This window comes from Mytilus edulis, chromosome 7, assembly GCF_963676685.1.
Source record: "Mytilus edulis chromosome 7, xbMytEdul2.2, whole genome shotgun sequence".
NCBI lineage: Eukaryota > Metazoa > Mollusca > Bivalvia > Mytilida > Mytilidae > Mytilus > Mytilus edulis.
The window spans coordinates 41136527-41200913 of NC_092350.1; the positions used below are offsets into that span (position 1 = coordinate 41136527).

At 31.5% G+C, this 64387-nt stretch overlaps 2 protein-coding genes across 5 annotated transcripts; one reads left to right on the forward strand and one right to left on the reverse strand.

Annotated features, from left to right (window-relative positions):
• Positions 1-10662: 10662 nt before the first annotated feature.
• LOC139481467 (uncharacterized) lies at positions 10663-25202 on the forward strand. 4 transcript variants are annotated; one of them, XM_071264827.1, is made up of 2 exons: positions 10663-10766; positions 23537-25202. In XM_071264827.1, the coding sequence occupies exon 2, from the start codon at positions 23569-23571 to the stop codon at positions 24421-24423; it is 855 nt and encodes a 284-aa protein (XP_071120928.1). In that variant the 5' UTR covers positions 10663-10766; positions 23537-23568; the 3' UTR covers positions 24424-25202. The 4 variants fall into 4 exon arrangements, with proteins under 4 accessions (XP_071120928.1, XP_071120931.1, XP_071120927.1 ...); XM_071264830.1 differs by lacking the exon at positions 10663-10766 and adding an exon at positions 18596-18718; XM_071264826.1 differs by lacking the exon at positions 10663-10766 and adding an exon at positions 20861-21197.
• Positions 25203-29087: 3885 nt separating this feature from the next.
• Positions 29088-59062, reverse strand: LOC139483126 (transforming growth factor-beta-induced protein ig-h3-like). The gene is made up of 12 exons (XM_071267159.1): positions 58864-59062; positions 57246-57454; positions 56768-56954; positions 55672-55770; positions 52796-52909; positions 51687-51818; positions 38089-38244; positions 36817-37025; positions 35855-36041; positions 35158-35256; positions 34375-34491; positions 29088-29368 (listed from the first exon to the last, which is right to left on the reverse strand). The coding sequence occupies exons 1-12, from the start codon at positions 59000-59002 to the stop codon at positions 29238-29240; spliced, it is 1779 nt and encodes a 592-aa protein (XP_071123260.1). The 5' UTR covers positions 59003-59062; the 3' UTR covers positions 29088-29237.
• Between the last annotated feature and the right edge of the window lie 5325 nt (positions 59063-64387).

Here is a 64387-nt window from a genome sequence, read left to right on the forward strand (position 1 = left end):
ATTAAAAAGAAGAAGCACGAGTTTTGAATAATGTAATATTTTTCATAGTTTTATATGTTATATTTAAGCTTTGAATCTTTAATATGGTAAATTTCGGTAAATTTCAACAGCTTAATTAAGTTCATTACATATACATTAATTTGTTGTTACTAAAATACTATGAGAGCTCAACCACACCCTCTTATTGCATGTATTGATAGATTGTCAAAAGATGTTAAGAAGAAAAAATAAGAAAAAAATATAAGAAGAACAATTAGGTCTTTTCTCATCTAGGGGATAGATCCAATTGATACTAAATGATACCTCAATATTTTTATGGTAGGGGTGTGCCATTCTGCCCAAAAAAATGTACCAATTTTAATATACATGTAACATAACGTTCAGCACCTATAGTCAGGAGCAGATCCATAACTTTTTGTAAAGGGGGGGGACTGACTGACCTAATAGGGGGCCGCTCTAGTCATCAATGACTCCCTAAATAATCAACCAAATTTTTCCCATGAAAAAAGGGGGGAGGCATTTGGAACTTATTTTGAAGGTGAACTTTCATATTAATTCATATATTAGTTAAATTAGTATAATAACATTGACTATTTATAATTTCTGAATAGAATATTCATATATGAAATGAAGATCATACATACCCCAAATCAATATATAGTTATCAAACGTAAATGCATTTTTATATAGTATGTTATAAAAAGGAGGGTCATTTTTATATAAAACCTCTCAAAAAAGGGGGAGGCAGTGCTGTGTATTTACTATTAATCCATTTATGCAACAATTACCACTTATGGATCAGGATAAAATAACATGTGCTTCCTGTCATCTAACAAATTTTAATTGGAGTCACAGCTTAATTTGAAATTATGCTGTTTTTTTAAGTGGTGCAGATGTGATTTCTCGGGCTTAGTTGCAAGACTGAAAAGTCAAGTCTCATACAAAAATAAATTTTGTCATGACAAAATTTAAAGTAACTTTTGTCCACTGAAAGATAATTTTGTATGACAAAATTTAAATTTGTAATAATCTACAAATTTTGTTAAACTGAACTCATTTTTGTTGAACAAAACTCACTTTTGTCCGTGCAAAATTGAATTTCGAGTACAAAACCACAAGAGTCCCGTTCGTTGACCCGTAGTGGATAATCATAGATAAATACATAGTGAATGCGATTGCAGTGAAATTGATATGAAACTTTTTTTTAAACTGCACGTGCTTAATTTTCATTGGCAAGGAACAGTAGTTCTTGGATTTGGCAGATTTTCTTGAAATTATGCATAAAGCATCGAAATAACAACATTTTGGTAAATAAGTGGATATTGAGAAGAATCCTCATATCTAAATATAACTTATCTATTTGTCGTTAAACCAGATAAATGTTTCTACCAAGATTTGTTTGTTGGTTTTAACGATAGCACATCTGCAATATAAAAACAAATGTACTTTCCAGATAATATGTATTACATGTACCACCAAAACACAGTTTGTCAAGTGAAAAATATCGAACATCAAAGAAAATTCAAATCGGAAAGACCAAGTGGCAAAATCAAAACAGCAAGCACAACAAAGGAATGTAAAATAACTGTCAAATTCCTGACTTATGACATGGATTTCCGTAAACCCTCTACCCTCGAACACACTTATGAATTTAATCTGTTGTTGCCCGTCCATTTGTGTAATGTTTTCGTAAGAACGGATTGTATCAACTACAATTATAGATATAGCTGTACTTAAATTTTTAAGAGCCCAATGCATGACATATTAAAACAAATTTTTTGAATAATGACGGGATTAAACGGTGTAAACATCCAAGGAGTAGTGCAATGAAAACTATTACAGCTGCTCATCTCCCCTAGTAGTGTGTGTTGGCTGCTGTGTGTTTTTTCGTTGTTATCCTGCAGGCGATAATGCTGGCTTTTATTTTGTTTCTTGACTTTTGGTAATTTATGACCACTTAAACCACATCCCAGTATTTTTTTAAATTTCTATTAGATATTCTATATTCTCTTACTGCTCTGTTAAATTACTTCTGAATATAAAATTGGTGTTTAATCACTTTTGTTTATTTTTTTCATTTAAAGCACTGCAACTAATAAACGGTATCCCTTGATATACATTCCAGGTTACAGAACTTGTATACCTCATATTCACTCAATTAGCCATGATATTCCACATATTTGAATTGCTTCATTCTCACAAAATTCTTTAATATGGTATACTTTTAAGTTTTAATTAAAGTTTTAACAGATAGCTTTTTGAAGCGTCAAATGGTTATGTACTATAACATGAAAAATTAATGATATTTAAAATTAGAGTTTTATAAAATATTTATCCAGTAAATTATAATACAAACAACTTATAATTCTCATTTAACTTTTAAATGATTATACGTTAAGTAAATATAATTAAGAGCAAATTAATTTAAATCCAAATAAAATGTATTCTGTTAGGCAAATTTGGTGTTAAAGTCATATGAAACCTCAAATTAAAAAAAAATATGCATCTGTTTTTTATAACTAAATGGATAGTTTTCATTATAAAACTTTTGTCCATATACTTTTTTCTGAGGAAAATTCTTTAATTTGTCCACATTTAGAAGAAGTTTACTTATTTTTAATTGCTTGCTTCCAGGAAGCAATTCGCCGACATATTTTCCGTATGCATAGTGACCTGAGCGTAACCCTCCTCGTAAAAATCCGGTGATCGCAATACGCATGAATCTGTCATTAAAATAAACAATTATCTGATTGTACATGTTAAACACGTGCTCAATACCCATGCTTTTTGTTATTTATTTACTATAAGGTGACAATCGGTAAACTTCGGCTTCAAAACACGGCATTTAATGAGCAGCCATATTTGTTAAATCATAACAGACAGACAGAAAAAAAAATTTACGATTATACGATATATTTGCGTAAATAATGATAAAATCGTGCACAGAGGACTTAGTTTGTGATATATACATGCATTGGTTCAAGAATTGGAAAAACATTATTTTTCACCACTCACTCGTTTCATATGACTTTAATATTGATTAAGTAATAAATTGGTTGGAATTTACTATGCTATGTGGAAGGTTATGAGACCAAGTTGAATGATTTTTTTATATATAATTCTGCTTTCGTTTTATATCTATAATGCTAATATCCGATCATGCAAGACAGTCTACAACCTTGTTTTGAAATGAAACCAACATCAGTTTACCTTTTTGATATGTTTTCTAACATTATACTGATCTTTTTTGTTTTAAGTAAAATAAAATTCTCATTTTTATATTTAGATCGGGAACAATATGGCAGCTCAGGAACAAACTTTTTAGCAATAAGAATACATTTACAAGAAACAAATAAAAAACATTTATAGCTACATGTATCATTAAAAAATACATCTGCTTGATTTTTTGATACATATTATTCCTGGTTCAAATATTACACCGATCGAAAAACTATACATTGTATGATAGTTTTCCAACTTGATATATTCAGTTGTGGTTCACCAATACAATATATTTAATTTTGATCTATATACTAAATTAGAATCAATATAATGACTCTTTTGTTAAGCTATCTGGATTAAATATAAATATTCAGTACGTCGCCAATTCTGTAACACAGATTTATTGAACACGTATTCATCCAATTATAAATTCATTTTGTTATGGAATCGTATATGTTTGTTATTGATCATGATCATTCTAATGATCTTTTTATTCAATTTCAAAAATGCGTTTATGTTGATCAAGTATTATTATCTTTGAATTAACCCTTCGAAATTAAATACTATTTTACACAATATCCTTAGTTTATTTTGATATTCAAACGTTATTGAAGATTTACATTATATCGTTAATCGCTTATACTTGAAGTGTCTAAAATCCAAGTTTCATACAACCCTCACATTTTACCGAACGGACTACGAAGCTACAATCGAAATACCTACATCTATATCAGACACGAGAAGGATACAATGCATACATTCATACAGCTGCAATTAAAATGTAACCTGAATGAGACGCCTGATATTTCAATTTGATTGAACTAATGATGCAATACGTGCCTTATCGTGGATGCTGTTAAGTAGAACATTGGATGAAGTCAGTTTAACCGGCCTATCGTTTATATTATGTAACCTGTTTTTAACAATAGGATGGGAAAGACCTAAAAATAAAAAAATTGAAAAACATAAAAATTAAAACTTCAAAAAACACCTATCCATTTTGTATGAAAACTATAAAATATCAATAAAAGTATAAGTGTATGATTCAAGTGGAGTTTCATTGACATTTTAAAAAGTTAAATCACAAAAAATACTGAACTCCGAGGAAAATTAATGTTGTGTCTTTAATTTGTAAAATTAAATTTTATGCTTGCTGTTACTGATGAAATCGGCTGTTAAATATCATTAAAATTCCTACTGGAAGCAAAATGAAGGTATGGTGATGAGTGATTTAAATAACCACAGAATGATGATTTTCAACATTAATATAAGATTAACTTCGATTTCCTTATTTATTGTTTAAAACGATGTTCAGGTTAAAAAAAAGCGCTACATGTACAACAGCAGTATAGTCATTACATTTAAATAAGCGCTGACCTTTAGGTGTGTATGTGCAACTTATCCTTAGATAAATAGTTTTTAATATCGGTTTGACTTTTTATAAATGTGGTTGACATGTAATATTGATGCAACTTTGATGACTGAAATACTTGAAATCTATTCAGAAAGATCTTTATATTAACGTTAACACTTTGTTGTACATTAGTGAAAGTGCAATGCATATTAAATGTGTTTGCACCATATGTTAATGTTGAAAATCATCAGAATGGCTAGATAGGGGCAGAACAGTAAATAAAATACAATTAAAACACTCTTAGGGATGTTATTTACAATCTAGTAACTAAGATTTATTGACTTGTATTGTATATTTGTGATGTCAAGATTTAAGGAAATGGAAGAGATGCGACGAGGAGGATGTGAAACAACTTTCTACCAATTTAGGTGTCTGTGTATTTTTTATGTTCCACTATTAACAGTATGAGGCATTTTTTTCTGTTTTGTGCATCCGTTTGTCCAAAGAAGATTGAAAAAGCGCTCTCCATCTAAGGTTAACTTTGCCTTAGGGAGTTGACGTTTTAAAATTTACAAAAAGACAATTGTAGAAAGGTTTGTTAGAAATCATGTCAGTACAGAACCACTGGCCACATGAGCTACTACCCTCCGGGAATGATAGTCCACAAGGCAGAGGACTCGACCGATTGTTATAAAAAATGAAGGCAACACGTTAGGTTAAAAGACCTTTAAAACTCATTTACTTAAAAGAACATAAGGGATAACGCAAACGCTTAAAATTTCAATTGAAAGGAAACTAGACAACTCCATGGTCATAGAGGATAAAACAGTCAGACACTACATTGGCCACCATTTTAATAACTGGTTGCAGATAAAAGGTTTTCTTTCAGCGCTTATGGTAGATGATGTTTGTTTGATGGACTGTTTCTAGGATACAAACGTATATTAGATATTTCATTAGTGTACATTTTAAAGTTGTGTTATTTAGTTGAAATAATTAATTTTTTGGATTACATTTATTGAAGATGAAATCGACTGCTAAAATTCATTAAAATCCCTACTGGAAGCAATAGGAAGGTAAAGTAATGAGTGATTTAAATAATTACAGAAAACATTCGTGCAAATCACTTTTCTATTGTAAAACACTCTTTAAATTAGAAATATTTTTTTGTATCGTGTGCTCTTAATCTTTTTTGACATATACATCACATCTTGTGTTATAATTATGTAAACGTTATAAGTTGTGCTATCGCAGTTTTATCACATTCTACTTTTCAAATACAATTTTAATATTTACATAATGATCCCTTGATCTGTAGGAGAAACTATTTTGTTATAGGTATCAAGCAGGATATGTATCTGCATAATTCTGGAAGCTGTTCAGTTATCAAACATTTTGACATAAATTAGGCGAAACTAAGCCAAGCCAGTTTGTTCCGCATTTACTTGTGAAAAGAACGTGATTTACACTTTGATTAATTGCTTTAACATATCCAAACTAATTATGTTTTCCGTGATTCATAGTGTAAACATATTTCCAGGTCAACAGTTGTACAAAATATATGTTTTACAGGGTATTTTGTGGCTGTGCTGTTACCCCACTGTCCCAGGTTGAGAGAAGAATGCAGTGCTAACACGTATTTTAAACCCCGCTGCATTTTGAATATACGTGTCCAATGTTGGGAGCATGTAAGTTAGTGGTTGAAATTTGTTTATATCTGTCAATTTCTTCGCAAATTGTATTTTTATAATTATATATATAGATAATGTCGTTAGTTTTTTCGTTTGAATTGTTTCACATGGTTTATGTCGAGGTCGTTGATAGTTGACTATAACTAAAAAGATACTTTTCGTTGTAAAAGGCCATACTGTCATGACCTATAATTGCTTATACATATATCTTCACCATTTCAACTTTGGTTGATAGGAGTCTTATTGGTAAGCATGTCACATCTCTTTATTTTATATGGTATTGTAGTTTCAAAATCAAGAGTATGTACAAACATATCTTTCCTTGAATATTTCATACAATTATTAAAATACCAAATTTTGGTCGAAAATCGGTGTTAAAGCATAAAGATTCGACACAAACAGATAAAACATAATGTATTAGAAACATGCTCTTGGTATACGTCTGTTCGAATACAAACAGTTCAAACGGTATTCAATTGAAAAATATGTGAGTATACTTAAATTCTCCCTCGTCCTGCTCGTCCGAATTAAAAGTATTTTATCTCTAAATTCAATATGCTATAAACAAGGCAAACTTAGATATATGATTAGTTGCTCGCAGTAACATATTATTTTCTCTTGCGATACAATATTTTATTTTACTTTATTGTACAGATTTCTTCGATTGAAACAACATATAAATACAAGAAATATAACATTGTTCCTCATTCGCATCGTTTCTTTTCCTCTGCTAATACCTCCAACGCCTGTACATACAATAAACATAGCAGCAACTAAATATATACCAATGTGACCAACTTCAATTCGACGTAACTGCGAGCACCTTCTAGACTAAAACATTTAAATGCCAAACTTTATATAGTACCATTTAACCCCACCCGTAGAAACCGCCAAAACTTTCATCGTGCCTTATGCATCTAACATCAAATTTATAAATAGTACATACTGTTGCAGAACCAGTATCAGATCTAGTTATACTAGTTCCATCTATAAATAATTACTACAAATAGCAAACGGAAAATACCCATGATTCTTCCTATTTAAAAACAATGTTGGAACAATATGTAAAAAAATAAGTAGACCATATCATATTGCATTGAAATTAACAGATTTTTAAGAGTATCGTTGCAATTTCAATTCAATACCATGCAAATCGTGTCCCTTTGAAAAGTGAAGTATTACTATATAAAACACATTGATTATTTGACAATGGTCGTATAAAAATTCAAACCAGTCTTTGATTTTTAAATACTTAATAATGATCGTTACAGGTTTTTAACGTCACAACGGGCTTTTAAATATCTATGTCAGCAAATATATTAAATATTGAATGACAACTGATTTATTTGAAATGACAATGCTTGTTTAAATGTGTCACTAACAACACCATCGGGGGTTCATTTTAAATATTTTTATCTTAAAAATCAATGCAACTATTTAAAACCCGATCAGAGGTGCAAAAGGGTGAGGTATTTTGGTCGCAACTTTAACATTCCTCCCAAAATGATAATATTGAATAATGAATTATGTCAAATATAGCTTTTATATTGATATGCACACCCTCAAAATTTGAAAACGTCTTTTAAAAAATAAAGAGATATGGTTAGATTGCAAATGAAACAACCATCAAACAAAGACCAAAAGACAAGGATGCTTACTACAAAAAGTACAACCTGTCAACGTACTCAACAATTATCAAAATTCGGACCAATGCTATAAAAGGACCTGCACAATCAATAAAAAAATCAGTTCTAATGTAAACACCTTACGACCTTATTTTTGCTATATAGTAAGAACATCAGGCTGTGATCAACGACAATCCCAGGCTCTTATCTCGGGGATATTTTTTTATTGTATTATTTGTTAATTGTCAAGAAAAATGTAATATACCGAAGACTAATGATTAGAAACAAGCTATCTTTTAGTCTAAACAAAATAGAGCAAAATGTATAGAATCACAAGAACTCCAAACAGAGTTACACAACATACAAATGGTACATACATTTGTCTTGTTGGGCATAAAATTTGATGAAATAATAAATGTGCATCAATCAAATCTTTTACTTTGAAACGATAATCGATATGTCTGCGTGATTTATATTCATTTAGAGAACTTTTGTATATATAATAGTTATCAAAGGTACCAGGATTACAATTTAGTACGCCAGACGCGTGTTTCGTCTTCCTAAGACTCATCAGTGACGCTATAACATTGTAGATAAGATCTTACAATATTTATCAAATACTTCTAAAACCACATCGTCTTATATCTATAGATAGAAACATGGTATTAATGACAGAGCGTACAGGGTAACTGTAGTTTTATAGTAATTGTCTATTAAATCTATCGCCAAATACCGCTTTCATAGCAGTGGTTTTGATTTCTTTCTAGGTGCCGTGTGAAATTAACTGTACATCTAGATCAGTAGGTGGCATAGGCTGTATGCTCCTGTCACCATCCAACATAATCTCATTGGCAATCATACATCTTCTTATTTCTATACATCTTATATATAATTTAATACATAGCAGTTAACTTCCAGTTGTTTTATTATAGAAGTCATCTAAGTACTAACTACGTGCTTTCTCTAGCAATTCGTTGCGTCATTGTAAATGATTGAAATATGAACTGTTTTATCAAACAAACTTTCACTCATTTAACCATTTTTAATGGTTTATTGATAATAAATATGCATTGCGTAAATATACTGGAATGAAATTCAACTTTTTCAAGTTGTTTAATGGATAATAATGTTGTTAAATGTAGTTATAAATGTGCTTTATATGGTTTTTAGAATGTTAGATTTATTAGGCCATCGAACGTCAACAACATCGAATTGAAATATCTACTTTTTGTTACTGAAGTTCGACCCTTCGACACAGATCAAAATCTCTTTTTATCGTACTGTTAAAAAAACCATACGAACTTTAAATATATAAAAACATCTAAAATTGATTAAATGAAATGTATCTATACTATTGTAATCTTGATTTCTTTTCAGTTGAAACACTTTGTTTTATATAGAAAAAAAAGGTTTCAGGGTTTATATAAGTCAGCTAAACCGTGTGATGCGTTTTCAGATTCATCACTCAACAACTTCTCGTTTACCGAATACTTACATCATTTTACACATGAGTAGCAAGGTTGAAAAGTTTCGTCACATCTTTCTCAGGACCTACAATAAAGGGATTTGTGAAATTTGGTTCTTAGGTTTATATAAATCAGCTATACCATGTGATACGTTTTCAGATTCAACACTCTTCTTGTTTACCCAAATATTTGGGTTGGTGTATGACCAGTGACCCGTTGCTCGCAGTTTCACTTGTTAGAAACTCTAATGCCTGATTAGAAAGAACAATTTCTGTTTAGCTTTTGCACAAAAAAGCATCCTTTTTCCCCCAAAATAAAGTTCAATTGTAAGTTAAAAATCAGGTTGCATTTCTAATGTGGCAGAGTATACTATAGTTTAAAAAGCTCAAATCCCCAAAACAGGTGATAATCATTTTCTGTATTCAAAGTTTATAGATTATCAATTTAAATATATGTTGTGTTCATTCAAGTTCAAAGATACAAAAGGTACATAAAATGTGTCTTGCTGGGCATAAAATTTAATGAAATGATAAATGTGCATCAATAAAATCTTTTGCTTTGAAATGATGCTTTGAATGTCTGCGTGATTTATATTTATTTAGAGAATTTGTGTATATAACATTATAGATAAGATCTTACACTATTTGTACAATACTTCTAAAGGAAGAAAAATCGTTTTTGTTTAGCATTATTGCTTACCTGAGATTAAGGTAGTTGGTTCATCTTGGTTTTTTTTTTTTTTTTGCAGTGCAAGTTATTTTAATTTTCCGATTTACTGATTTCATTGTTTTAAAGTAACAGCAAATATATATTAGGGCACGACCATTTAACTTCAAAAAGGGCCGGGGTATGTTTTTTTTTTTCCTAAAACAACTTATTTTGATTCTCAATTTGATGTGAAGAAATCAAAATCATATTCCATACACATTGCAATAGTGTATATCGACCAAGTATCTATCGATACCTTAAAAGTGCAAAAAACATTATATTTGAATGCTTGGACATTTTTATCAATTTAAAAAAAAAAACAGATTTTGAAGCATTCATACGATTATGAAAATTTCAAAATATTCAAACCTTTAATTAAAATGGTATTAAAATAAAAAGAAAAAATATTTATTAAAGATATAATCCTACACAACAACGTACCTCTGTCATATAATTTTGTCATGATTATGCATAAAGTAAACACGATTAAGAGCGATTTTATTTAATACCCAAATATAATACATTGTAAAGATACAGATTGGCGTTCATATTGATATAATTATAAAATGGTTAGAAGTTACAAGCTTTTGTGGAATGTAGTCAGACCGTGGTGAATGAGATCATATATAATTTTGTTTTCATTTCAGATCTATATTATGATGTTGTCCTGTTGATATAGTAAATGGAAACATGCGAGCAGGTACGTACGTTTACATCTAATATCCAATATTTTTTTTTATTTAAATAGAGAAAAAAGTGTTTCCTGTTTCTAGGTGTTTTTTTTAAAATGAATTCCTTTTTTCAGATCATTGTAAATTTGTATATTATGTGTGTCTGTTTCTATGTGTGTGTGTGTGTTGTCATTGCTTTTGTTAAAGCTTTTCAGTTATTAATGATAATGCATTCGATTACTCGTAATAAGTTAGGCATATTAATGATTCAATCTGATAAGTTTGAATTAAATATAGTTTACATTTATCAAAGGTAACACTATTCATGGCAACTATACATCTGACAAGTGTAAATCAAAATCTTTCTACCAATACTCATTACGACATTTTACTGTGGAAACATTAAAGATTTATAATCACAAAACTATATTTTGATATTCGCACTAATACTTTAAACAATGAAATGAAAAGTCAATAAAATGTCTATTTGTGTTAGACGGATAATTTATTCTAATTCAGATTTGTATATGGCTTGAATTACTATGCAACATTGAATTATCTAAGCACTGACCAAGAAGCATTATAGGTATTTTTCGGATGAATAGATGTTGATTTAAAAAAAGTAGTTTACAACCGTTGAGAAGACGGTAGGTGTAAGAAGATAGGGTATGAGTGCCAACTCTCCATCTAAGTAAAAATTTGTAAAGGTACATCATTATAGGTCACGGTGCGGTCTTCAACACGGAGCTTTGGCTCACACCTAACAGAAAGCTATAAAGAGCCCAAAAAAATAATGGTGTAAAACCATTCAAACGGGAAAACCAATTGTCTAATTAATCTATACTATGCAACTTTGAAAAATCTTAGCACTGTCTAAGAAGCATTATCGGTAATTTCTGATAGATAATCTGTATTGTACTTATACATTGCATATAACTAAATCTTATAAAAGACAACAAGTAAACGGTCTATTATTCAATAAAATTAACGGTATCAAATTTTCCTGCACCAGATGCGCATTTCGACAATACATGTCTCTTCAGTGATGCTCGTGGCCAACATATTTGAAATCCAAAGCTAATATAAAAGATGCAGAGCTATAATCCAAAAGGTCCAAAAAGTATAGCCAAATCCGTGAAAGGAATCAGAGCTTTGCATGAGGGAGATACATTCCTTAATTTATAATAATTTCTATCATTTTGTAACAGCAAATTTTAATAACACAAAAAACAAATCCGTATTTTCATGCCAGTACCAAAGTACTGGCTACTGGGCTGGTGATACCCTCGGGGACTAATAGTCCACCAGCAGAGGCATCGACCCGGTGATAGTAATAAAATTCACGGTATCAAATTGTCTTGCACCAGATGCGCATTTCGACAATACAGGTCTCTTCAGTGATGCTCGTGGCCAAAATATTTGAAATCCAAAGCTTATATAAGAGATGAAGAGCTATAATCCAAAAGCCACATGCATCTTTATTTCATAACTTGTATCTAAAATGCACACGTGAACAGGGCATCAAGAATTACCATACATAGACACCAAAATATGCTCAACAACTCAAGGACAACTCAAACTCAGGACAAACGTGATAATATAATTTTACATTGACAGCTTCTTATTCTTTAGAAATACACGTATCATACAATCTATCTGATTCCAGAACAAGACATTATGTCACATGATATTTGGAAAAGCGATTACTGATGCTTACCATATGAAATTATAGAAATATGTTCGTAAATCATTTTTTGGTATAACGTACCGGTAATTATATAGCATCACGAAAAAACTCTATGGGACAAATAGCACTTACAACATAGTGTGTTAACATAATGCTTTATTAAAAAAGAAACACCTATTTGACTGAATACGTTCACAATAATATATAAATTGTGTTTAATTTGTTCTTTACTATAAAAATTCAATCTAATATCAACTTATAAAGAGGACCTATTGTAAAATTCAAGTCTTGATGTGAAACAGTTATATCAAAACAGAACACTTAGTTCATGTTAGTTTTAACAATATTTATTCGGATAAATCATTATAAATCATCATATAACAATATCAAACACTTGAAATTTATAGCTAAGATTCCGAAACAAGCAAAGTCTGCTTCTGAGAAAAAAAATCATGTTTACAACCAAGACTATATATCATGTCAAAGAAATATCTATCATTTAAAAACTTTTAAAAAGGAAGCATGCTTCCCAATATTAAAGGAAATTGAAAATATATATAAGTTATTTTCAATTAAACTTATACTGTCTGGGTCAGCAATATTAGTTTGTGTATACCAATATATATAAAATGAGACATTTAAACTATGTTAAGTGCGTTCTTCAGACTTATTTTGGTTTTAACAATAAAATTGAAACCACACTAATGCACCAACTTACGACACTTATAACCATGTCGTACAAATCTCAAAATAGATCTTAACGTAAGTATAAAAAAGAAGATGTGGTATCATTGCCAATGAGACAACTGTCCACAAGAGACCGAAATGACACAGACATTAACAACTCTAGGTATCCGTACGGCCTTCAAGCGATGAGTTTAACGTAAGATCTGTTTTGTTGCCAGTTACTTGCAAATTTCCTAATTAAAATCTCAGTGCAGTTTAGCAGATAATCGAACATCAATAATGCATTTGTTTTGGCTGTTTTATATATTTATAATTACTTTAGATGGATGTTTCATTATAATACGTTATTCTGATTGGCTACACTGTAATCTGCGTTATTCTTTAATCAACTTCATTACACAATAAATTTTATCATTCCTGATGACACGAGGTCCCACAATAAAGTGCACAGGTGTTTTAAATACAAACTTGATAAAAAGCGTGTTTTCATGACCTTAGCTAAAAAATGTAATTATAAGTATTGGATGCTTCTTTTTGTAACTTCATTGGGGTGTAAAAGCGTTGACCGTGCACACATTTTCAGAATGAAGCGCTTCGGCGCTTCATACAAAATGTACTTCGGTCAACGCTTTTACACCCCAATGAAGTTACAAAAAGAAGCATTCAATTCTTAAATGCTATAGTTTAAGTAATGTATCATAATGTTTAATGTTCCTCCTGCACGTTTTCCAACCAATAAAATACCGGGACAATCTTCTGCATTTTGATAATATCGAAAACCTACATTTTATTCTTTGAAAAAATACATTATATTAAAAAATTATCATGTATGCAATTAAAATTGACGGAAAGCAGACAACCCGGGGTTTAAAATTATTATTGTTTTCATTTTTTAATATTCGCTTTAGATCTTGAGTATGATATTTCTTTTTGATGCAGTCATAGTCACAGTCAGGTACAATCTGTACCAGTTCACTTAAGTGTAATATTTTATAATTCAATATACTTAATCTTATACAAAATCAGATAAAATATCGACTTTTTGTCCATCCATATGCATTATCATGATTTCGTTAAAGTAACTTATTGTCAAAGGGAACAAATAAAATTAGATGAAATACTACAAAAAAATAATGACTATTTAATTTCAAAAACCGGATCTGCAGTTTATCCTGTTTGTTCCTGATGTTGCATCACTTACAATAGCTGCTGTTAAACTATGGTTAACGTCTAAATAATGATTAAAAAAAGTGGATTTATAATACTACTAAATTACAGTTGAATTTGTAAGACATACTTCAAAATTAGTTACTGCATGCAAGTGTTGTCAACTGTACTATGGGACTGAAAACTTTGGCTAAATATACTTGTAAAATATAATAATCACATACATAGATGTTTTATAATGCTAAACTACGTCTAAGATCTCGTATCGAATTGGAACCAAGGCATCTCCATACACATTTGCAAAGTCAATATTAGACGGTAAAGAATTGACTGATGTTCAAACAATTGCTGTAGATTTTATATTTGATTTTGAAATGGCAGCATGTCATACGAATTGTGTCTACTACAACGGAGTCTCTACTTATGATATCAAAAGATGAGGTTCTTATTGTACCTGTAATGATAATTAAATTGAACATTTTATACAAATACATTGAAAACAAATATAGTGCCAAATTGTAATTACTTTCCATTATCATGTATCATATTGTTTCTTAAAAATCTTTTATAATTTCAAGTGAAAAGATCACAACATGCAAGTCCTTTAGATTTTACATTGACAGATAGTATGCATAACGTAAACATTCAAAAGGTGTTTTTTTATTTGCAGTTCAAAATCTTTTTATTTTGTACATTGATTAATTTGGACCATAGGACGTTCATTTTAGTCAAATTGTGTTTAAAATTGTGTACATATACATCTAATTACTGGAACGCTATCAGATCAAACATAAATGATATGTTATATACTCTGAATTGAACATACATTAAAATAGGAAAATAATCCAAAACGATATATGCCTTCTGAGACAAATAGCATCAAAATTTGAAGAACAAAAATATCTCTGTTTACTTATTGATTGATCTTAACGTCTAGTAGCAAATACTTTATGCATACTAATGACCTGATTTATCAACTTATTAACAGGTATGGTAGAAGTAAGCAATACTAGTGTACACTTTGCTGCCAGATCAACTGGTCGAATAAGAGCCTTGTAGTAATGGATTAATAAAACTCAACAATGAGCGTCACTGCTGAGTCTTATGTAGACGAAACGCGCGTCTGGCGTACTAAATTATAATCCTTGTACCTTTGATGACTATTTTTTCAAAGTTTTTTTATAATCTGGCATTTCTATTGAAATTTACAGATTAAAATAAAATAACATTTGTCACAGAAGCCCTGACATTATGGTATATTTTCCTACGTTAATGTAGAATGAAATTCAAAACAGTGTGGCTGTGGCCATTGATTGACACATTAAATTCATCCATTGACTGGGACAATTTAGGTGAACGTTTGTATGTAACGACCACTGCTCACTATGTACTTTTTAAAGACACTTAAACTGTGGGGTCACCAAAGGTTCTCAACACCTTAATAAAGTAATTCGAAAAACTAATCAGAAATAACACGATGTTTTGATTTATATCAATTATATAAATCAAAACATAAAGGTTATTCCTGATTAATTTTTTGAATTATTTTATAATTAAAGGCGTTAAGAAACCTTTGGTGACCCCACAGTTTAAATGTCTATCGTAGGTACGTCGTGGACAGTGGTTGTTACAGACAAACGTTCATGTAAATTGTCCCAGTCAACGGATGAATTTAATGTGTCTAGCAATGGCCACAGCCACACTGTTTTGAATTTAATTCTATTTTTAATTCAGAGTTTAACAGCTATTAAATTATCTGTGAAATGCAATATTGTTTGAGACTGTGAATTTACTTGTAATCTTTTAAGTTTGAATAGTTGACAATACTATCACAAATTTGAAGTGAATCGCTGTCAGAAATTATTGATAGTTTGTAAACATTGGGATAACTCACGGTGAATCTATTATAACAGTTCAAACAAAATTAGTGAGGAAAAATTTACATGAATAAGGATATAACATTTCAATATCTATATTGCATAGTACATTTTACCTTTCGTGGCCTTAATTACATGACACCATACTATTTTAAGATGCAGGAATATATATACGTATTTAGATATGTCAGATTCTTTTAGACGGACTAACCACTTTGAAAACCTCATGCACAGTATATTACATTTCAATGGCTATATTGCATAGTACATTTCATCTTTTCGTGGCCTTCATTATGCCATCATACTAAAATAAGATGTACGAATATATATACGTACTTAGAAAGGTTAGATTCTTTTAGACTGAGCAAACACTTTGAAAATCTCATGCACAGTCTATAACACGTACTGGTCAAACATTTTGAAAAAAAACCTTATTGATACGCAATTGAATTGTGCATGTATGAAGGATTACACGTCTACTTAGTCCTGAATCTAAGAGTGCATTTCTTTCTAACACATACGGTGCAAACGGCTAAGCGCGCACATATTTTGATCATTTTGTTTCTAGCATACGCTTGAAAAAGTTAACATAAACTTTGACAAACTATACACTCGTTAAAAATGCGTCTACAGTTTGTCGTTCATCGTTTGTTAGTACAAACGCTACATTTGTTTCCAGCTTCAACCTGATTTAACTATGTATTTGTTTCTACTTTTTTAATAAGTCTGTTTACCAACAACATGTGCATGCATTATTGAAAGTTCAAACAGGGTCAGTAAACACTGATTAAACGATGTATTTGTTTCTACTTTTGTAGCGTTTAGAAAACAATCACTAACGCCACACAACGTTTACAAAAGTTTGGTTAGAAAGAAATGCACTCTAAAACGTGTGGTTGAACAGATGCTTAACGATGGCCTAAGCTCATCCATTCAATAATTGACTTACATTTCGTTTGTTTTTAATGTAGGACTGTGTTTACAAAATCGATATGAATAATGCATGCATATTTTACCACTAAATTAGTATTCACAAATAACTTCAACTTGAACAAAAATACATCTGAAGTTTAAAAATCGTGTTTACTAGATATTGACATTAACGTCAACGTTAACAGCACAATAAACAATGCTTACCTCCAGAAATGTTTACTGAAATTAGTATACTCTGTAGTTGGGTGTGTGTTTCTTGTCAAACAGCAGTACTTACTATACTTTGTATGGAAGATCACTAAGATCAAATGTATGATAACTTGCTTCTTGTCAATGAAAAGGTGGAGAAGGTATACCATGGCCAAAATCTGGTCTCTTTACTTAAAAAAATAAATAATTGAAAACTGTCTATACTAGGGGCAATTAAGAGCTTGACCTATTGTCACATTTGAATAGGCGAAAGTTAAGATTCTAAAGAATTCTTAAACCCAGTCCGATGTTCCCAACGCTGTCACAAATCAAACACATTGTGGTTAATTTTCTTTCTAAAGTGTTTTAGTTGTCGAAGGAAGTTTGTGCTGAAGCCAGGTCATACATGTCAATAGTCGATAATTTTTCTAGTCTCGACGCATTTTTAAACATAAAATTTATTGTATTCAGTTGTTTATAAGTCTGATGGAAAATGATAATAATATGAATGTCAGTAAAAGCAAATACGTGGCTCAATAATAAAAAAAATGTAACACTAGCTCTTCCATGTATGGGTCATGTTCAGATTGTTTTATTTCAAATTGCATCTATAAATTATAATTTTTTTCTTGACTAAAAGTCAATTCAAATTTTAGATACATTTTACAGCTTTCAACATAATGTGTAATTCAAAATCATCAGGGCCACACAAACTTAAGGGTATGAGTATTTGGGAAAATTCAATTGAAAACATATAAGAGTATTGAATGCACATAATAGTAACGGTACCAATTTTAATGCACCAGATGCGCATTTTAACAATTATTTCTCTACAGTGATGGTCCAGGTCAAAAAAATGAAAATCCACAACTTTTAATTTTTTTGAGAACAGTAAAATTGGTTTTATTGTCCAAGGCAGTACGCAGACACTTATATATAAAAACATGAGATGTGGTATGACTGCCAATGAGAAACAATCCACCGAAGTACGAAGTTTTTGTCTCAGATTTTACACAGTATCATTGTCAACTACACCACATATCTATAGTTGTTACAATGATAAATTATGGTCCCATAAGGCTATTTGAAGCAAATAAAATGCTTGGTACTGCATTGTCAATTTTGAATATTTGATTTACACTTATTTCACAATTTTATTGCTATTTAGAGATAAAGAGAAACAAATAAAGACAAAAATGTGTCAAACATAGCTCATATCTTAACAGAAGATTTACTTCTGATATCATAAATTACTTATCATACTTTTAAGTAGACCACTTGACAAAAACCTTAGATAATACAGTATTTATAATGTAAAATAACAATATGATCGATGACCGAGCGGGATCTTCATGATGAAATGGGGAATACAGTATATAAATCTGTCATGTGAAACTCGTTTTGTAGGAGTATATATTTACGCGGATATAGTTCCTTAATTGTGAGTATAAAATATAGGTTTTTCTAAATCGATTTGATGGCGTTTACTTCAGTAAACAAGTGGGTACCAAATGAACATAAATGCAATGTTCAGACCTTTTGTGCGATGCTCTGTTTCATTTTGTTTCGCAGTTCTCATGTAGATCTTTAAGTTTAGGCAAAACTTTGGAGGTCAATATAACAAACTTTGATAACCGTTCTTAGAAAAAGGACACATATGGTTACAGTTGCTTCAGTGAATCGGATCAAAATGGTTTCAAGTGTCTACAACGAAATGACGGACGCACAGAAAAAAAAGTTCACATAAGGTTTTGACCAGTAAATCTAAATCAGTTACCAGACAGGCAGGAAGTAAAACATAGGCTTTAGAGTTTATGATATGGTATTCATGTAAAACTAACATAATTCATAAACTATCATACCAATCAACATAAATTTGTATATAAGCTCCATGTGTCATTCGAAATATATGTGTTTCTGTGCCCCATTTATGGGCATTATGTTTTCTGGTCCTTGCGTCCGTTCGTCCGTCCGTTCGTTCGTTCGAAACTTAGTACACATGTTCCTTGTGATATGATCTTTCTAATGTTAATGCCAAATTAGAGTTTTTATCCCATTTTCATGGTCCACTGAACATATAAAATGGTAGTGCGGATTGGGCATCCGTGTACAATGGACACATTCTTGCTCTCCCTCTGAAAATAAACATGTCTAAAGTATCTGTTCATGATAGATTACAAATATTATTATGAGCCCTTGTTTCTGTCAAGAACAAATACTTCAATACGTCGTTTTACTGTAAACACTATTCTAGAATATTTCTTCAATTTAGAATATAATCATAGAGTAACCTCTACTCAATGACATCACAGAGCATGATTTGAATAAATAAAGTTATACTTTATAAAGCTCTTCATAGCTTTATTGACAGATCTGTATTGTTGTGTTAATTTCTTTTTAAACAAAATTGAAAAAATAGAACTAAACATGGAAAAACTACAAATAATTTAAAGGTTATATCTGAATTAACTATAGAAAATCTTGTTAAGATCATTCAATATCGAAAATGAGAACATGTGATGAAATTAATCAAGTTACAATCATCGAGATTTTTATAAACGAATAACAAATACCGTATATCTGTATAAGTGTTATGAAGAATAGATTTGATATGATCCTTTAAACATATTAATACAAATAGAGCTTCACAACTAACTTTGTTGATATCTATTTGGATTTTTTTAAAGATATAAATTTAATCAAATTGGTCTACAGATTTTCTATTTAAGCTAGGGGCAACACGACGATTGCATTTGGTTTAAGTTTACCATGCATACAAAACCAATGTCAGTATTTTTCATTTGAGATTCATACTTTGTGATTCACTTTTTTGTCTTGATGTGAATCATTTTGTTTTAAATCATGTCGTTAGTTTACTCGAATGAATTGTTTCAAATTGTTTCATGTCAAGACCTTTTATAGCCGACTACACGGTATGCAATTTTGTCATTGTTGAAGGCCTTACAGTTGCATATACATGTACTTGCTTAAATCAACATTATTTGAACTTTGATCGATAGCTGTGTCATTATCGATCATACCTCATCTCCTTATTTTTATATCATTTAATTTGGGCGACTGTTCTCAAACTGGTAATTGTCAATAATATTTTCACACAACCATAGGACTTCAATGGTCGTTACAAAATGACAATTACCATATAGTTATCGGGTATACTAATTTGACATAAAAAAATCAAACCTCGCAGATAGATGATTAAGACAATTGTATTACGAAGTAGTATGTGTTAAATGATATATTGAAACATAAGCCAATGAACTGTTAGACTATTTAATTTCTGTCATCAACTCATTTATACATGTATGAGTTCCAGTTATTATTAAATATGAACAATATTGCAATATTTATTAGTTAAAAAATAGTCAGAACAGCGATTTTTTGTAATTGTCAGTTAAATATTGATATTGCCACTTGAGAATTAGTTCGGTATGTTTGTTATTTTACTTTTAAAACTTGAATTGGACTGGCATTCGCGAGAAAACATTTATATACAAGTACCTAACGATCATGTTTAATAATTATTTGAAATCATAAAGTGTAACTACATTGAATTGAGATGAATACAGCCATATTTTTAATATTGCATTCGGAAAGAAAAGTATAACAGCTTAGTTATGTTGCAATGAAGTGACACTGAGAGCTATTGAGTTCATAGGACGATTTGATTCACGGAACACAGAATTTAAATCTCTCATAAATAGGAAAGTAATTGAACGACACCTTCAATACATTTTAATTGCAGATCTCCTGCCTGGCTAGTATAATCACAGTACACACTTTTTTATTAGATAGTTCTGAAGTAAGATTTGATATACAAACATAGACATGACATGCGACTGTCTTTATGGACAAATATGAGAAAATAAATGATGTAGTTTAGATAGCAACCTCGATAACAGGTAGGACAAGATAAACATTAACTATAATTACTATGTTATGAATGTGGCAGGTGCAGTGGTAAATGTAATTGATTGATTTTTTTTTTTAGTGAATTCGAATTTCAATGCGTACAGTCATGTACATAACTTACAAAAAAGGAATTTGTTAGTGACCGTACTTTGACCTATAATGGTTTTCTTTTACAAATTGTGACTTGAATGGAGAGTTGTCTCATTGACACTCATACCACATCTTCTTATATCTATTGCTATAATTGTTACTTTATGGGAAATACTATTCCAGAACAGGTATCAATTTTGTTTTTGGTTATAAATTGAGTATACGTATGTGACATATAATATTTCCGAGTTTGTTATTAAATCCATTAGTTTGACTCTCAAAATCTTTTCATTCAAGTTGTTCGAGTTATTAAAAAAAATCGTACGTTTTCTATTTCATAATGTTTAAAAAAAACAAAAAAAAACAAACAAACTTAAAAGACATTATATTGATACTAGTAATCAGTATGATTGTTGTTTTGAACGTAGCAAATAGAATTATTTGGGTGTCAAAATTTAATCTCATATAATTAGAGCATCATTAATACAAAAGACTGTCTATAGAGTAGTCTAGGCGAGCAAGTTAAAAATACGAGCTAACGTAAGTTTATGTGAATCGGTCATAGTTTTGGATTGTGTTCCATATATACAAAGATTACTACATGCATACCTATATACATCAATGTAGTTTATATGTATCTAATGACCGTGTTTTTAAGCTAGAAATGTAATTATTTATCGTTTGAAAAAAAAAATATTTGCAAAGAGCGATGAGAAGATTGAATTTTGCCCTGTAACGAATATGGGTCAATTATATATGTCTACATTCGAGAGGTTGAATGCGATTTCAACGTATATACTTTGATTTGTTATGATAATCATGGTAGGGGTTAAACAACTAAATTTTATGATAGATGAGCTACGGAACCGTAGTTGCCATGGTCCTACTGATAACTTTTGACAATTTGCGGACCGCAAATTGTCAAAATATATCATAACAGCTACGGACCTCAAATTGACAAAAAAGAGCATAATAACCATAATAGCTACGGTCCTAAAATTTAACCAAAAAGTAATGACCATAAGAGCTACGGTCCTAAACTTTACCCAAAAAATAGGGACCATAACAGCTACAGACCTCAAATAATCAAAATATACCATAATGACCATAAACGCTACGGTTCTGTAGCAAGTAATAGATGCGAATAAAATGCAAGCACTGTAAATATCAAGGTGGTTTACCATCGGTTAACCATAAATCCGGGTTGAAGTGTTCTTCGTAAGTACTTATCCTGGTCAAATTTAAGTACTTTATATCATTTTCGACAACCTTATAAAAAGAAAGTAAACAATTTTTCTCACTTTTAAAGTTTATGTATTTCATACTTTTTAACGTAAAACGATAAGATGGCAAATAATAGGGATATAAAAATCGTCCTTTGATACACACATTTAAATACACTTTCGTGTAAACACGCGATCTTAAGAAGATAGAATTCTTTAATTACTCTTAACTTGCAATTCACATTTGTATGGAAACCAATTGTTAGGGCTGCATAAAGGTATGCTATTATACAACCTTATTAATTATTGAATATTTACCCTACATACCTGGGTTTGACTTGAAAACACATTTAATTTCGTTTAAATACATACAACATGGATCAAATGTACGCCCACTTGTTCCTCATATAGATCGAATATTGAAAGACCATGTAATTCAAAATGCACAAAATATTATTCGACATTTAGATAACACCCTTATTAATTCAAATCTCACAGACATGTTTGAGATGGGGTGGAAGGGCACATACTTGCCTCATTAATAAGCTATTCCACATAGAATTGTAAGTTAGTCGAGGGTTATGTACTTTTACATACTTAATGTTTTATTTATCATATGCTTGTCAGCAAAAATATACGATGACAATATTACAATCACGAATTTTCTTTACAGTTCTGGTACCGTAAACTATTTAAACTATATACAGCATGGAGATATATTGAGAAGATGTTGTATGATCATAGAAGTATAGTAGATTGTCAATATACTTCCATGGAATGATTACCAATACTTCAACTCTCCAACAGAAACCAAATGACATAGAAGTTAAAACAAATTCCGGTAACTGTATGGCCTTCAACAATGAGCAAAACCCATACCACAGAGCAAGCTTTTAAGGGGATCAGAAATAAAAAAAAACTCACAGCCTGGTTTATGCGAAAAACAAAAACAAATATGATAGGCAGCAATATGAAGATTGTTTAACCGTTATAAATATGTTTTTATTCTCTTGCAGAAAACAAGAATATTAGTTTATAGTCTGACAAAATGACATCTCAGCAAGCAAAGGTGAATGAAGCCGATCTGCAGCCAAATGGAAAAGAATCATCGTCCTTGTCGTATATGCATAATCCACCAAGAATTATGCCTAATTATGGGAAGAGAAAACGCAGCACTCTGCCAAAATCGAACATATCCAGAGTTCTCTTGTATGACAACGCAACACAACAACAACAACTGGATGTTAAACTTTCACATATAAAAATAGAACAAAATCGTGTACGACGAATACTCGACTTACACAAACGCTCTTTTCTGTGGAGGCAGAAAAAACGTCAACAGCACATGGCGGATAATAATATATCATTACCGGACATTCAGCATAATACAAAAGAAAACAGGATACTGAGTAGACTTTCTAGTGAATATTCATATAGACCACCAAACGTACAAGCAAGTTCTTTTAATAATAATTCAAGAACTAAAAGTGCATTTTCGGTTTCTGATCTAGAGGTGCTTAAACTTCCGGAACTCCAAACAAATGGCAAACATGTGATTTTTAAACTGAAAGAGGCGAATGGACAAACGCAAATATTTCATACAATTGATAATGATGGAATATTTTCAGAATTTGTACCAATGCATTCGTTTTATAACAGAGCATCGGAAGATCCGAGATTTCAAGGACTAGCCGATTCTTTAGCGAGAATTGATATAGAAAGTGATGGTTTAAACGAGTTAAGCCCTAGCTACAGAAGTCCAAGATTTTCACGGACGGTACACGTGTTACCGGTGAATACAAAAACTAATGACACTAAAAAATCCGAAACTATGATTGAAGTAGAAGACCATAATAGTAATCATGAAAATGATCACGAAGAGGATCATGTTGAAGATGATTAACTAACTAGAATTAAAATGCATTCAATAGATAAATTATTATTTATTCCATTCTGACCATCACAGAAAATCGTTATGCCTTCGGAAAACTTTATCAACTTTTCCATTGCTCAAGGTTTGTCCGTGTTATTTCCAACAAGTTAAGTTTTGATAAAGATGTTTTTCCATATAGAGTTACGATAGATATACAAATCTGAAATTTTTGGTAAAAATACCAGTGAGAAAACTCTTCACTAGAGACCAAATTACATGAATGTTAACAAATTAAGGTTATCGTACGGCCTTCCAGAAAACCCTTTATCACATAGTCTGTTATAAAATTTCCTGAAATGACAAATTTAAATCAATGAATGCGGGGCAAACTTGTACAACAATGATAGAAAATATAAAAAATAAGAAGATGTGGTATGATTGCAAATGGGACAACTTTTCACAAGAGACCAAACTGACAGAGAAATTAACAACTATAGTCCACGGTACGGCCTCCAACAATGCGTTAACCAGATACCACAAAAGCCCCCGAAATGACAAATGTAAGAATGACAACATAAGAACAAACTGTATAAATCAATTTGAAAAGGAATTTACGCATCAGACCGATACAAAGCAGAAGCACATATAACAAAAACATACAGTGGAGTCCGACGTGGCAGGGTATTTATACATCACACAATAGACTTTCACTAACACATCTGAGAGTACTCGGTATTACCAACAGCCTGTTACTTCAAAGCCAATACTAACCCTTAGGAAAACAGTAATATTTTACAATAAAGAGATAATATTAAGTTACGTACAATTTTCTTGCCATGATTCTCAATGTACTAAGACTCTCGTCTTTATGTTTACTTTTTCAGTTATATTTATAAGAAATAAATTGTTCAAGTAAGTGAAAACATTTTATTTAAAAAAAAAGTTGTTAAACTGAATGTGTACTGTTCCGATAACGCCACTTGCAGGTTGCACTTTGTAAATACAACTGTTTCTCAAAACACGCTTCTGTTGGGGAGATCTTGAATATTCATAGAAAATTAATTTTGTTTACATACTGGTTCCCAGTTATACTTTTTGTGTTCCATTTCACAGAGACATAACTTGGGAGTGTTGCCAGTACTGTAAATATACATGTGCATATGGTTTACATTGAAATCTGTGGTAACCTTTCAATTGAGGTAGGGGTAGTTCAGGGCATATAAACGATGAAAATATGCACAGCCCTATATTTTGACCTTTGAAAAAAAAATTGTGGTGCATATGAACTTTCAATTCTAGGATAAGATTTTTTTCAAAACTTCATAGTAAAAGTGGTACAGTTTTAGCCGCTAAAGGAGTTCCTATGGGCAATTGCATTGTCAATATTTACAGAAATGCAACCTGTAAAACTCGTGATAAGACTCTTGATAAGACTGTTCTTTTGGTTTCTGTGGTTGCCGGTCATTAATTTTCTTGTTAATTTTTTGTGAATAAAACCAGTTTAAAATTGTCCGTTTTTAAATTTTTAAATTATAAAGAAAAAAAGGTTTCTCCTCCTTTATGGAAGTTGACCGCAGATGGATTTGGCTATTTGTAGATGCTATTTTTGTCAATTAGCTCTTCAACTGTTTCGATTATTATACATATATTCGGCATTGATCGTTCCATATGGAAGAGAATCAATGAAATTATTGAACGTGTTGTTTTCATTTTTTAAGTAGATCGATACGCTTGATTTCAATCGCAATCTTTCCGTCAAAGTTCTTATTTTTTGTCATCTGTGGGTAACCGTTTATTAGGTAAAAAAATCTTCGTCAGTATGTTGAGCTAAGGGATGAATATTTTGGGAATAACTTCTTAATGGCTGCTTTGAAACCTTTTTTTAAAATGATAGAATTGATAATATGTATACTTGAAGGCAGGATTATATTAAGTGCATGTATATGAGAATAAATACAAGAAATATTTTAAAGCAGTCCAAATTACTTTATGACACAGGGATCCAGTTTATCCATATAACGTTTAGATTACTTTATTAATGACGTGCACATTTATAACCCGAGGGATTGGAGACATATAAGGGCCTTTTTCAAAAAATGTGGATTTTCTTGTACAATCAATATTTCTGAAAAAGTGTAAATATTTTTATCCAATTTTTAGATACACAATTTAGTTTTTGGTGTGTGTAACAAGTTCCAGCAAATTCAATATGACATTTAGCTACAGAAATTGCTTCCAGTGGGTTTCAAAGGGTCCAAAAACCCCAAAATTGCTTGTACGAAATTGAAAAACTAGTCTTTTTTAATACCCAGCGGAAATTATTATTTTTCTTTTGTTATTATAAATATATAGGTATCACTGCAGGTATGTATACACAAATACAGGGAATTATTAGATTGTATTAGCATTTTTTTTTACTTTTCATTTCGTACTTAAAAAAATGTCAACTACATAACACAAATGAAATAATGTTGCCAATAAACAACTGATTATATCCCTTGTAACTAAGGAAGTGCTCTCTACTTACTCTTCATTCTCTGATGACGTGCTTAAAGTTACAGGATGACATCATTGATTAATTTCATTATAGATTAGTTTTGGTGAGTACAAATTACTCCGTAATTTTATTCTATGTCAACTTTGTAACGGCAAAAACATTGATAAATTTTGTCATAAATATTTTTTTTTACATAAATCATTCAAAGTCTATAATACTGACTCTAATTCAATAAAAACCTTTTATCTGGTAGTATTAGGGTCAGGAAAAACATCCAAAAACCACAAATAGGTCAACTACATAACGGTCAACTACATAACGCAGTGAATCGTTATGTAGTTGACAAAAAGCGTTATGTAGTTGACAATGCTGAATTAAATTCTTTTTAAAATATGTTTCTAAAAAGTGTTATTTTAACATGTTTAACTGTTTTGAAAAAAGTGTGATGATTTTTATGGAAATATATATAAAGCAAAATGTAAATATTATTAAAAAAAAATTAGGGACCGAAACTAAATCCGTTATGTAGTTGACATATGTCCCATACTTGTTTCTATGTTTTTTTTTTAAATATTTTTGTAGTAGCATTTAAGATTGCATATTTTTATTTCAGGTTGTATTGTTGTTAAACTATTCAATTTCATATATTAAAGTTAAAAATTGAATATTTTTTTGTATTGTTATTTTACAACTGAAATATCCACATTTTTTGAAAACGACCCATAAACAATACAATACAAATATATACACGATGCTAAAATTAAAACATATTTTAAAAATATCATATATATAGAATGAAAAAAGTAATAGGAATTATGCAGGTGACTGTGTTGTGTCCACTCTCCTCGGTGCAAACGACTTTTTTTTGATTGGAACACTAAGCTGCGTAATATCAAATACAGATAAAAGGACTTGCTTTTTATCTTTTTCAGACAATTTTAAAGTCATATGAAACGAGTGACCGGTGAAAAATAATGTTATTCCAATTCTTGAACCAATGCATACAAACATCATAAACTTAGTCTTCTGTGCACGATTTTATCATTTTTTTCGCATAAATTTCGTACAATCGTCATTTTTTTTTCAATCGGTCAGTGTTGTTGTGAAAATATGGCAGGCAATTAAAGTTCGTGTTTTGAAGCCGAAGTTAAACGATTGTCACCTGTTTGTCAACAATCAACAAAAGCATGGATATTGAGCACGTGTTTAACATGTTCAATCAAATAATAGTTTATTTTAAGGACAGCCATGCGTATTGCGATCACCGGGTTTTTACGAGATGGGTCACACTGAGGTCACTTTGCATACGGAAAACATGTCGGGGAATTGTTTCCTGGAAGGAAGCAATTAAAATAAAGTAAACTTCTTCTAAATATGAGCAAATTAAAGAATTTTCTTCAGAAAAAAGTATATGTACATAAGTTTTATAATGAAACTATCATTGAGTTATAAAAAAAACATATGCATTATTTTTCTTAATTTGAAGTTTCTTATGACTTTAAAATTTCTGGAAAAATATAATTCATGTCTTTTCCAGGCTGATTTCGAAAAAAAATATTAGTTTTTACATGTTTAGGAAAAGTGGGAATCATCTTCAACCTCATCAATGTAACATTTTTTACATATTCAATGTTCTCTTTGCATCATTGTATATATCTACCCTAAATGACGTGAAAAATCAGTACATATAGTAATTCTGGTAAGGTAATTTCTCACGGTTACCCCACCGGCAATAATTCCATTAATCCGACTTTAAGCAAATGAAAATATATAAAAAAAAACCACCTTAAGCCAATAAAAATAAACAACCTTGCAATCACCAGGTCTACTGAGATCCAATTCCTTGGCGGTTCTAAATGTTAACTCTTTCGGTACCTATAATACATTGTCGGCTTTCAAATTTAGTTTTGAGCGTCTATGATGTAGGTGAATCCCATAAAGGCACTTTGGACGCATATACTTTATCAATTATTTTTTTTATTGATGATGATAACAAAGGTATATATCGCCCTAAATCCTTATTTAAAAAGATGTATGAAGTAAACCTTATGATTACATATTCAATACAAAATTGATGCAAAATAAACATAAACAGAGGTGGTATGTTTACCAATGCGACAATACACCAAAAGAGACCTAATAACACAGAAATTAACAATTATAGGTCGCCGTACGGCAGTCAACAATGTGTAAAATGTTAGTTTTTATAATTTTATTTATAACAAACATAACAACAGCAATGAATACACTAAGTTTGTTGTTTTTACATGTGAAAAAAGTCTGAACAATACATTTATGAATAGCAACTATCCATAAATAGTTACGAAATCAATAAATTTCGTTTTATCTACTTTCCAAATCCAAATTGAAGTCTGTATCTGAAAGGAATAAGTACATGATCTATAACATGAACGACACCATTTGTTGCTGAAATGTCCGCCTTTGATACTTTTGATGAGTTCACAACGACGCTTCCATCTGAAAAAAAAAATGTGCACAATTACTGCGTGTCCGTTCGTATATATATCTAAGTGGTTATTCTACGGAAGCCATTAAAAAAAAAAAAAATATGTCGTAATTACGACATAGCAGTCGTAATTACGACATAGCATGTCGTAATTTCGACATAACATGTCGTTAAAACGACATAACATGTCGTTAAAACGACATCGCTATGTCGTAATTTCGACATAACATGTCGTAATAACGACATAACATATCGTTAAAACGACATCGCTATGTCGTAATTTCGACATAACATGTCGTAATTTCGACATAACATTTCGTAATAACGACATCACTAATGTATAACGACATCACTAATGTAATAACGACATCGCTAATGTATATAAAAGAATATGTATTATGATTGCCAAGAGAATAAATGACACAGAAATTAACAACCCTAGGTCATCATAATGCCCCAAATAATTAGAAAAAAACCCGTATAATCAGCTATAAAAGAGGGACGAAATATACCAGAGGGAGAGCCCCCGAAATGCAGGGTGGCAGACAGTGTTATTAATTAATTATTAGCTCCCTTGGTAAAACTCCAAATTTCATATTTAATGTATTTCATTGTTAAATAATTTACATGAAGCTTAATAAGTATATATTTGTTAATTGCATAGCTTTTGCTATTTGAATTCATTGGTTAAAGATATTATTCATATTGTAACGTTTGATAATTGTATCGTCGCAAAATCTTTGGTTACCTTCTTTGGTTACCTTCTGTGAGAAACTTATATAATTTATAGATCTCATTTTAGGTTATTAAGATACCGTCCGTAGCAGGGTATAAAGCCCTTCACATTCTAGTAACAGGGGTGTAGAGCCCGTCAAATTCTAGTAAATCTTCTACTTGTTGGAAGAACTATGTGTGGAATTATTTAAGGACTGATATTCACTGCCCCCTTCCCCCCCTTCCCCCCAAGGCAAGCCAAGCTTCACACCTCCCTAAAAATAAGCGCAAACGACTTTCCTTCTTGTCATATTAAAGGATGAATTGAAGTATTGATTGCTCTTTTTCTACTTTCAAACGTTGGACACGATGTTCCTACAACCTCTAGGATTTAAAACAGAATCTTCGAAATTTCATCCGCAAAACAAAATAAAAAAGTTAGAAAACACGAACCAATATTAAAACAAATTCAATATATGTTTCAAATTATGTTTCTACAGCTCTTGATTATATACTAATTAATATCTAGTAAATTTGAAGATTAGACAAAGCTAGGTGAAAAAAACGGATGTCCAACGTTACATTTATGAAAAACTGTTTTAACTCTTATGTATAGTGATTCTTTTTCTTATTCTCTGATCTTCTTCATTCTTGGCAGGAACAACGACATGTGTCGGTTCTTTGTGGCGTTAAAGTCGTTATTTTGCTAAATTTCATTTAACTCGGTGGCTTCATATTAAGCTGGAATAAGAAAAATGTCCAACGACGTTTTTCGTTAACTCAACGACTGAAAGTGAATTTTGTAAGTAGATATAGCAGAAAATGAATAAAAAGAGTAAGACAATTGTAATATCTAACAAAAGTACAAATATTTGCCTCATTGTTCATTATGAAATTTGGCAAAAGAGGTTGATGATTGCTGCCGAAAAAAAAGAATAGCGCATATTGCTATAGACTTCACCCGGAGACATAGGTTCGACACAGGTTAAATTTTGCGATTTTTATTAATCGTTTGTAGCTTTTAACGATTTATTTAAAAGAATGGTGAAATGGGGAAATAATCTCATTACATGAACTTCGTCCAAGTTTTGCAAAGACAAATTGGAGACACCAAGACAGTACTCTTAATGTATAATGCGAATTGAAATTTATGTTGTGGAAGTGCTCCGAAATAGATCATTTAAAGTCGTCACTTCAGTAAGGTGCAATCACCAATATTAAAAGACTTATACCAGTTCAAGGAATGTTTTACTTCGCGATTTGTTCTGCTATTCATGTTATTACTGTCGTGATGAAATTAATTCCTGTACTAGCAAAGCCGGAACTTTTCGTTAATATAAACTTGTACATGAAATAGAGGTATTGAAAGACAAATCCCAAACCGCGACGAAAACCGTTTCATCGAATAATAAAAACCCGGGATTATATAAGCCGTTTTCGCGGACGATCCAGGAGTAGATTACTATATTTTAAAATGTATATCAGAAGTTAAACACTATAGATGACTTGGGGAAATAATTCTCAAGCCAATGTTCAAGTTATTGAAGGGGTGTATTTCGACAACTTATGTGCTAGGGAAAATACAATTTTATTCAAATTTAACCAAGGGTAAAAATGTTCGATTTACTTGCAAGGTATCAAATATATTTGTATTGGGGTTGAATTAAGATATAGAAATTTTACAATGACAGATGATATGCACCTTGAAAGTTAAACATCATATGACAAAAGTTTCGTACATCTAAAAGAATTGTTTTTATGGAAAACCGTACCACATCTTCCTATATCTATTTCCGTCCCATCTTTTCTTCCTACATTACTTGCGACAGTAATGCATTTTTAGTTGAAATAACTTAAAGGGTAAACATTATTAAATCGATTTCCACAACTTGAGGTAATTTATGATAAAATGACATCACAAAACGAACAGAGCCAGAATCAACCAACATATAAAAAAAACGAATAAAAAAAACCAATCGAAGTCAAAAACCCTCTTCGACGCCGCTTTTTTTTTAAAGTGTAACGTCGTGTTGTAGGAACATCGTGCCAAACGTTTGACAGTAGACACAGAGCAATCAATACTTAATTATTACAACAAGCCATGGTGTCTGCGCTTATTTACAGGGAGGTGGAAGGCTTGGCTTGCCTTGGTAGTATACAAACTCAGTCCTCATATAATTCCATATATTATTCTTTCACCAAATTAAGTCCATATATATCGACCATGATTAACTGTACCACCCTTCCACAGTAGATAACGTATTACTATGAAATGGGATCTGTAAAATATATAAGTTTCTCACAGAAGGTAACCGAAGAAGGTGACCAAAGATTTTGCGACGATACAAATATCAAACTTTACAATATAAATAAATATCTTTAACTAATGATCATGAATTCAAATAGCAAAAGCTTTGCAATTAACAAATATATACCTATTAATAAAATTGACGGTACTAATTTTCTTGCACCAGATGCGCATTTCGACAATACATGTCTCTTCAGTGATGCTCTATTAAGCTTCATGTAAATCATTTAACAGTAAAATACATTTATTATGAAATTTGGAGTTTTACCAAGGGAGCTAACAATTAATTAATAACACTGTCTGCCAAACAACATTTCGGGGGCTCTTCCTCTTGTATCTTTCGTCCCTCTTTTATAGCTGATTATACGGGGTTTTTTCTTCTAATTATTGGGGGCATTATGATATGACCTATAGTTATTAATTTCTGTGTCATTTAGTCTCTTGGCAATCATAATACATATTCTTTTATATATAGCGATGTCGTTATTACGACATAGCTATGTCGTTTTAACGACATAGTGATGTCGTTATTACGACATGATATGTCGAAATTACGACATAGCGATGTCGTTTAACGACATGTTATGTCGAAATTACGACATAGCGATGTCGTAATAACGACATGTTATGTCGAAATTACGACATGCTATGTCGTAATTACGACATAAAATATTTTTTTTGAATGGCCCTTATCGGCTTCCGTAATTTAGTCTCTTGGCAATCATATTTATATACATAGCGATGTCGTTATTACGACATAGCTATGTCGTTATTACGACATGTTATGTCGAAATTACGACATAGCGATGTCGTTGTAACGACATATTATGTCGAAATTACGACATAGCGATGTCGTAATAACGACATGTTATGTCGAAGTTACGACATAATTTTTTTTTTTAAATGGCCCTTATCGGCTTCCGTATTATTCTATCCGTTTTGGTCTAGACATTTACTTCCATTGAACAATCGCACTGCGACTCTTGCATGATGTTCTCGAATTATTGGAATGGCTAAGCGCTGATCACAAACACATTTTTATATATATTTATATATGTAAGTTGACTTTTGATATTTCAAATTAAGTCGGTGTATCATAAAAATGTAAACGTTTTTTTTATTTTATAAATGGGAAACTTTCTAATTAATCCCATTTTAAAGTATGAGACGATTACCTGATCAGCACATCCCAATGACACCATCACACTGTTTTTGAAGTTTTCTCATGTTTTTTTTTTTTTTTTATCTTGGAACGGATATAAAAGAAATCAAGTTATGCACATCGGTATAATACTGTACACTAACTTGAAGTATTATAGTTACTGTATAACTACACAAGAAATAAACTAGTACGAAGTCGTCACCCCCTTTAACATAGGAACCATAGTGGTGTTACAGTATATCATAAAAGCAAACTACTACAAGAATGTGTCCCCAGTACCCGGATGCCCAATCCGCACTATCATTTTCTATGTTCAATGGACCGTGAAAAGGGGAGAAAATCTCTACTTTGGCATTGAAATTAGAAAGGTCATATTATGATAGGGAACATGTGTACTAAGTTATAAGTTGATTGAACTTCATCTTCATCAAAAACTACCTCGACCAAAAATGTTAACCTGAAATCTTTAACCTGAAGCGGGACAGACGGACGAACGGTCACACAGACCAGAAACATAATGTCCATAAATGGGGTATAAAAATCAGTTGAAAAGGGTTTAGCTCATCCAATTGGTACAAAGTAGATATATAGTAATTTTGATACAGGCACTGATCTTTACATAATTTGGATCTAAATATATTGGTTTTGCAGCAATAGTGTTTTATTTCTGCCATGTTTACTCGGATATAGAATATGAAAGTACCAATCATTACTTTTGATTGAAAGCGAGTAAAGAAAAGTTCACGAAAGTGTTGTTTTTTTCTTATATTTTCTTTAATTTGAAAAAAACCCATTCTCTTTTGAACACATATAAATTATCTTAAAATGCTTACCACTTCTAGTGTGAATTCGAATACGGTCATGGTGTCTGTCAATTGTTCGTAAGGTTTCTCTGTTGTACAGACCTTCTGAGTATTCTGTATGAGGTACTACGTGGTATTCCAGTATTTCTATAAAATCATAGTACAAAGTATTACTTACGATAACATATTTTAAAATATGTGGCTGTTGAATGTTGCATGTCAATAAGAAGATACGAAAATATATTTGTAAATGATTTCGTTCATTCATATATATTCATCGAAGTACGAAGCAAAGGACAAAATGAAGGATATGTTGAAAACATATAAAAAAAACTTTAGAAATACTTTAAATGTGTTGTTGGATTGTAACTTATCTGAAGTTTTAATCAACTTACCAAAAAATGATTATGGAGAAGTGTTTAACTTCCAGTAGTAAATATAACATGCATCTCAGGACAAAATCATGTTGATATGAAAAAATAACCTACTTTGTACTAAACCGATGGTTTTTTAACGTGTTAGTGTACAAGGTTGCAGCTACTTGGATAGAGAATTGCCTCAATGGCACTCATACCACACCTGCTTATATCTAAGGTTGCAGTTGCATCCTTCACCAAAACATTACTATAATTCTAAGCCCACCAGTCTTTGGTCTTAAGAATGATTGCCGATTGTTTTATCATCTGAGCAGCAAATACCAATTTTAAATTTCTTAGTTATCAAACCAACGACCCACGTACTCGAGGTATGCACGGTTTTAAAAGACCATCGAGGAGACCGCTTTCCTTAAATCGATTCTAAATAAATATATACCTGTAAGAAGACCTTTATTTGATGCCAATTTTGCTAGAAGTGATGGACCAAGACTAGCAAAGGCAGCATTCGTTGGTGCAAATACTGTCAGTGCATCACCTGGAAATTAAAAAAAATATATAAAAGAATGACACCTCTCTTAGCTTACATACATCCATATTTTTTTCTGTTTAAACAGTATAATTTTTTTTATATTTCTTTCATCCAGTCTTTTCATGAAAAGGGAGAAAGAAGAACTGAAAATAATATTAACTAACAAATGCAACGTTACAAGTCAATACACTATGAAATTTGAAACGTAAACATGGTCGAAGATATTTGAACACTGATTTAGAAATTAGTTTTGAAATTGTTGTCGTCTTTTTTTACCAGCAAACTAAACTTGACCTCGGTAGCCCTGCATGTTCTCCCTTTCAGGATTTGTACGACTTTCTGAATCATAAGAAACCGCCTTACGCATGAACCTTTTTCATTGGTTAATTCAACAATTTCTTTTTATTTATTATATATTTTGATAAACTGGACTTGTACTGTTTCCTTTTTTTACGTGTATATCAAAACCAATTGTCAATATTTTCGCTAGTTAAATGAAAACATTCTTCATATTCTGCATTTCTGAAAGAGGACGAATACAGTATTGTATTTTAGCAGTAAAGGAAAAGGTCACGTTTCAACCCTAATTGTAATTTGCATATACCTTTCAATGCATTAGCGAGACCAGCATTTTGAACCTGAGTCAACAATGTGCTGAGATCGTTGTTACCGACAACCAGGTCTACTATGTCTCCGGTTGGGGGCATCATAACCTTGTTGATGACATGAACTACTCCATTGGATGCAGATAGGTCAAATTTTGTTATTTTTGAACCCTCTACGGTTACGGCCTAAAATAGTACCATATTAAATGAGATTTATTATTCATACATTTTGGTAGCAGATGGTTTATAACAATTAGAGTTACATCGAATTTATCAATAAATATATCAAAATGAGGCATCACATGCAATTCTCACCTTGATTTAAAGTGTTTTCTTTAACTAAATATTTCAGAAGTTTACTGATTGATAGTTAAGGCTGGGAAACATTGTCTATATATTAGTTCAATTGGGCTTAAAAGTAGCTTTCAGTAGCCGCGAGAAAAGGTATGTCGATACTGTGTGTCCTTTGTCTTTCAGTTAGCTGTTTATGACTTGTACTGATCGGATTAGTCAAGCTCTTTTCTATTTGTTTTTCTTTTACTATTTTTCTTATGTGTTGTGATAATACACCATTTTTTAAAAGTTTAAGAGATGATCGTTCACCCATATGTTTTACACGTCACATAATACATACATGTATACACGAACCAATACTTTAATGGTTGTTGTTTGACATTCTTGATTTTTTTCGCTAACTAATTGTAAGCATTGTTTCGAACTTTGATAGGTCGTGGATTTTTTTTATAGCTTTCTATACAGTATGGATTTTTTCCTAATTGTTGAAAACCATGCGGTGACCTCTAGATGTTAACATCCATGTCATATGGTCTCCATTAGCAATCGCACGACATCCACTTATATAAAGGAGAGATGATAACCTAAATTTTACAATTAAAAATTGAACATTAAAAAGTAAAAAAAAAAAGTAATATTTTGATATCTGTTATAATGATATACTTACATTATTATGTGAGTAAATGTTGAATCTTATTTTTGTTCCCGCAAGTGTTTCTAACTGAAGTTCGTTTTTGGCTGCTGAGCTTGGTATTGTACCTTTCACTACATGGTACTTAAGAATATTTCCTAAAGCTGTTGTGTCCTTCAGAAGTTCTGCTTCAGTTCCGATGGCGTCAAATGCCGCATCAGTTGGGGCAAAGATTGTGTATGTTCCTGGCAATTATTTCATTGAAAAAAGAAGTTATCCATTGGAGTATGTACTAGTAACTTGAAGAGTCAATATGGCGCATTATAATATTTATATGAATAGTACTAATAATATCCCATGTATGTAGGTTTTATTTTGTGTAAGAAAGAAAGCAACGTCAAGTATATGCAATTAAATAATAAGATTACTTTGTACGAGTTTAAAAAAAAACCCAGTTTTTTAAGAGAGGCTTGTCTAGATATTCTGGTTTTTTTTCTTCAGTATTACATCTGAGTTCTATATTTTCCGACATTGTGAGTATATTGATATATTGTTTTTGTTTTCAAGTAAGACATTTACTCATAATTCAAAGGTGTAGTTGTTGCTCATAAAAATCGTCCGTGCTTTGTATGAAACGCAGAGAGGACACCAAAATGACCGATGACATCTTTAAATAATGATTTGAATATTACACTTCGTGCACAACAAATTAAAAGCAGTAACATATAAGTCTTTAGAAATCTATGTTAAAATGGTCGATTGTAAGTTTTTTTCCACGTATTCCATTACATATTATGATATATATTTATTTAGCTTGATACCTGAATAATTACCTTACATTGCTAATGATGTTAAGTATCTAGGTAAAAATCGTCTTATGTTGAGTAGTTTTTTTTTCTGGTAAAAGGAAGAAAATTCGAATTGTTCTAAAGTCTCTCATCATATAGCATATATGCTATACGTATTTCTCTCCTGATTTTTAATTCCCTGTAACGGATGATTGATTCTATTAAGAAAACCACAATGTTCATTTGAACGCAATTTTGATATCAAGTTATCTTGATCTGCTCTGGTTTCGATCTTTTATGTCACAAAAAAGTAAATCATGATACCCTCGTACAGAAAGAACACCCTGCCAAAAGAGTTGACTTTTTCAAAACACAGTCCAACAAGTCGGTTTTGCAAATATCATTATTGTATTTGTTTTATAGAAAATAATTAGATTATAGCTTATTGGAAAAAGTCATTTCTAAGCAATTCATATACCCGTTAACCACTATTTGGATAAAAACTATATGTAGAAAATACCTGCAAGTATAGCAGGGGCCAGTCCAGCAGCTGTGACGTATTTAATGAGTTTACTCTCTCCATCAGCTTGTAACACTTCAACAAGATTGCCGCACCAGACGCTGCCTACTACAAACATTAGACCAAAATACTTCAACATTTTAGTCAGTTTAAAGATTCAACTGTTTAGTTATGATATGCAGATTAAATTTGAAGGCCTGACTCTTTATATTACCAATTTATAAAATTAAGTCGCACATGTTTGACATGTGTATTTACGTGGTCACCTTAACCATAATATGCGAAGAAACGTCTGACCAATCTTGATAAGACACGATTTATATTCATAATTATATTAGGTGACCTATTACCCGAAATATATAATTCTTATGAAATATTTTCTTACATAACTAATTTGTACTTAAAACTATCTCAGTATATCTGAGTCTTTTGAAGACAAAACGCGTAAATACAAAATTTCAATCCTGGTATCTATGATGAGTTTATTTACATCCACTGGGTCTATGCAACTTGGTCTATGCCACTGCTGGTGAGATATTAATCCCCGAGGATATCACCAGCTCAGTAGACAGCACTTCTGTGTTGTCATGCATTATCATTGGTATGTTCATAATTATAAATTAACTGTTTACAAAACTTTGAAATTTTGAAATACCAAGGATTTTCTACCCCAGGAATATATTACCTTAGCCGTATTCGGCAAAACTTCTAAGAACTTTTGGTTCTCAACTTCGTAAGTGTATTTAGCATTTTAAACTTATTTTGATTTCTGGCGTCACTGATGGGTCTTTTGAAGACAAAACGCACGTCTGGCATAAATACAAAATGTCAATCCTGGTATCTATAATCAGTTCATTCACGGCCGACACTCGGCTAACCGAGAGATAGGTCGGTTAATCTATATTGAGTATGCGGCTATATCGGCGGTTGGTCTGTTAATCGGGTTGGTTATACGTCTGTTAAGAGTAAAACGCACAATTTTAATATTAAAATCTATTTAATATACAGATTTTAGGTACATTATAAGAATCAAATCAAAAAAAGAAAAGTGTCTGACAAAATGATATAGATCATAGAACATTTTCCAACTATTAAAACATTTCATAGTCTGCCCAGTTTTAAGGAAAACTAAAAGGCGTCGCGCAAGTATGTAGTATTTATGCTTATACGCACAGCAATTTTTGTAATGAAAGGCGAAAAAAACAATTTTAGATATCATTTAAAGGACACAAAACCGTACTTTGGTTCTAAAATATAAATTGAAATTAGTAAATATTTCATAATTGTAATATAACGTGAGTAATACCACGTTTTAGTGAACATTATGGGAATAAAGTCTGTTAATGGGTTGGACAATTGAAATTGTGTCAGTTAAGAGTTATTTAGCCACGACAATAGTTGTGCTACCTTTATATTTTCCCTTTGAAAAAGTTAAGAATGAGATACTCTTGAGTAAAAAAAAAATGACAATACGCTGCAACAGTATCCTTCTAGTAAGAACATTTTTATTTTGACTTCCTTTGCATTCTATTAAGGGGTGTATCACTTCAATATATGGATATGGATTGCCTGCTGGAATATGCATGACTCTATTATTAACGTTTTCTTCAGCCTTAATTTTTGTGTCTGTTCAAAGTAGCACGTTCTCAAATCCGTCCGAAAGTGTCTTTCTAATACAACACAGGGTACATATAACGTGTTATCGTTCTCATATGCACATGATATTTGTCACTGGACGTTAAACTCTAAATCGTCAACATCACCCGATTGGTTCTTTTCTTCTATTACTGAATCATCTGTTGTTTACACATCAGTCTAAAGAAGTAAATGGAAAGGAGCGAATGCAGCTACATTTGGTTATCTTAAGTTTTAATTCATTTTATTCCATTTAGTTACTTTCTACATAAGTGCAGAGGAGAACTGCAGTTGTCCGCATGTAAACTTTTAGCATTTATTACCAATATGAGTACATAGCAATCCGTTACTGTTTCAACACCCAGGGGTGTTTCATGTCTTTATTCTCAAATAGTTATTATTTTTTTCTATCTTTTTTTTATTAATGCATCACTTGCTACTGTCCTTATCTATTATTCTATATATTCTGTGTTTCCATCCAGATTCTCGTGTATACAATGAGGGTCCGGATTAGGGGTGTTGTTTATTTCTATATTCTTTAAATTGTCTGTTACTTTTCTCTACATTTTATTTTATTTTACTCATTATTATTTCTTTATTCTTTATATATTCTAGCATCCCAATATATTTTACTTACTGATGTTTAGTTACATTACGGCGTTTATCTCTGATTTATATACTGGTTACCAATGCAGATACAAATTAGTGTCATTCATGACAACCTAAACAGAATGATATATGCGACCATTCTTGGATGAAATCAATATGTATAGATTATAACATGCCCTTTTCTATATTAGCCCTGGTATCATCCCGAGACTCCCATATCGGCCTCGAGGCTTTAGCCGAGGGCCGATATGGGTCGAGGGGTGATACCAGGGCAAATATGGAAAAACATGTTATAATCTTTAAACTATTTATCACATATTTAAGTGTTTGCAGAAAAGAGGGAAAAAAAGTTCAATTATAACAATTTAATGAAACATAACAGGTAAATCTTAAAAATGTATCCGTATCCGCAACACATATGTGATAAGATATAAATAACACATAGCTGAGAGGGTGATAGAGCAGATTTGGTCCCGAGAAAACAATGTTTTTTCGAGGGGTACCGATCTGCTCTATCACCCTCTCAGCTATGTGATATTTGATTTATTATAATGAATGTCCTATCATCATTTCTTTAACAGATGAGTTTTATTTAAGAATTGAATGCTTCTTTTTGTAAATTTATTGGGGTGTAAAAGCGTTGACCGAAGTACATTTTGTATGAAGCGCGGAAGCGCTTCATTCTAAAAATGTACGCACGGTCAACGCTTTTACAACCCTATAAAGTTACAAAAAGAAGCATTCAATACTTATAATTACAGTTTTTAGCTATGATCATGAAAACACGAATTTTATATATTTTATTATTTAATTCACCTGTGCACTTTATTGTTGGAGCACGTGTTATCATGAGTGAAAAGTTGAATTAAACAATGCAACTGCTTACGGAATAACACGTGATGTGCAGTTAGCCAACCAGGATAAAATATTATAATGAAACATACATCTAATGTAATTATTATAAAGTATTTTCTATGTAGTCACGTACTTGGCAGCGTAACGGGTATTTGAACAATCATCAGATGTCAAGTAAATAGACAATAGTAGTGCATTGACTTGAAATATAAACGATACAAGGATTAGGCCCGAAACGGGAAAAAAGCTCTGCTATCAAGAAAAAATATATTTTCAATTGTTGTTATTTTGTTATTGTTATTTATTTTACTGAAATTTTGGGTAGATACCCCTTTCAAAAGGCCTCATATCTGGCTGAGAAATATACATCACAATGAACATGATGAAATGTACATCACCAGTTGAAACCCATCGATGGTGAACGAATGCGTTTAATGTCAATAATAAGCATAACACACATTTATAGGTTTTAAAGTAAAATTATTAACAAGTGAAATACGTTTTTCCAACAATTGTAAAAGAAATAAGTTTGAGTCGTTCCACGCTTCGTTGTATAGTAAATTAGAACTTTAAGCATTGTCTATAAAATAACTTGATGTAGATTCAATTCATTGTCGTTTAAACTGCCGATTTTTGTTTGGTCTAGCCGAGAGGGTGACATTCCAAAAAATTGTCACCCGTTAGCCATGTGATAGAGTAAATTAACACCTTCGTATTAGGCAATCATAATATGGCATTTTAACATGATGTATAATAATACTTTAATATTACACTTTTTTATATCAGTTTTCAATATTCATGGCCTAAATTCATTGTTCATGTCAGTGTTTCCGTATATATTATGTTTCATTGCTCATGTGTTGTTTCCGTATATTTTAGCCACTCGTCTTGAGCCTAACCATTTGATCCGATAACACCCCATACAGCAATAAAATTATACTTTTATTGCCATTCATAACTCTTAACAGACCAATTAACAGACCGGGTTTTATACATCCGACCCATTAACAGACCAGGTTTTAAATAAAGATTGATTTATGTCACTAAAATACAGATTTTTGTGTAGATTTTTCACACAATGATATCAATTTGGTTGACAAACATAATGCCTGTCTTTGTTCGATGTGCAAAATATCGCATGCAAGTAAATTCAACCAACGTGTCTTTTTGTGTACATTTTATGTGTGTAAAATGTGTATAAATTTATTGATGAGTAACACGCCTTTTCATTTTATAGATCGTACATCGAAGCTAGAAAAATAATAATTACACCACTGGATTCAGTACATTGAATTGTTTTGTTAGACATGAATAATTTTTATGATAAACATACATTTAAAAAGTTATACAATGAAACATGCAGAATTTCCAATGATTTCCTCGATAACACCTGATTAACAGACTTTAGCCAACTCGATTAACAGACCCACCGCCGATATAGCCACATACTCAATATAGATTAACCGACCAATCACTCGGTTAGCCGAGTGTCGGCCGTGTCATTGGAGGTAAAAATAAAGGCAATTCTGAACATTCTTTTAAAATGTTATTTCTCTTTCTGTTTCAGGCTTTATTTTCACTTTTTGTTCAGATTAAACAAAACGATTGTGATATGGTATTTTGACTTTGTCCTTCTTTTCTTTTTGTTTATACCAAAAATGAATGTCTTTATTGTATAAGTTTTCTTCATGTAAGGCCAAGCAGAATGATAGAATTGAGAGTGGAAATGGGGAATATCTCAAAGCGACAACAACCCGACCATGAAGCAGACAACAGCCGAAGGCCACCAATGGGTCTTCAATGTAGCGAGAAAGTATGTTTCTTAAATTGTAAATGAAACGCAATCTCATACTAGCTTACTAAAAGTTTTCTCATGGATAATTTGATATAATCTCTTACTGAACCTCTCAAGTTTCCCGTATGTTGTATCAATTTCTAAACTGTAGCTCTTAACTTTCCAGCGTATTTACGTATCCGTGGCTTTCAAATTTGTAAGTTTGACCGTTCCTGGTGCTGGAAATCGCGCTTCAAACTCACAATACGTACCAAGTGTTCCAAACTCTACGTACCGTAGTAAAGAGGAAATAACCTCTGTTTCGGAGTTCTCAAGTGTTTATTTCACAAACTTAATTTTTCAACCCGATCCCATATATATGTTTCGATTTTGAATGCTCTTGAACTTCGTATTTACTGTGGCCTTCCAACAGTTTATATTTTAGTGCCAATGGTGAGTCCTACACAGACGAAACAAGCTTCTGTCATAACAAAATAAAAACCTTGTATCTTTGATGATTTTTTTCAACCCATGGATCGATCCTATAAATGGTGGACGTTTAGTTCTTGAAGGTTCACCAGGGCAGAGGTCAACCCACGTGTTCGAGCATATCATGTTGGACGTTTCGTTTTCGAGGGTTCACCAGGGCAATAGTCAACCCACGTGTTCGAGCATATAATGTTGGACGTTTAGTTCTCGAAGGTTCACCAGGGCAATATTCAACCCACGTGTTTGAGCATATCATGTTGGACGTTTCGTTTTCGAGAGTATCACCACGGCAGTAGTCAGCACTTTTGCGTTGACATTAAAATATCATTGATATGATAATTTTCTGTAATTTTAGCACAACTTTTAGTATTTTCGGTGTTTACTGCTCTTTAAGGGGGAGGCCTTGATAACACCAAAATTATCCTCTCGTTTAATTTTTCTTATATTTACATTATTGAAAATGTAGGGCCCATGCATCATCTTCCAAAGTCTTAAGGAAATTGACCGTTTCATTTTATATTTAGGGTAATATATTGAATATGACCAGTTTTGGGGTACCCTAAAAACGGTCAAAAACACTAGTAGGTAAAAATCATTGAGTGTTTTTGCACATGTTGTCATTAGAAATACCCCTGACTGTTAAATTGCATAGAAGAAACATATATTAAAGTAAATCTGAAACATCATGGTAATATAAATAGACTGAACGCAAAAAAAAAACCCGGTTTTTAATAATTGATACGGCGAAAGTCTTGCCAGCTCAGGTAGGACATGTTTTTTCTTCAAATTTAACCAGAAAATTTTTTTGTCGTTTAATTCCCGCAAAAAAATGTTAAAACATTCATTGGTTATTAATCTTTAAAATCACAAAATTTTATCGAATTTTACCTTTTGAAATTTTCAAAATTTATCAACAAGTTGGCTAACAAGGCACACGAAAAAAAGTAGAATTTTGGGACAAAATTCATTTTCCTTTACAAAACCTGCTACAGACTGTTTTTGCATTCTTTTTATGTGTAATAGTTAAAGGAGTACTGTCCCAATAATAATTGTATTAATTTTATAAGGAAAAACATTAATATTCAGTATGGTACGAGTATTCTTGGGACGAGTTGACATAATTTTTTATCACAACTGTTTATTGGTTTCTCTCCCCAGACTACAAAATGCCCCTGTCATCAATAGCAGATGCTATCAGAAAGCATTGTTTTAATAGTCTGTCAATATCTAAGTTCTATCTTTGTGTTAATGGTGATTATCTATTAGCATAAGCTTGTACTAGGATTGATGTTCAGATCATATCCAAATATATATTAAAAAAAAAAACACAAACAGTAACTACAAACTATGTATCAATGACTTAGCACTAAAACCATATTACTTCATTATGTACTTCATATGTTCAAATCTAATTTCCCAAAACTTCAAAGGATTTTTGCTAAATGATTCCACAAGGTCCCTTAGTCAGTAAAGTGGCTCGAGAACTCATCAGACTCAGTTCATTGCCATTGGTGTTTTTTTTAAGCATTTCATGTATGAATGGTAATTTTCTACCTTTTTATCCACATCATTAAAAAAAATGTTCTTTAGTTTAATGTTTGATGGTGTCAAACATGTAGAGCTTACTCGTTCTGTCTGCATCATTCTCACAGCCAAATGTAAACAACATAAATGCTTGATCACTGTTTAATTTACTGCTATGTTAAAACGCACTAATGACTTTCAATTCATGTATAAGAGTTGTCTCTCATACACCAGGTCTACCCCCTCAACTTCTAACCTACCAGTGCCTTCCAAGTATTTTGATTTGGGCGCCACTGGTACGTATATTGTTGAGGATACGCGTTTAGCGAATCAAGTTATAAGTATGAATTATTTTTATGAGATTAAATACCCGACTTTGGTTTATTTGTCTTGCTTTTCTGGTGACTACTTCCATGAACATATTTTGAATAATACTGCACCTTATGTTGGTCTTGATATCAATTCAATCTTGTTAAGAAAAGGTTCCATTATTACTTTGCAGAAACGTCCTTTTTGGTGAGCTTTTTGCAGTTCAAAGTCTAGATATTATGACGGAAGTAAGATAAGTGAATAAAAAATATATTCAAAAATAAAAATAAGAATAACGACAGGTCGATATTGCACGTTCTGTATACTGATGCGATTAATGTTAATAATTCCCTGAAAGAGATTATCCGATCATATCTATCCGAAAAGGCTTGAAGTGACACAAATAAGTTTCCTTGCCGATGTTTTAAACAAAATCGTCAATACTTTGAACGGATTTAATAATCAAATACAAAAAATCAACATTCAAAATTCAGATTAAAAATAAACGACGAACTCTTACAAGAGAAGCGCGATATTTAAACTCATTAGAAGAAAACAAAGTGACAACATCTATGGCAATACATGGAAACTGATTAAGGTTTAAACTACATATGTAATGAATAATAGAGATAGGTCATTTTGTACATATACCAAGGGGAAACTTGATGCAAAGCATTATTATTCATTGTTACATTGCATTTAATAGAAAAAGAGTACTTTGTGGCATATAAACCAAGATTTTTATAGAAAATCCACAGCCTTTAATACAGAGATTTTTGTTATAAAATTTGAAACATAGATTACTCACTTACTTTTCTATGATGTGCTAGTGTTTATTTTTTACACAAAGTTCTAAGCAACCTGTAAATTCTAAAATACATCGTGCTGAGTCATTAAAATCGAGCGCACCCTAAAAGGTGTACTTGATTTGGTTAATATTTTAATTTGTTTTAACAAATAGCTACATTAATAAAATCGTTTTAAGGAAAGCACTGCATTCAATAATCTTATCAGTCATGAAATTGAGAAATATGGTGGTACACGGATAAATGCTGTGGATTTTCTATAAAATTCCCATATGTTTAGCATTGAATCATCACAAGGGTACATAATCCTTTAAAGAAAACAAAGTATTTAAAAACAAAAACCACTCTGCACGTTACGAACCCCACCCAAAACTCAGAGTGATAGCATGTACCCGAAAAGGTAAACATATTAAAGTATTAACCATAAGAGCCATAATAACAACAATGCGAATAATTTATTGCAATACAAATTTCTGAATCATTTTAGCAATATTTCAAAGACCAATCCAATTAATAGTTAGTTTATGAATCACTAGCTTTCGTCTTACTCTTTAACACTAAATTTGCGTATCAAATAATACTATCATACACCATAAATATTTACAAAACATTTAAAAAAAAACGACAATAGTCTTAGTGATACGTTATAGTCTAAAATTGGTACGGCACATGATGTAAACAGTTTTTCAAATGTCTTTATTCCAAAATTCTTAAGATTATGAATTTTTGAAATTGTTCCACTGAGTGATCACCCTCCAGCTTCAGACAATCTCACAGCATTCACTTTATAGTTTTTAAATACATGGAACATTACTACCAGATATTTGTACTTGTCGACAATCTGTAATGAATTTCCTCCAATTTTAAACTTTTATTCTGATTACAAGAACTACATCCGATTTCTCAGTGTTGATAGGTACTCGCCATCGCTTACACCAGTCATGGACTCTGTTTCACATCATTTGCATGCCATTTGCATTGGGTGAGATTAACACCATATCGTCAGCATACACCAGTATCGATAAATTTGAGTTTCATATGCTAACACAAAGTTCAAGGTCTTTAACTTCCTGCACTAAATCAGTAATGAAAATGGAGAAAAGTGTCCGCGAAAGATTATCGCCTTGTCAAACACCGGAATTACAACTAAACCAATCCGCAAAAGTATCATTCAATCGAATACATGCGGTAGTATTAACGTAGATAATTTTGATAGAGTTAAAGATTTTCCCATCGATTTAATTTAAAAGAAGCTTGTACAGTAGCATATCTCTATCAAACATAGTCAAATGTCTTTTTAAAGTCGATAAATGTTGCAAACGGTTTTGGACAGTTCATTACAGCTGCATTAAGTGTGATAATATAGTCTTCACATGAACAATGCACATAGAACCCATTCTGTTCGTCTGCTAACGTGTTGTTTGTTCTAAATAAGCAGATACTCGGCTGTTAATAAACGCACTATATAGTTTTGAGAAAAAAGAGAGCAGACTTATTCCACGATAGTTAAGAGGAATTCGTTCATCTGATGTTTTGTTTTTAAGAATTGGACAAAGTATTGCCTGTCGCCAGATTGATTGAATAATACTAGTTTCAAATATAAGCTGAAACAGAGAATGAAGCACGCTTTTCACAGATTCATATTTCAAGACTTTATGGGTATGATATCGATTCCACAAGCCTTGCCTTTTTGTGCCCCATGTATTAAACGCTTGATTTCATCGATAGTTATTGTAGTATTCAGCTCCTGTTTTTCGTCATATCACGTGTCAATCATACGGTCTTCTAAAGACATGTGATAAAACTTGGCTATGAAAATTTTCATTAAACTCCGCCGTACTATTGTCAATGTTGTAAATATTATGAAAATCTGTTTTTCACCTGTTTAGCACTGAATCATCATCAGTTAGGATTTCATCGTTTGTACTATATATACTTCCATGGGATTTTTGTGTACTTTTCGGGGTTCTAGCTTTTTGATTTTGTCCCAGAAATCATTATGATTCGATGTAACCATATAATCGATTTCCGTACAAAAAGATTGTAATGACGTTCACATTGTCTTAATTTTCTATCCAATGATTTTTGCACCTGTTGCAATTCTTCTCGATATCTCTTTTTGAAAGATGAACTTCCTTCAAAACTAAAAAAAAAAAATCGTTTCCTTGAGACGCATTGCGTTTTACAGTTGGCCGAGTTCTTCATTCCAAAAAGGTTTAGAACTTTTATATCGTTTCTTTGTCTTTCTACTTGCATTTCATACTGGAATTTTGCAGTACATTTCGTCAACTATCAAAGTACAAAGATCGGAATAGATATTATCCACGTGACTTTGAGTATACCTTGTGGTCTCAATACGTTGAATTAAAGTTTGAGGTGCTGCTTTCCGTATTTCAGATCCAAAAAAGTCATTAGGAATCGTCGATTTAAGCATGGAGCGTTTGAACTTATCTATTTTTGAGCTACTATATTCGGAAATGTTGGTTAATTATTAATCATAATATTACAAGACAAGAAGCGTCGGAATCGGAACGGTTCAAATGTTTCACTTTCTCGGTTTCAAAAGAGGGACAAAAGATACCAGAGGGACAGTCAAACTTATAAATCGAAAATAAACTGACAACGCCATGGCTAAAAATGAAAAAGACAAACAGACAAATAATAGTACACATGGCACAACATAGAAAACTAAAGAATAAAAACACGAACCCCACCAAAAATTAGGGGTGATCTCAGGTGCTCCGGGAGGGTGAGCAGATCCTGCTCCACATGTAGCACTTTCAAATGTTGTCAGATTTGTCAGATAACAATATATATTATTTTTGAGACTGCATTCTAAAATAGACACAAAGCATTGAAAGATAGTATTTATAATAACGATATAGAGTAGTTGTGTAGGGCATTTGTACTAGTTATTATCAATTTTGTTTAACTCACAGCCAATTCATGGAGATGAACTTGTTATCGGACAGTAGTCTTCAGTTACCTTATATAAATACTATACATTTTAGGCATGGCTATACACGGGACGGCATAGCATAGTTACAACGAAAATTATGCGTGTGTCATTGTTACATACATCGGGTGTATACTAGTCAAAATAGTTTCACACAGGAATAATGATCCAACTTTCTTGCCTCAGAATGTTATAGTGTCTTGCTTTGTTGTTTATTAGGAAGAGTCTAGTGTCTCTTTTGTAGAATATACATAAAAGATATATATTAATAATAAGTTATAGAGTTGTTGGATCGATATAAAGCCGCATCTTTGCATGCATTCATGTGTTTATGTACTCTTTTGAAAATTAACATTGTTTTTCTTTTGGAGTATTTGTATTTTACGAAAAAAAATCTATGTTTAAAAGTAAAGAAATCTGAAATTGAAAGAGATCATCAATGCGACATAAAAAGTAAATGCACAGTCAAACAATTATTCTTATTCATTTATATTTAAGATTAACCGGACACTAATTTTGTTCCTCTTAGACGCTGCTGACAATATATTTGTCAATCGGTTTTTGTCTGGAACATACACGTCTTTGTACAAAAAGTAAAATCACAAAAATACTGAACTTAGAGGAAAATTAATTTGGAAAGTCCATAATCACATGGCAATTTCAAATAACAAAACGCATCAAAAACGAATGGACAAGAACTGTCATATTCCTGACTTGGTACAGGCATTTTTATAGAAAATGGTGGATTTAACCTGGTTTTATAGCGCTAACCCTCTCACTTTGATGACAGTCTCATCAAACACGAATGCTGTATTTGAAGTAGTTGGAACAGAAACATAACTTCTCAAGAGAACAACAACTTTAGCGAACATTCCGAAAAACCACGTGTTCAATTCTTAGTTGAGTCGTCAAAAGCGATATTTAGTTACAAACCACATTAGGAACAAATATTAGATTTAATACATGCACACAAAATCAAGTAAATGTACATGTGTCAAATAAAGTATAAACGTTAATTCATATTTATTGTTAATGTCAAACAATGTACTAAAGTTGTGTATGAAGTCAGTTATATCAGTCTATCTATTATCTATTAACATCTAATTTATCAGCAATCAAATCCGGTCTTCAAATTTATTGTGAAACTTCCTATTCGTAAGGTGGTGTGAATCGGATGTGGATACTAAAAACCTTATGATTTTTTAAAGTACAAACAATCTAAGGCTCTTTCATCATGCAATATTATTCAAGCATTTTGGCTTTCCTACACTTTACATAGGTATTTCCCATTTCAAACTAAAAGACAAATTGAAAGAGCTGGTATTGCTTTGTTTCATAAAAAAAAAGGGCAACGTAGAAAAAAGTATTTTGTCTTAGGAAGGGATAAATCCTTCTTTGTAAAGAATCACTTGGATTCAAACAAAAAGTTCTCTGAAATTGACATAATCAAGATGCTTGATTTCTTCATTGACAACATACTTGTTACGTTTGGAGAACGTGTTTTTGTTTTAACAGAATGTCGGCATTCCAATCGAAACCAATTGTGTCTCTCTTCCTGCCGACTGGTTACTTTATTAATGTGAGACTGCCTTCATACAGGAACCTCAAGATTTCGAAATATTCTATAGAAACCACGAATAAAAAATAATGGTGCTTTGAAATACCCAAAATATTTAATACATGCACACAAAATCAAGTAAATGTACATGTGTCAAATAAAGTATAAACGTTAATTCATATTTATTGTTAATGTCAAACAATGTACTAAAGTTGTGTATGAAGTCAGTTATATCAGTCTATCTATTATCTATTAACATCTAATTTATCAGCAATCAAATCCGGTCTTCAAATTTATTGTGAAACTTCCTATTCGTAAGGTGGTGTGAATCGGATGTGGATACTAAAAACAATTCTTATGATTTTTTAAAATACAAACAATCTAAGGCTCTTTCATCATGCAATATTATTCAAGCATTTTGGCTTTCCTACACTTTACATAGGTATTTCCCATTTCAAACTAAAAGACAAATTGAAAGAGCTGGTATTGCTTTGTTTCATAAAAAAAAGGGCAACGTAGAAAAAAGTATTTTGTCTTAGGAAGGGATAAATCCTTCTTTGTAAAGAATCACTTGGATTCAAACAAAAAGTTCTCTGAAATTGACATAATCAAGATGCTTGATTTCTTCATTGACAACATATTTGTTACGTTTGGAGAACGTGTTTTTGTTTTAACAGAATGTCGGCATTCCAATCGAAACCAATTGTGTCTCTCTTCCTGCCGACTGGTTACTTTATTAATGTGAGACTGCCTTCATACAGGAACCTCAAGATTTCGAAATATTCTATAGAAACCACGAATAAAAAATAATGGTGCTTTGAAATACCCAAAATATTTTCGGCCCATTTTCGCTTGCAACTTGATATGAATTACAATGATTTGGTAGTATTACACCTGTAGATGCAACCATCTACAAAGACTAAAATGAAATACATAATTTATTTGAATTTTATTATGACATAATCATGATAATGACGATATTGCATACATTGTACACGTAAGTATAAATATAATTATTTGCATAAATTACATATCAATATATTTACAGATGAAAGTGTAGCAGGCACACTATTGTCAATTATTATTTTCCAAAACCAAACGAAAGCCAATATCGGATTGGGATGAGAACATGGTCAATTAAATGAACAACACCATTTGTAGCTGGAATATCAGCTTTTATAACACGCCCATATGAGTTTACTGACACTGTTTTTCCTGTAAAATAAAAAATATATATAACGTATATGGAAAATAGCTGTAAGGTCTAAAGTATCTTGTTTTGCAATCTATTCTGTTCTGTTCCTCGTTTGAATATTTAGTATCTACTAGGAATAAACTTGAGTTAAAAAAACTACTAATGTATACTAAATAATATTGCATGCAAGTCCCGCTGTACATGAAGATCATCTTAAAGATGTATAATATATAAATTTACAGATTCTAGTAATCTCTTAGCGCAGTAAATGTAAAAAGATGTATAATATATAAATTTACAGATTCTAGTTATCTCTGAACGCAGTGAATGTAAAAAAATGTACAATATTTTCGATCTAGTATCATTTATAATTAGTTTAGGATTTATGTAGTTCAGGTTTAGAACTTTGTGTCAGATGTTCGGACTCCTTAGTTGTTTTTCTATCTTACTAGTTAATTTGTCCATTACATCAATTTTTCTTTTATAGAAGACTGTAACAGCTCATAGAAGGTCATTTTTCTAAATGGAGCATATTCTCGGTTAGAGACTCATATTATTCCTATAGAAATATACGGTAAAAGACCGAGTCAGCCTTGTCCCGCAATTTTTAATAGTTTGAAAATCTGGGAAAGGAGTTCCATAACCGATGGGTGTAAATAGATATTTCGATTTTAATGCCAAAACATGGCATTTTTGAACCAAAGTGAGATAATTTGGAGCTTTTCCAAAGATATAAACATTTTAAAAGTCATCTGGGGACATACTGAATCGATTTTGTTGGTTGATTTTTGTACCATAATAAAGTAATAACTCATAGTGTAATTAATAATATTTGTAATGAAAAAAACAAATGTTTAATTTTTTGCTGAAATTTGTGTACCCGCGAGCCTCCTTAATTTATGCTCTTATGGCTCATAATATCAATTTTGAAGTTGATTAGTTAAATTGCACATAAGTACATCCTTACCCAGCTTTCATGATATCTAAAAAAGCTCACCTGACACACTTAGACGAATGACGTCCTTCTGTGCATCTAACGTTCTGATGTATTCTCTGTTATACAAACCAGGTGAATATGCTGTATGTGGTACTAAATGATATTCTAAAACCTCTGTAATTAAAATCCTAAGGATTCAACTATTGCTGTTGTTTGTCATGTTAACATTATTTTTGCCTTTATCTTAAATGTGTACTGATTGAAAACACCCCCTCCCCCCCCCAAAAAAAAATAATTAAAAATTAAAAAAACCAAGCCCAAAAATCATAAAAAAAACAGAAAAAGAATAGGGACAATCAGCAGGAGTCATTACTTTAAGTTTATATCAACTTGTTCGTAAATCTGTTAACCCTCTCGAAGCATTAGAGATCATCTCGATTTATGATGTGGTTAATGCGGACAAGTCTTTAGTTTTCTATGCAGTGTTTTGTGTAATTATTTTGCCTTTTGTCGATCTTTTGCCATGAAGTTGTCCATTATCTTTTCAAATTCAGAGTTTTAAAAGAGGGACGAAAGATACCAAAGGGACAGTCAAACTCATAAATCTAAAACAAACTGACAACGCCATGGCTAAAAATAAAAAAAGACAAACAGAAAAACAATAGTACACACGACACAACATAGAAAACTAAAGAATAAACAACACGAACCCCACCAAAAACTAGGGGTGATCTCAGGTGCTCCGGAAGGGTAAGCAGATCCTGCTCCACATGTGGCACCCGTCGTGTTGCTTAAGTGATTACAAATCCGGTAAATAGTCTAATTCGGTAGGTCATATTCATGAAAGGGAAGGGGATTGTAGTTACGACGTAAGGAACATATCCGATATCATTTGTGAAACGGTTATTCCATAACTGTCAACCAACTCGTGATGGCGTCCGTAAAATTTACGAAGGGATGATTTCAACTTCACCATTTGGAACTCTTGGTTTAATAGCTTCCTTGTGAGCAGCAAACCTCTATCAAGAAAATCATGATAGGAAATGCAAGCACGGGAATATCGTATCAATTGGGAGATATATACCCCGTATGCAGGTGCTGCTGGAATGTTGCTACTTAGAAATGGAAAGTTCACAATTGGAAAGCTGAAATCATCTCTTTTGTCGTAAAGTTTTGTTTTCAACCGACCCTCATTGTCAATTTCTAGATGTAAGTCAAGATATGAAGCCGACTTAACTGTATCTGTAGTATCCTTTATCTCTAGTTCGATTGGATAGATGCGTTCCACATAGTCACCAAATTTTGAATTGTTTAGTGAAAGAACATCATCTATATAGCGGAAAGTAGAGTTAAAGGATATTGCTAACTTCTTATCTTTCTTCCTAAGAAGTTCCTGCATGAAGTCAGCCTCATAATAATAAAGAAACAAGTCGGCGAGTAGAGGGGCACAGTTTGTTCCCATTGGAATGCCGACAGTCTGTTGAAAAACACGTCCTCCGAACGTAACAAATATGTTGTCAATCAAGAAATCAAGCATCTTGATAATATCAGTTTCAGAGAATTTTTTGTTTGAATCAGAGTGATTCTTTACAAAGTAGGATTTATCCCTCCCTAAGACAAGATACTTGTATCTACGTTGGCCATTCTTTTTTATGAAGCAAAGTAATATCAACTCTTTCAATTTGTCTTTTAGTTTGGAATGTGGAATACTTGTGTACAGGGTAGAAAGGTCAAATGTTTTAATACTGTTACAAGATGAAAGAGAATTAGATTGTATGTACTCTAAAAGATCTTTTGAATTTTTAAGTATCCACATCTGATTCACGCCACCTCTGGAATAGGCAGTTTCACAATAACTTTGAAGCCCGTCTTTGATTGCTGATAAAATAGATGTTAATAATTTAGAAAGAGGTTTCGTGGAGCACTTGGAAGACCCAGCAATATACCGTTGTTTGTAAGGACACTTATGTAGTTTAGGTATCCAATACAGTGATGGAAGATCCAGTTCTTCATCTTTGGTTGAAATTCCAAAGGTACATAGAACAGACCTATGATTATCCAGGATTTCCTCTTTGGTAAGTGTCGTGAGGGTATATGTTGAGTTACCAAGTGAATTGTCAATACCTAATTCGTTTATCAAGCAGTTGATGTAGTGACTTTTACACACAAAAACGATGTTATTTGGGGCTTTATCTGCAGGGACAACAACATATTTGTCATGGAGGTCGGATAGGTGTTTTGCAACATTTGGGTCTTTAAAGATTGACGTAGCATGGGCATTGATGGACCCATTCAGTTTCTTAATTCTGATTTGTATCAACGACAAATGTCGTTTGGAGTTATAACCAATGTTTTTTTTTCAACTGATCGGGCGGAGCTTATGTTTTAATTTGAATAAGGACAGTCTATTTGAAGATGTGTGCGATAAGGTTGATTGCCGTTATAATTATCATTAATTTCTAATCACCTATCAGTGTCACCGAACGGATATAAAAAAGAACTGAGTGTATAATATGGGACAAATAACTGGACACTCCATTGATGAGTTTATCCCAATACTCCTGTGTATAAAATTGACTGGTCTTTAATAAGTGAACCTTCTAAACCCCGCCCATTCAAGTGAAATAAATCAAGTAATGCGTATATGTGAAGTCAAAAACTTATGAAATTGTCTCGTTAATTGTGAAAAAAGTTCGCTTATCTAGTTTAAGTTTGTAAAACCATAGCACGATATGTATATTATATACATTTACAACAGACAGCTTTTAAATTTGTATCTAAATAATCAATAAATTGACTATTCTACATTGCTATGTGTATGTCTAAAATTAAGTTCTAATTTTAGTTGATGTCTCCAAAATAAAATAAAGAAAACATTGTGTTGATGATAAAAAAAAAGATCACATTATTCTACACTTATATACATTAATATTTACCTTTAAGAAGAGCTGTATCACTATTTAATCTACTTAGAACATTTGCAGGTAATCTTGAAAATGCAGCATTGGTTGGTGCAAATACTGTTAAAGGATCACCTGCGTGTAGAATAAAGCTGTCATTGACAATGCAGAGTGATCATTATGAGTATTTGAAAACATGTGTATGTGCCTTTGCATTCCGTGCTTTCTTTTATTAATTTGTTGGGGTATTTCTTTTATGAAGTAGTTTAACTGTGATTATATAAATGAACATAACATACATCACTTTTTTTGGCTCTGATAGATTCTTGTGACGCGCAGTAATTTTATAGTTCGTTTGTGATTGTCTTGTTTGCTGTCGTTATTTAATGAGAGGTGTCCGTTTTTATTCTGCGCTTTACATTTTGTAATGAACTTTCGTATTTTTCAATTATGTATTTCTCTGTGCTGAGTGTTATTTAGGTTTAGCTAGCCATTAAACCAGGATGAATAAATCATGTTTTCTTAAATTATCCTGTACCGAATCAGGTTTATGACAGTTGTTATCAAACAATTCGTTTCTATGCATGTCGGGTTAGTGTTGCTTATTCTTTAGTTTTCTATGTTGTGTCGTGTGTACTATTGTTTGTCTGTTTTTCTTTTTCATTTTTAGCCATTACATGTACGTTGTCAGTTCATTTTCGATTTATGTGTTTGATTGTCCCTCTGGTATCTTTAGTCCCTCTTTTTGAAGTTTGTTTTCGTTGCAGTTCAGTGTTTTTGTAGTCCGTTGTTTGCCTTGATCTTAGTTTGTAACCTGTTTTTTCTCTCTCTCTTTTTATGACTTTTGAACAGCGATATACTACTGCTGCGTTTATTTATCTATTTATTTTAAAAAACAGGTTTAATCCACCATATTCTACATTTGAAAATGCCTGTACCAAATCAGGAATATGACAGTTCTTGTCCATTCGTTTTTGTATGTGTTTTGTCATTTGATTTTGCCATGTGATTAGGGACTTTCCGATTTGATTTTTCTTCTGAGTTCTGTGTTTTGGTGATTTGATTTTTATTATATACAAGATTAACGTAAATTGTAAAAAGGACAACATTATACTTAATACAAAATACTAACGTCGAATAATCCCTGTAATATTTGCCTTCTGGACTAACGACAATAATGTGCCTAAATCTTTGTTCCCTGAAACGAGGTCGACAATTCCTCCGGTAGGTGGTACCAACACTTTGTCAATGACATGGACGATTCCATTCGAAGCATTCAGGTCAAACTTTGAAATTTTGGCACCTTCAACTGTAACTGCCTATATGAAAATGAAATAAGGAAAGTTTCACATAAAACCTTATTAAAGTTACAGTGAAAATGTATTTGTATAAGGGAAAAATTCTATAAAATCAAGTAGTTAATTGCTCATAATACAGATATAAATTCGGCTTACATTCTCTTTCAAATAGTAAACTAGAGATAACAAATCATGCGTAGAAAAATATCAAGGATTCATTTCAAAATACAGATAATCTTATTACACATTGTACTCACAATCTGCAAATTTTTTGAAACATAGATGATAACCTTACAAACGGATTGCACTTACTTTATTATGCGGGTATATATTAAATCTGACTTTCAGTCCAGCAACAGATTCTACTGCTAGCTCATTCCTCGCATCTGTGCTTTTTATAACTCCATTTGTCAAATGATACAATAATATTGTGGTTAGAACAGTTTTATCAGAAAGAAGTTCTTGTTCTGTACCAATGGCGTCAAACGCAGCATTTGTGGGTGCAAAAATTGTGAATGTCCCTGAAAGAAAAATACAAAATGAAATTTCATGAAATGACAAAATCAAAAGCTGAAACACATCAGACGAATGGATAACAACTGTCATATTCATGACTTGGTACAGGCATTATTAGTTACACAGTGTGGAATTGTTCTAATACGAACATTGTATTGACCCGATAAATTCTGTATTAGGACAATTGAACACTGTGTAACGAATTTATCCTGATTTTGTTCTGTTACATATTATAATATTGAAATTCAATATCAACCAAATACAGTTTAGATAATTAAACAAAAAATATTAGGACTATAAAGCAATTCAAATTTCATTTTTTTTATTAGTTCAATGGTATAAGGTAGATAATTCCAATTGACGTAATAAATAAGGGAGATAATTCGAATTGACGTAATAAATAAGGGAGATAATTCCAATTGACGTAATAAAAAATTGTACTGAAATTTATTAGGACAATATCAGCCAATCAAATTGCGAGAAATTACTCTAAATCAGGATAATTTCTCTTATAGTATAGTCGATTAGACTAAATTTCACACAATAGTTAACAAATTGAAAAATAAATTTAAAGCCAAAACAAATCATTCATTCTATATATCGGCACTCTGTTTGTCAATAGACTATAGGACATATCGATTTCCCTAAACGAGAATCTGTAATACAGTGCATTAAAAACGAACTAACAAAAAAAAAAAACTCATAGAAAATTCAAAAAAGTGGTGTAGTCCAAAAAGTCTTACAAAACCGGAACTAAAATCCTGTCAGAAGAAAGTATAAATAAAAATTAACTTAATAGCTAGCTTATCTCTAGTATCATATTTTCAATCATGTCAGTATCTAAAATGAAAAAGGCAAACTAAACTTGTACATTTTTATTCAACGGTCATGGCGTTCTATTAAATAGTTATGTTATCACAAAAGGCCCAGTAAGAAATTGTTTGATGAAATTTATTAGTTTTTGACTAAAAGTATTTTGAATTAGATTTGTAGCGTGTTGAAGAACAATCTGACTTATTTCAATTTTGTTTATGTGCAAATGCCGTACAAAAATACTGAGCTTAGAGGAAAATCAATTCGGAAAGTCCATAATCACATGGCAAAATCAAATAACAAAACGCATCAAAAACGAATGGACAAGAACTGTCATATTCCTGACTTGGTACAGGCATTTTCAAATGTAGAAAATGGTAGATTAAACCTGATTTTATAGCGTATTCATAATATTTGACGAACGTTATAGTAGTAGAACCTATTAATTGTTGTAATGCAAATGTCATCTGACTTATTTTATTTTATACGATGCTTTCTAAAAATCTTCCAACACTTCTTCTTTTACAACTCTAACAAATATATTAACACATGTATAATGCACTAGCTATAAATATATATACTATATTGATATTCTTTTTACCTCCTAATATTGTATCAGCTAATCCACAGGCTGTCGCATATTTGATCAGTTTAGACTCGCCATTAGCTTGGAGCACCTCAATCAAATTACCACCTAAAACACAATGGACAGCAAGAAAGATGCAACAATACCTAAACATGTTAAGACCTTTTAATCAAATCTGCAGAATTGAAATGAAATTCATGAATAATTTTGTTATATATATAGCAATGTTGGTTCAATGACTACGTTGGAATTCCCTGGTAATTTTGAAATGATAAGATGTTGACCATACCAAGTCAAACGTGAGACATTATTGCGACAAAACTTCATTCAAGTTCTACATAACTTCATTCAAGTTCTACATAATTCAAAGGTGACTCGGTTTGTATCTAAAATTTCACATGTTAACATATAGAACATATTTCATACTAATTATCGCCAATACATATTAGTATACATTTATAAATAACAATTTTAGATGTGTGCTTACAATTAAAGTACCAATAATAGGACATAAGAAATATGTCTCTAGCTTTGTTGAAAAAGGATGATTTTATTCAACACAAATTTCTTTTTTTTTCTTCATATTTTTATTAGGGCATTAAAATGTTTATTTAAGACGTTGTAGGGACTGTTTGAAACTAAGATGGACGCTCTTTGGCAAACGGAATTATAATGAAATTATCAAATCAAATTATGTATTCAATGCTCAAAGGTGTAGTGTTAAGGACTTAATGTGACGTTAATACCTACAACCCTTTTGAAAGCAAAATCTATATTGGATATACTCATACCTGCATCCTTAAATTTAAATTTGCATAGATGACATTTGACTTAATTTCATTAGTTGAGTGATCATTAGTTGTGTCCATGCTTGAAGTGTATCACACATGCATGTGATTCACAAATATTTTTATTAACATAATCACAGAGTAGAAGATGAGTTAATTCATAAGATTTTGGATTCAATTTTTAGCATTTTGCATGACAAGAAATATTTGTTATTCAGAATGGTTCAAATGTTTCACCTTTTTTGTTTAAAGCACGATAAGATTTGTCAGGTAACAATATATATTATTTTCGAGGCTGCATTCCAAAATAGACACAGAGCATTGTAAGGTAGTACTGAAAATAACGGTATACAGTAGACGTGTAGTGCACTTGTACTAGTAACTATAAATATTGTTTACCCTCACAGTAAGTTCATGATGATAGATTAAATTTCTAAACACTGACCTTTAATTACCTTATATAGATATATCAAACATTCCTAGTTTGGCTATTAACAGGAAGACATACAATCGTTATCATGAAAATAATGCTTATGTCATTCTTACTTAAATCGCGTGTATAAGAGTCAAAAATAGTTCCACACTAGGCTAAACATCAAACTTACTTGCTTCAAAAGGTTACAGTGTCTGACTTAATTTTTTGTAGTAGGAAGTGTCTGGGGCTGAAGTCATAAAACTTTGCTTAGTGCTCGGAGGACAAAAACATGCTTGAAACATAAAATCAAGCATCAAGTACAAAAACCTGACTCGAAAATTTATGACTTCAAGGCCTGGTGTTGATATTTGGTTGAGGTTCCTCACGCTAGAGGAGAGTGTTAAATCATAAAATATTTCACTGCTGCTGGTTTTGCAGATGACAACTTGCTACGACAAGATAACGCATGTAACAATATACGATCAGAATAACAAATACAACGTCACCTTAAACTATCAATACCACCATTCACCGGCCATTTTGCTAAAAGAATTCTCCAAAAATTTTGTAACCTGTTCTGATAGTCGTTAGCAGTTTCTGTAACTATCATGTTTAGTCTTTAGTATTCTAAGATCAAATGCATCCTCGAAAATACTTTCAAATCGTTCACCAAAACACTCTAAGCGTTCAAAATGTGCAATTCAACACATGATTTGATGGTTTTTTTTTTTCAATTCTTGTTTTTTTATATTTATTTTATTTTATCAAAACACATTATAAAGCATAATCAGGATAATATACAAAGGATTATAAATTATTCTTTACAATACAGATAATACAATGTTAATTCTTACAATTACTAATTCTTAAAAACAGTTTGCGTTTTCTGCTGCAAACTAGTTTGTATATGTTTTGTTTTATTTCTATAGTAAAATTTTGAAGAAGAAAAAAAAACCGCGGTTTGCTCTATATATCACTGCAATTATTTAATATCTGATTCAAGGAAGATGGAAAGTAAAGAGCCAGATTTATATAGGTTTCATTTAAAAATTAAAAAAACAGAAGTCTCATGTATTTGTGTGATCGTTCTCAGAGTATAAAGTTAAAAAGTGCCAGCTATTTGTGTATACTTGTTTAGTATCAATGAAATTACTAATAATGTTATATTGCATGTAACAACGAATCAAAACAAGTTACACAAAACAAACCCAAAAAACACCGAGTTAGTTTTTTAAAACTACTAGTTATCTTTCTGAGCTTTTTACAAGTTCCATAACTAATAAGAAACTATTGTAATAAAATATATAAGAATGGTGGAAATAATTATTTTTTTAGAGTAATAATTTTTTTTGATGTTTTATATACATTACGAGCTTTTGATGGTCCTTTTAATTCTGTTGACCGTTTTGACTTTTCTACTCTTAACACTAAACTTTTACGCAATCTTATCAAATAGTTTTTTTTCTATTTGCAACTTATTAAAAGGTAGTTTGGTAAATCAAAATTCAAAAATGTTTGCTGCAACTTATTTTAAGCCTTCTTTTCTAATGAGAAAGGTAAATTTGATAGATTCACTAACTGGAGATGTGATGGGATGATTGAAGCTGTTTATTTCCTTGATAATATTAATGTACGTTTCGGCAAGACTTTTTTATATAGTTAATGCTCAAACTCAGTTAAGACCCGTCTGAATTGAATATAATTGATAAATTCAACAGCAATTACCGTTATTTTGATAATAATCAAGAATTTTCGAAAATATACTGGCGAAATTTAGCAAAAGGAACTTACGTAAAAGAAATCTAATATAAACGGTAATACCCTTCCTTTCCTAGATATAAACATTTCGGTTTTACACCGGAAATTCCACGCTAAAATTTACGACAAAAGGAACGATTTTCGTTCCCTCTTGTTAATTTTCCCTATTTTGATGGTGATGTTCTAATGCAACATCTTACAGCTGTTTAAATTTCACCACTCGTTCGCTATGCCCGTGTCTGTTGTGATTTATTTTTTATTTTAACGAACGCAATCTAAGTATTACTGGTAAATGATTAAGCCAGGGATTTCTTAACCATAAACTACTTACAACCTTGACTAATATCTTCCATGGATATAAATATTTGGTGTTGAAATTTGATTGTACCAGTAGAAAATTTCTAACGGGGTAGCACATCCTCAACTTTACGAAAATGTTCGTTACCGTGCCCGGAAATTTAGAAACGATCTAAGAAAACTTATCGACCCTTTAAATAAACGTATTCTAAACGGTTACCAATTCAACACTGTAATATCATTAAATATTGTTTTTATTGGTATCAATATTGTTTTTATTATCAGTAAATTAAAAAGAAACCATTATGGTTATATACATATACACATTCATTGATCTTCAATCTGTCGATACCTCCATTTTGGCATTGCACAAGGTCATGTTTTTTTAAACTGTTTATGCCATCTACAATAGATATATAACACTAAATATATTTGCTATTATATGTGTACTGATTGATCATTTAGTATTAGATGCCTGATTTTTTTGTTAGTTGTTAGTGGCTTTAAAGTAGCTGTCAATAACTGCGAGTACTCACATATCTATTCTTAGTGTCTTTTTGTTGTTGGGATATACAACGGTACCCGGCGACGTCAACTTTGTGTTCTGGTTAGATGTATCCATCTGATGAGTTAAGCCTTTTTCAACTAATTTTGATAGTGCGTTCTTGTGTGTCTCAGGTTAGGGGCGGGTTAGGATCCCGCTAATATGTTTAATCCCGCCACATTATCTTTGTATGTGTCTGTCCCAAATTAGGAGCCTGTGATTCGGTGTTTGTCGTTTGTTGATGTGTTAGATATTTGTTGTTCCTTCATTGTTTTTGAACATAAATTAGGCCGTTAGTTTTCTCGTTGAATTGTTTTACATTTGACATTTCGGTGCCTTTTATTGCTGCCTATGCGGTATTTGCTTTGCTCTTTTTGAAAGTCTTATGGTGACCTACAATTGTTTATATCTGTGTCATTTTGTCTTTTGTGGAGAGTGGTCTCATTTGCAATAATACCACATCTTCTTTTTCATATTTGATTATATATTTTAAAGTTATATAGGCATTTAGCAGGCACCAAATAAAGAATAAATATTATAATTTATCACCGAACATTGTAAATAACCTAAATGAATATACTTGTGATGTTTATATATCCAAAGTTGTTCGATTCGCTAGTGCATGTAACAACGTATTTGATTTTAACGAAAGAAATCTCTTTATTACTGAAAACAAATTGCACCTGGATTTTCGATATTACCAACTAATCAAAACATTTTTTGAGTATTGTCATCCGTACAAGGACATCATTCGTATGTATATAAATAAATTAATATGCAGACATCTTATACGTTCAGGTATATCACATCCATATTTCATGGTGATTTTCTGTAAAAAGCACAAACATGTTGGCATTTACCTGCAAAGCTCAACAGAACTGAAAACAGACTTATTCAGGTCATTAAGGATTGCATTTTTTGGTATTAAAATTGATTTACTCATAGGGTCTTTGTATCGGTAAGAGACATCTTTAAAATCAATAAATCTCTATATTCAGAGATGTCTGTATCATGTATATATCATGATTGATTGTTATTTGTTGAATGTCTAGTGGCAAATATTTCTATAGTCGAAAATGCAGATGAGGCCAGAGTGTTACGTTGTTTGTATAGAGTTTTATGAAGCATATGCATCCAATACAAACAAGATAAGTTAACCGATTTGTTGTTTAACGTAATGTTAATTGAAGCCATAAAGGACTTATGATTCGACAAAATCGCCTCCTTTTCATATATAATTTGTATGTCGGATTACATGAGTGTACGTCTGTTCTTAAATCTAACTTAATGTATTAATACATAAGGGAAACGGCTAGTAGTTTCAACTGAACAAGTTGCGGGTATTCAGGTAATTATTTAAGTTCACTCAAAGTAGTAATGCACATGCACTCGAATATCAAAGTTACCTTTTGTTCTTAGTTGTGTCTTTTAATATCTTTCTGTAATACTGCGTTGTATATAAATTAAGCATTAAGTAAAAACCTAGTACACATGACAGAAAAAAACTACTTTTTGATTAAATTAGTTATCAAAGGTACCTGGATTATAATTAAGTACGCCAGACGCGCGTTTCGTCTACATAAAACTCATCAGTGACGCTCATATCAAAATATTTATCAAGCCAAACAAGTACAAAGTTGAAGAGCATTGAGGGTCTAAAATTCAAAAAAATTGTGCAAAATACGGCTAAGGTAATCTGTGCCTGGGATAAGAAAATCCTAAGTTTTTCGATCTATT

What these genes read in the sequence shown, in the direction of transcription:
- LOC139481467 (XM_071264827.1), top strand. Translation starts at nt 23,569, where the DNA reads ATGACATCTCAGCAAGCAAAGGTGAATGAAGCCGATCTGCAGCCAAAT.
- LOC139483126 (XM_071267159.1), bottom strand. Translation starts at nt 59,002, where the DNA reads ATGTTTAGGTATTGTTGCATCTTTCTTGCTGTCCATTGTGTTTTAGGT. An exon ending in TTCGTTTGGTTTTGGAAAAT is followed by an intron (nt 38,245 to 51,686) that starts AATAATTGACAA and finishes TAAACAGTTGAA; the next exon opens with TCTTTAAACTGACTAAAATG. An exon ending in TCGAATTCACACTAGAAGTG is followed by an intron (nt 29,369 to 34,374) that starts GTAAGCATTTTA and finishes TTTTTTTTTCAG; the next exon opens with ATGGAAGCGTCGTTGTGAAC.